The sequence below is a fragment of the Osmerus mordax genome, chromosome 24, assembly GCF_038355195.1.
Source record: "Osmerus mordax isolate fOsmMor3 chromosome 24, fOsmMor3.pri, whole genome shotgun sequence".
Lineage (NCBI taxonomy): Eukaryota > Metazoa > Chordata > Actinopteri > Osmeriformes > Osmeridae > Osmerus > Osmerus mordax.
Window position 1 is genome coordinate 3,542,396 of NC_090073.1, and position 53,141 is coordinate 3,595,536.

Here is a 53,141-nt window from a genome sequence, read left to right on the forward strand (position 1 = left end):
TAGGAAATCATTTATCGTCCTGATCGATTTAGCAGCGATAACTGAATTTGAAGTGATTTGCGGAGGAAGTTAGAATCAATATTGACATTGTCAGAGTTTCCAAATCCGTAATGCTATTTGTTTGCCTCTCTGGCGCGCGGTGAAGGTAGTGAACCTTGTAACTTCCCTTTTCCACAGCCGACAAAACATATCAATGCACTGACCATAGCCATGTTTTGTATTTCACATATATTTAAAAAACACTGACCGTGTGTGGAACATAGGAAGACTAAGGCGTACCACAGTGGGGACACGTGTCAGGGTAGGTGCTGTATACTGAGGCGTACCACAGTGGGGACACGTGTCAGGGTAGGTGCTGTATACTGAGGCGTACCACAGTGGGGACACGTGTCAGGGTAGGTGCTGTATACTGAGGCGTACCACAGTGGGGACACGTGTCAGGGTAGGTGCTGTATACTGAGGCGTACCACAGTGGGGACACGTGTCAGGGTAGGTGCTGTATACTGAGGCGTACCACAGTGGGGACACGTGTCAGGGTAGGTGCTGTATACTGAGGCGTACCACAGTGGGGACACGTGTCAGGGTAGGTGCTGTATACTTGCTTTTCAATCTTTACAAACAAGTCTCGTAGACACAGACCATTCAATCATGTAAAGAGCCATTTCTACGTCATTATACACACATCTACCGGTGTTGGAAATGCATACAAACAACTTGCTGCTGATTTTTGGAGTACATCTGTCTATTTTGGAATTGCTGGAATTCATATTTGTACTGTTGATAACTTTTAAGTGCATGAGATGGACCAGAAAGATATATTCTTGTTGTTATGAATAATGGGACCCTTCAGCGCGATATCTCTAACCCAACGTGATCACTCTGTTGTACTGTAAATAACACCAACACATGAAATGGTAACAGCTGAAGTTTTATCACGGTTCTACTGCAGGCTTTGTAAAAAAAATGTTTTAAAAAGCGATGTTTAAGAGAATTATTGCTATATTATATTTATACAGTATAATGACCCTATTGTGAAAAGAACTAGCAACATGCGCATATCGTGGAGAACAGAGTAGAACACAAATATGAGAAACATTTAGTGCCAAGTGTACATACCAGATTGTAGACCTCGTTTTATCGACATTTGCCGTAATTCAATATTCCATGTGAACTTTGACCTATTTTTTATGTACGAATTGTGTTGTGCTTTTGTCGTATTTTTTGTTGGTTTCACTTTAATTTCTTCATTTTTCCTTCTGATATTGAATAAGCATTGATACTGTGTTTCTTTTTTCTGATTAAGTCCTTGTATTGTAGAGTATAGTTCCAAACAGCTTGTATTAAATGATGCCTTATGGTTCATGGCTTAGAGACTGGTAGACTTGATCACAAGCTCTTTTTTGCACTCATGTATGACAATAAAAGATGTTTTCATTTTGGACTTTTTTCGTTTGTTTTTGGTCATCTTTTATCTTGCCCTCTCCTTTTCCATGTTTCACGTTTCTTTAAACAACAACAAAAACACAGATTCAAACCGAACTCAAAGTCACGACGCATTACCCTTGTGCCACCAAATGTGCATAAATAATGAAATCCAAATATGACAATGCAAATATGAACAGGGTCAGAGAATAATGACTTAATATTACTACATAAATATGTCTTTGAACAGAAACGATATCCTGAGAACATATGTAGACTCCCTCCCCCCCCGCCCCCAATTCCAAGATGATGGCTCATAGTGAGTGTCCTGCATTATTATCCAAACATTTACATTGTCTAGCAAGAAGTCCCCCTAGTTTATATCCTCCTAAGATGTCACTGGCAGCAATAGAGGGCTGGTTAGCTCTGTGTGTCTCCGGGCTTCTCAGGGACAGAAACAGAGGGCCGGGGGGCTTTCTTCATCCATAGATTTACTTTAATGACGACCAGTCAGACCCCCATCTCCTCTCTGACCACGCTTCCCCCTCCTCCCCTGAGACACATGCAGACTGAGAGCAGAGGAGAACAGGCCGCGGCTAAGCTGTGCCGTCGCATAAATGTTCCAATAACACATTCCCCCCGAGAGACGGCCGGCTGGCAATGCTATCCCATAGCTGGTCTGAATGGCAGCCTCTGTAGGTATATATATAATATATCAAATATATACTGTATATTATGCATTTATTTGTGTCCGTGTGTGGGGCCAGCTTGGCTTCCGGCAAGGGGACGTCAGACCTGGGACCCAGAGGCTGGAGGAAGAGAGATGAGAGATGAGGAGGAGGGGTGGAGGAGGAGGAGTGGACAAGCAGAGGGGAGGAGAGGTGGGGGGACGGAGGAGGAGGGGAGGGAGGGTGAGAACAGCAGTGTTCCACAGCTGCCATTGAGTTCATCTTTACCTGCAGCTGCAGTGCATCCCCCCCCCCCCCCAGGAGAGAATCAGGACTTCCCAGAGAGCTCCAACCCAGCTGAGACCAACACCAGAAGTAGACTCCAAAAACTCAATCTGTTACCCTTGAATCAAACACGAGACTGTCTCGTACAGGATCCATGTACACATTGGTGGCCAGGGGTGTGTTGGTGAGGAACTGCCTTCAGTGCTCCAAAGTCATGACAGAACCAGGGTCTGCTTCTCTAATGACTTCTAATCTAATTGTAGTCACATAATTAGTCCCAGTGTCTCTGTGTTTTCTAAGCATACATTACAGTAAACGGCTCACGTTTCTCCTGTACATAGAACACATGTTCATCATTCCCCTGTAAATACCCTCTAATAGTATGGCGCTCCTGAGAGGACACGGGTCCTTAGAGGGCCGTCATTGGTGACATCATATCCTGCTAACCAGCGATTCATTTGCAGGACCATCAAGGGCATAGAACCTCCAACAATCTAAAGTCTATGGAACCAAGGCAACCTTGTAGGAGAAGATACAATCGTGGTGTCCTTCTATTAAAGTACTTGGCACACTCAACATGATGTCAAAAATATAAAATAACCTAAAAGTGGATCAAACTAGAATTTCTTTCTGTTGTTTTTTCTGTACGTTTTTTCCCCTCCACATGACCTTCTGTTGAAACGTTTTGATGTTTCTGTGATATATTTTCTCTCCTCCTCCCATTTCTCTTCAGTTATATCCATCCTTACGTTGTCATACTGTGTGTGAGCTCAACGCAGACACACCAAAGGCTGCAGGTAAACACATTTCGTTTCTAAATCCTGTCCTGCTTGTTCCGGTCGAATTCGAGGTAAATGTTAGCACAGAAAAAGAGCAAGCGCTTGACACACACCATGTGTAAACCCCCAGCTTAAGTCAGTCAAATACCTTTGCTTTAAAGTGTGGAGTTAGATAAGTTATTGTACTGCTACAAGGTTTCATGCAGAGGTTTGACAATAGGAGCAGGACAATGAGTCATTTACGTTTTCTCTATAGCTTCAGAAGCGGCTAATTTAGCATAACAAATGAGCCGGAGGACTCAGAATCTCTGGAGTGTGTGGGCTTGTTCTTTCTTCACTTGAAGACACCCACATATTTGACTTATCTTGAGAAGTTCTCCCATTCAGAGGCGTGTTAAGGCAAAGTGTGGAGCAGGGAGGCCCAAAGACAGGAGAGAGGAGTCTGGAGAGATAATCGCTTGCCGAACCCACTCTGTCAGCTGAAGATTCCTGAAAATGTCTCCCTGAAGCCAGGAGCTGCTCTCATTCATGTGACGAGGTGTCTGGATGCCTCTGGGGTTCCCACACACTTCGGGAAGAACACCTGTGTGCTTTCTGGAGCATCCAGAAACGTCTGGGCACCACCCTGAGGCAGGGAAGGAAGAGAGAGACGTTCCCGTCCGGCGTGCTCTTCCATCTCGAAGCTGCGTCTCCTCCGTCGAGGTGGCCCTCCCGCCTGTCCGCCAGGGACCCGACGTCACAGCATCCTCGCGTGTTTGTTTGGGGATTGGGGCTCGCGGGGCGAATTTGAGCGGAAGGACCGGTTAGCAAGCGGAGTAGCTTCCCCTCTGAACTGTATAATCCGAAAATAAGCCTTATGTAATCCAGAGAGGATGTGACGGGGTCTTCCCCTCCAGCACGCCCTGCATTCCTCCATCTGTCAGCTGGAGGAGCACTGTTCCTGGCCAGGCGCCCACATTACCCATGTTCATGCAGATCTATCTGACACTAAGCTGCATTCTCTGAACAGACAGCAAACATCGTAACAGTAGAACTTGCACTAAGAACTCGGTGAGACGATTTAGCAGGCACTAGATGTCCCCTGATCCAAAGCGGATCATTAATTCAACATCTCTTTTTATAATTCTGTAATTATAACCCAGTCACGCTGTCCCAGAGGGAGTTTCTGTTTGTGTGTGTTTTGTTTGTTTTTTTCCCGTGCTTGTGTTTATCTGTGTGTGGGTTTGGTTTGGTTTGGTTTGGTTGTGCGTTTGCGTTGGTTAGGACTTTCCGCGGTTGGCCTCGTGGCGTGAGGCAGGGCTGTGCGCTAACACACACACACTGATCTGATGCTGTCTCTGTTCCTCCTCTCCTCTCCTGTCCCCCTCCCCCAACCCACCCTCCCCTCTCCGTCTCCAGGCTGTGAACGAGCCACCGTGGGACCTGGGTCTGTGCGTGATGCCCGTCCCCTGCTCCAGCACCAGGAGCTGCGCTGTCCCTGCCTCTTCCTCCGCCCTGCTCCCCCCCCCCCCAAACCCAAACTCACCCTCCCTCTCTCCCTCTCCGCCCTGCTCCCCACCCCCCCTCGAACCCAAACTCACCCTCCCTCCCCTCCCTCTCTCCCTCTCCCTCCCTCCCTCCCTCTCTCCCTCTCTCCCTCCCTCCCCTCCTCCCTCCCTCCCTCCCTCCCTCCCTCTCTCCTTCCTTCCCTCCCTCCCTCCCTCCCTCTCTCCCTCTCTCCCTCTCTTCCTCCCTCCCTCCCTCCCTCCCTCCCTCTCTCCCTCCCTCCCTCCCTCCCTCCCTCCCTCCCTCCCTCTCTCTCTCCCTCTCTCCCTCCCTCCCCTCCTCCCCTCCCTCTCTCCCTCCCTCCCTCCCTCTCTCTCTCTCTCTCTCTCTCTCTCTCTCTCTCTCTCTCCCTCCCTCCCTCCCTCCCTCCCTCCCTCCCTCCCTCTCCTCCCTCCCTCCCTCCCTCCCTCCCTCCCTCCCTCCCTCCCTCCCTCTCTCCCTCCCTCCCTCCCTCCCTCCCTCCCTCTCTCCCTCCCTCCCTCCCTCCCTCTCTCCCTCCCTCCCTCCCTCCCTCCCTCCCTCCCCTCCCTCTCCCTACCTCCTGCTGAAGTCCTAGCGCTGTGTCTGTCCTGGGGAGGCATCGAGGTCTCCCCAGGGTGGGGGGCGAGGCCTGAGGTCAGGACAGACTCCAGGGACGATGCCTTTTTTCTCCACTCTATGCCTGAAACGTTTCCTGCTACGACATCCCGAACCGTTCATCCAATGGCATCTTTGCTCTCGTTCACCCCTCCCGGCCCCGTTCCACCCGGCACACTTCAGAGGTCTGAAGCCGCTGACATGGGAGTCAACGTCAGTGGACCTCGGATAGGGTGGATTTACAGCCGACTGTTTGTTGATTGGATGAGCGTCTGCAGACAGTCGAAAGTGTCTCCTTCTCATCTCTCCATCTCTCCATCTCACCATCTCTTAATCTCATCTCCGCATCCCCGGGACTGTTTGTCCATTCTAAACTGTGGAAGTTAGCAGGAAATATAATCCCTGCTGCCTTTTTCCTGTCGACGCTTTTTTAAATAACTGAGGATGCGGCCGTTAAAAAGCTAAGTGTCTTCATAAAAAGTGTGTGATGAGGCGGGGGGGGGGGGGGGGACGGGGACAGAAACCCTTCGCCCCCGCAGTGAACTGTCAATCAGCTGTAGCTGACTTGAATATGCACTGTGTGTGGGCAGCGTGTGTGTGTGTGTGTGTGTGCACGCGCGAAAGAGAGAGTTTACAAATGAGGTCTCCTCTCCCCTTTATCCTGGAAGCAATTTCCCATCAACTCCCTCGGTTCGGTCAAACACACAGTGGCTAACAATCTGCTGTTGTGTGTGTGTGTGTGTGTGTGTTGGGGGGGGGGGGGGGGGGGGGTGAGGCTGAACAGAAGGTATCCTATTTCAGCAAGGACATGTGACTCACCTGTTTCAATCCCCATCTGTACAGTAACTGCATGTTGATATGAACGGATGCACATTAACGGGCGGGCCTTCGAATAAGACGGACGCAAACAGTGAAACGTTTTCACAAGGGTCCAACAATTGAGCCATCCAATCAGCCGTGGTGCAGCGATAGATCACCAAACTGCCCGAGCTGAATCCATCGAATGAAGGATTGTTCTCCGAGCACACAGGCAGCAGGTACATCTGTGCCCCTGCCTGAATGCTGGAACATCACAATTATCCTATTCCTGCAGTGACATGCAGAGTCGACAGATATAACCGAGGTTAGGGGACCTGTTTGTACAACTTCTGCGTGCAAATGAGAATACAGCTAGTGGGACACGACTAATTGGGCTCTGTGTGTGTGCATGATTCATTGAACGTGCCACCACTAAAGGAGACCCGATGACAGTTTTTCCATCGACATGAAAGTGGGTCTGGAGGTGATGAACGTGTGGAGTCTGAGCCCCCTCACTGTGTCACGTCGTCTGGAAACACACGCGACGCACACCGCCCAGGATTTGATGACATTGCCAAGCAACAGTTGGTGGGAGAGGGAGTGATTAAGGAGAACTCTTTGTGATTGGGGTTCTTCATTAGCCTCCTGATGCATTCACTGCAGCAGCACTTAAAGCAGCATTGACACACACACACACACACACAACCGACCCCCAAGGCCTCCTCCTCCCCAATCAAATACAAATCAAATGTATTTGTATAGCCCTTTTTACAAGCAATGTCAAAGAGGGCCTCACATACGCCCATAGAACTGCCCCTCATCGACCTAAACCGTCCAACCTAGAAGCGGATGATCCTCTCATCCATGAATCATTGTTTATCCCACTTTGCGCGCCTCACCTCCCTCCTCCTTTAACAACCCTCCGTCGTAACATATGATGTGAAGCACGCGGTCCGTGCCCTCTGCTGGGGAACGTGCCAACGCGGCCACGCCGGAACCAGAGCATCGCTGTGATGTGTTCGGCGGCAGTGCGCTCTCGCTCTCTCGCACGGTTTCGCCCCCGAGGAACGACGCGGCCTCGACTGTCTTCCCGTCTCTTCATCTGGAAGTCGGAAACATTCGTATTTTCTTAACCGAACGCCTGGGGAACTTTGGGGTTAGGAGGGTGGAGGGTTGGAAGAGGTTTGTGGAGGTTTGTGGTGCAGTATGATAGTATGGGGCAGTATGAAGCAGTATGAGGCAGTATGAGGCAGTATGAGGTATTATGAGGCAGTATGGCGCAGTATGAGGCAGTATGGGGCAGTATGAGGCAGTATGAGGCAGTATGAGGCAGTATGAGGAAGTATGAGGTATTATGAGGCAGTATGGCGCAGTATGAGGCAGTATGGGGCACTATGAGGCAGTATGGGGCAGTATGAGGCAGTATGGGGCAGTATGACAGTATGGGGCAGTATGAGGCAGTATGGGGCAGTATGACAGTATGAGGCAGTAAGGGGCAGTATGAGTCAGTATGAGGCAGTATGAGGCAGTATGGGGCAGTATGGTGCAGTATGACAGTATGGGGCAGTATGAGGCAGTATGAGGCAGCATGGGGCAGTATGAGGCAGTATGAGGCAGTATGAGGAAGAAGTGGGAGGATCCTGGGAGAGAGACAGGTAGCAGGCAGACCTGGAGCTCCTGAATGCAGCTCCCCCCCCACCTCCCAGAGACACAGGTCCAACTCAGGACTGGGTGCAACCTAAACCAAAACAGGAAGTCCTCATCGCAGTAGAGTGGGCAAGCAAAGGCACCAGCTCTCTATCCCATAGCACAAGCCTTCCTATAGGAAGCACAGGGCAACACGAACAAAATGCTTTGGTTTGGCTTGTCACAGATTCAAGGAGACGGGGGAAGCACAATCACCAGCACAGCAAGAGCAGCTTTGCTGGGAATGCAGATAAATCTGCTCGGATGAGATATTTTTGTTAGGATGCTAATTAGATGCTGCACCACATGCTAAAGAGAAAAAAACAACAACAATGTAAACAAGCGACCCAAAGGAAGCAACCTTATCACAACGGGACAGCTTAGGAGCTGTGTGATCTAAAGGAAGTGGTAGTTAATGCTCTTCTGTTCATTCACACCGTGCGTCTCTCTCTCTCTCTTTCGCTCTCACTCTCTCTCTCTCTCTCTCTCTCTCTCTCTCTCTCTCTCTCTCTCTCTCTGGCTGACTGTTAAATAAAGGACTGTGATCTGGTGTTACGCACAAGGGCTTCAAACAAGTGTACTGTTTTTTTTCTTCGTGAAAAGAGAGATTTGGGGTTCTACGTCTTCGGTGTTGAGGTATAGATCCAATTAGGCCAACCACCTGCTGTACTCCAGAACAATTTCTCTGGAGAATGTACTGAAGTACATAGGAGAGACCCGCCGTCTCTACTCCTGGATGAGACGTTTCAACGTTAATAAGCAGACGTGTTTACTCCTACTCCTTTGAAAATGTCACAAATGGGACGTTTCCTGCTGGAGACTCATATCCTGATTCGCGAAAAGAGTCCACCATTTTGTTGTCTGTCCCGACGTCGTCGTCGATTCGAATGTCTGCATACCTCCCTTGAAGACTATACCTCCGGCCACTTGACTGTGAGTCGCCTCAGTTGAAAAGTGTGCTCCTCTATGCTACCGCGTCGATTTCGTCATCATCATCGTCCTCCTCCGCATCATCACCCTCGCCATCTTCGTCTTCTTCCTCGTTTTCACGATATTCTGTGTCTGCTCTTTCTGGTGTTAATGTATTTGAGGGAGCACGTTTTGTTTCATCTGACAAGATTTACATTTGTATATTTGTACAGTGGAGTTTATAACGTTTTCTACCCTTCCAAGGTATTTAGTTCCTGCTGTTTAACTGAATGTCGGTGATTCCAACTTGCAGGCCTTGTTACAGAGTTTGTGTTCCTTTGTGCAACATTTTGTTTTGTTCTATGGTCCAGAGGGGAATCTCTGCCATTAAAGACTTTAAAAGATATTCTTCTACTTGTGAAGTCTATATTCTCAAATCAAATCAGTTTGTTTCTTGTGTTCTCTAAAGCACAGTCATGCAGAAACAAAGATTTTTTTTTTTCCTGTACAAGGGTATTGGCTTCATTATGTCAACTCATGCCGATTCTAACTATCATATTTTCAATCAAGGTGGTGTTGATGATTGTCTCTCAGTCTCTGTGTATCTCCCAGAGTTCTGAGTAATGCCGGTTGAAGTATATTACAAACAGGATGTGAGTCATATTTAGCCTCAAGACATCATTAATGTTGCCATTAAAGTTGCTAATTTCCAATCGTGTTGTGATTAAAAAGTAGAAAGTTAATTTATTATTCTCTTGATATTGACCAGGGTTGGATTTAAAAACGGTATTTGAAGTTCATCAAGCAGAAGCTTCCAAGCTGCTGGCAATCACTGAATGACAAGATACCTCGTGAATCCTCCCACAGCTCTGCCTCCCCCTCTTTCTCTTCCTCCACTTCTGTCTTTCTTTTCTTCCTCCCCCGCCACATTCTCCTTCTCTTCCACCTCCTCTTCCTCCATCTTTTCCTCCTCCTCTTCCTCTTCCCCCGCTTCCTCACCTCCTCTTCCACCTCCTCTTCCTCCTCCCCCACCTCCTCTTCCTCCTCCTCTCACTCCTCTTCCTCCTTCTCGTCCTCTTCCTCCTCCTCTCACCCCTCTTCTTCTTCCTTCTACCGCGCCTCTTGCTCCTCCTACTTCTCTTCCTCTTCCCGACTTCCTCCTCCTTCTCCCCTTCCTCTTCCTCTTCCTCCTCCTCTTCCACCTCCACCTCCTCCTTCTCTCCTGTCTGGAAGGGAATCCGAGCTTTCGAAGCAAAATCAGATCTAGAGGAAAAAAATGGACAAACCCCATTTCTACTATTCACTCAATCACAGTATGCAAGAAAGCATAGCTCAACTGCTTGTTCCATATCAAAGACAACATATGCACTGATGAATGAACCCCGGTAGAGCAGCGACACTCTGAGCTGCCGGGCGTGTGCGTATGAGGACTCCAGTCTTCGGGATGATCGTTCATTCTGTCCAGCGTGTGTCTATCCTTGACGGAGCGGTGTCATCACAAGACGTCTCCCCTCTCTCCTGGGTCCCCAGTCTGAAGCACAAGGAAGGACCTCAGACTTCCACGCTGTCTGCCTAATCTCTGTTCTGCCTCGTGAAGCTCGGCTGTGAGACGACGTACAGGGTACAGCAGGCACAGTGAAATAAGAAGGACAAAGTGACACGGCGACAATATGGTATAAAGGTCTTTCATGGGACACAGTGGAATCGATTCTTTGTCCCTCTAAATGTTCTCTCAGCCTTCCACTAAACGGTTGTTTAGTTCCTGTTTCACAATGACACAAAGTTCAGTTTCAGTTCAACTTGGCTTTGAGATCCAGCTGCTCCTGTGTTCACCCAGATGGCGAGGAGTAACTGCAAGTGTCGACTACAGAAGCATTTAACCTCTGCTTTAAACAGGTGAGATTGGAGGGTTTTAAACAGGTGAGATTGGAGGGTTTTAAACAGGTGAGATCGGTGGTGAAACCAGCCGAATGATAAACGGACGTGCATGGTCGCTGTTCGCGAAAGTCAGTTGTGACCAAACCTTTTCTCGGGGGGGGGGGGGGGGGGGGGGGGGGGGGGGCTCAGTGGGCTCTTAGGAGACTGGAGAGACTTGTGAACCAGGTCAATCAACCGTGAAGGACGACAAATGTACGACCAATGTATAATGTATATATATACAGTTAGGTCCATAAGTATTTGGACATTGACACAATTTTCAGCATTTTGGCTCTGTATACCATCACAATGGATTTGAAATGAAACAATCAAGATGTGCTTTAAGTGCAGACTTTCAGCTTTAATTTCAGGGTATTTACATCCAAATCAGGTGAACGGTGTAGGAATTACAACACATTTTATATGTGCCCCCCCCCTTTTTAAGGGACCAAAAATAATTGGACAAACTAACATAATCATAAATCTAATTGTCACTTTTAATACTTGGTTGCAAATCCTTTGCAGTCAATGACAGCCTGAAGTCTGGAACCCATAGACATCACCAGACGCTGGGTTTCGTCCCTGGTGATGCTCTGCCAGGCCTCTACTGCGACTGTCTTCAGTTCCTGCTTGTTCTTGGGGCATTTTCCCTTCAGTTTTGTCTTTAGCAAGTGAAATGCATGCTCAATTGGATTTAGGTCAGGTGATTGACTTGGCCATTGCAGAACATTCCACTTCTTTGCCTTAAAAAACTCTTTGGTTGCTTTCGCAGTATGCTTCGGGTCATTGTCCATCTGCACTGTGAAGCGCCGTCCTATGAGTTCTGAAGAATTTGGCTGAATCTGAGCAGATAATATTGCCCGAAACACTTCAGAATTCATCCTACTGCTTTTGTCAGCAGTCACATCATCGATAAATACAAGGGAACCAGGTCCATTGGCAGCCATACATGCCCACGCCATAACACTACCTCCACCATGCTTCACTGATGAGGTGGTATGCTTTGGATCATGAGCAGTTCCTTCCCTTCTCCATACTCTTCTCTTCCCATCATTCTGGTACAAGTTGATCTTGGTCTCATCTGTCCATAGGATGTTGCTCCAGAACTGTACAGGCTCTTTTGGATGTTTTTTGGCAAACTCTAATCTGGTCTTCCTGTTTTTGAGACTCACCAATGGTTTACATCTTGTGGTGAACCCTCTGTATTTACTCTGGTGAAGTCTTCTCTTAATTGGTTGACTTTGACACAGATACGCCTACCTCCTGGAGAGTGTTCTTGATCTGGCCAACTGTTGTCAAGGGGTTTTTCTTCACCAGGGAAAGAATTCTTCTGTCATCCACCACAGTTGTTTTCCGTGGTCTTCCGGGTCTTTTGGTGTTGCTGAGCTCACCAGTGCGTTCTTTCTTTTTAAGAATGTACCAAACAGTTGATTTGGCCACACCTAATGTTTTTGCTATCTCTCTGATAGGTTTGTTTTGATTTTACAGCCTAACGATGGCTTGCTTCACTGATTGTGACAGCTCTTTGGACTTCATATTGGGAGTTGACAGCAACAGATTCCAAACACAAATACCGTACTTGAAATGAACTCTAGACCTTTTATCTGCTCCTTGTCAATGAAATAACGAACTCCCTTTATGAGAGAATAACATACACCTGGCCATGGAACAGCTGAGCAGCCAATTGTCCAATTACTTTTGGTCCCTTAAAAAGGGGGGGGCCACATATAAAATGTGTTGTAATTTCTACACCGTTCACCTGATTTGGATGTAAATACCCTGAAATTAAAGCTGAAAGTCTGCACTTAAAGCACATCTTGATTGTTTCATTTCAAATCCATTGTGGTGGTATACAGAGCCAAAATGATGAAAATTGTGTCAATGTCCAAATACTTATGGACCTAACAGTATATATACAAAAATACATCAAATATCAAACGTGGACGCTCATAGCAATTTGTGTGACCCCCCCCTCAGAGTTTGAGCCAGGCCCAGAGTCACACTGCGCTGGGAGGACAGAGTTCCTGTCACTCCCAGATGAACGACACACTCAGACAGACGTCGACACCTGCCGAGGGAGATGAACGTCACTCTTCCTCTTCCATTTAAATGTTTCACCCTGACCAAACAGTGCTTAACAGCTACTAAATTCAAATCACTGATGTGGGGATGGCGTGGAGTAGGCTACATTAAATGGTCAGGGATACAACTGAATTAGTTACATTATTCTTATTAGAACTCCAATTAATTCATACACACTCAGGAACTCTAGTTTGGCTCGTGGTTTTATCATGAACACATCTGGATTGGGTTCACCCTGCCTTAATGGGAGTTGATGAGACTGTGGTTGTTATGTGAGTGACGTCACCATCATGGCTGAGGGTTCCAGACAGCCCACCGTGGCTCTCCGAGGTAAACCAGAGGTCTGGGTGCACCACGAAGGACCACGTCTTGGGCCCTCAGGAGGTCCCTCACAGACGTTCAGTCAACCTCAGCCGTTCCTCTGAGATTTCTGCAGCGGGCGGATGCAAAGAGCCTCACAACGAACGACAGGAGTGACCTTTCTGAGGGAGACGAGGCCCACTGAAGCTGTTTTTCTGACAGCTCGGTTCAGAGAGAGCTGTAGCAGAAGAGAAGCATAGATACAAGGATGCTGATGTGTCTCTTTGCATTCAGGAGGACATATAGGGGGGCTAAAATTAGGTCTTTATCTGTTTGGTGAGGGGAATATGTCGGTAAGTTAGTGTGATAAAGCTTTTTCGCTTTGTTGATGCATGACGCCCTGGTCATTGTTTACTGTAATGATGAAGCGGGTGAAAAATGTAAACTTTTTCACTCTGGTATCGTTTGGTTTCTGAAATAAACCTATGTCAGGACTACTGACCATGCATGGGCATCACTTTGACCTTGTTAGCTCCTTGATGTCTATGATCTTTTGCAGTGCCACACATTGCGTGGCGCCTACCTGTAAAGTAGGAGTTTTGCTCACCTAATTTAAAATTCTCAAAATCGATAGTTTGCAATGAGTTTCTCTCCCAGCATGTTTAATAGATTCCAAAAGTAAATGGTTCTCCCTCCCTTGGAACTCATTATAGGCTAAGACGTTTTAGCACCCATTAATAGTACTCATTTAACCATGAAATGGTGAAAGGACACTTTTGGGAGACATTAGGAGAACACATTTCGGTAATTTTCATCTGTATGTTTACCAACGTGTTTCACAACAATTGAGCAGATACAATTCTGCAGCAGATCCTGTGGAAGCCATTTTGAGAGCCAACCGTTCCACTTGTTCTTGGGTTGGGCTGTTAGAGTTGGTGTTGCACTTACAATGGCCGTGCCCTCCTGTTTAGTTCTTGTTTTTCCCTGCCCTAGTGTTCGGTGTCTCCCTGGGTGTGCTTTCCGGTCCTGGTCTCGTCTCTCTTTCCTGTTTCCCTGCACCTCCTGTGTCTCGTTCCAATCACCCAGCTGTTGTCAGTTGTGTATTCACCCGCCCTGTATATCTGTTTGCGCCCTGTGTCAGTCTTTGTCGTATTGGCATTAGCCGTTTGAGAACCCTACCTGTTACCAGTTGAGTCCTGCCTGTCCTGCCTGTCCTGCCTGTCCTGCCTGTCCTGTCCTGCCTGTCCTGCCTGTCCTGCCTGTCCTGCCTGTCCTGTCCTGCCTGTCCTGCCTGTCCTGCCTGTCCTGTCTGTCCTGCCTGTCCTGTCCTGCCTGTCCTGCCTGTCCTGCCTGTCCTGTCTGTCCTGCCTGTCCTGCCTGTCCTGTCTGTCCTGTCCTGCCTGTCCTGCCTGTCCTGCCTGTCCTGTCCTGCCTGTCCTGCCTGTCCTGTCTGTCCTGCCTGTCCTGTCCTGTCCTGTCTGTCCTGCCTGTCCTGTCCTGCCTGTCCTGCCTGTCCTGCCTGTCCTGCCTGTCCTGTCCTGTCTGTCCTGCCTGTCCTGTCCTGTCCTGTCCTGCCTGTCCTGTCTGTCCTGCCTGTCCTGCCTGTCCTGTCTGTCCTGTCCTGCCTGTCCTGCCTGTCCTGCCTGTCCTGTCCTGCCTGTCCTGCCTGTCCTGCCTGTCCTGTCTGTCCTGCCTGTCCTGTCTGTCCTGCCTGTCCTGCCTGTCCTGTCTGTCCTGCCTGTCCTGCCTGTCCTGTCTGTCCTGTCTGTCCTGCCTGTCCTGTCCTGCCTGTCCTGCCTGTCCTGTCTGTCCTGCCTGTCCTGCCTGTCCTGTCTGTCCTGTCTGTCCTGTCTGTCCTGCCTGTCCTGTCTGTCCTGCCTGTCCTGCCTGTCCTGTCTGTCCTGCCTGTCCTGCCTGTCCTGTGTTTGAGTCCTACCTACCCCTGCACCCACACCGTGACAGAGGGGATCACATTGTTGAGCCAAACCTTCAACTTTTGACAGGCTTGCAAATAGTTACCATGGAAATGAAGCGCAGCATCCATCTCTGTTGTGGCTTAGTTCTCCACTCGTGGTTGCATTCATTCTGCCTTCGGGGTTACTGAAGTGAATTGACTCCAATGAGGACGATCAGGTAAACAATGACGCTTCTTCCTGTACCCGATCCTGTAGATTAAACCACTCTTCCAATTTGGGACTGCTGTGAGTTGTGACTGCAGAGCTGGTTTTCAGAACCTGGCAGGGGCTGGGGAGAGGAAGAGGGGGGTGCAGAGGCTAAGCATACTTCCTGCCTGAATGAGCATGCACGATTCCCCTGCTCTGGCTCGTCCTCCCACATGCTCCCCCCGGAGGCCGACGGGAAAGGGCTCCTTCTCCTCGCCGCTGCTCCCACACCGAGCCGGCGTCCACCCGCCAAACAGCCCGCCCCGGCGCTGCCAAGCACGGAGACCCGGGAGGGGGAACGGCACATCCCCGCTCAAACGGTTGCCCCCGAGGTCCTCTTAATCTCCAGCCTTCCTCTCCATGTGGCTGACGGCTCCTCGGCGAGATCGATCCATTGGATCCGGGAGGCCGTGGGTGCCGTGGAGCCGGGACGGAGCGGTGGGTGTTTTCTCGAGGCGGTGCGATAGACCCCCTGTGTGTCTCGAGAGAGAGAGAGAAGCGTGACGGCAGACGTTTTTTCTCTGGCACAACGCTGCTTGTTTCTCTCTCTTCTTCTTCTCCTTCAGATTGCAGCGAGCCCGCTGCCGTCTCGTCCGGCTTCACCTCTCATGTTTACGAATCGCATCGGAACAAGACGCGTTCTGGGCGCCGCTGCCCCGAAGGAAAAGGAATGAATGCTGGCGCCTCTCTTGTTGATGTAGAGGCCTCCATTTCAGCTTTGCTGCGAAACGTTGTCGATACTCTTTGCATGTCAGAGACGATCACTTATCCACTTCTTTTACACCATACAAGCTAATGCAGTTGCCAAGGACTAAAGACACACAAAAACATAACGTTATACTTCGATGATGTCACTGAAACTAACACTCAGTGGTAGTTTTTCTTCAATAAATCTTTAAGTTTGGGTTTACTTCGAGCCAACAATCTCCCAATGTACAGTATATTAGTCGACCTTTAATCAGTCACAGTTGGTAGAAATGCGATCTTTCTTTATTGAGCAAAAACGCCTCACTATGCTGTACTAAAACGTACTTGCTAACCGGTTAATTTTTGGTTAACAGTAAAGATTTGTTTGTAACAGCTGTCGATACCAAACGCAGGCGGACTCAACACCTTCCCTACCTAGATGCAACACGCACAATTGAAAAGTTGCCATAGTAACCAGAGGTAGATTTGATTTAAAAGTGAAAGCATGTAAATCAAATCTACCAAATCCACCAGGGAGTCAGGTGGCTGAGCGGTGAGGGAATCGGGCTAGCAATCCGAAGGTTGCCAGCTCGATTCCCGGTCATGCCAACTGACGTTGTGTCCTTGGGCAAGGCACTTCACCCTACTTGCCTCGGGGGAATGTCCCTGTACTTACTGTAAGTCGCTCTGGATAAGAGCGTCTGCTAAATGACTAAATGTAAATTGTACGTGCCCAATTAAGTGAGATCCCTATATGTAGTCTGACATTTATAAAAAATTATAGAGAGAAGGTAAGGAAGTGGTATTTAACAAAGAAATTACAAATGTTTATTAGTCAAGGCATCCAGAGTCATGCTGATGAGGATGATGCCATACTGAATATGTAGGCACTTTACATTTGCCAGTCAAGCCTGTCACCATCCTTTTGTGCAAAGCTACAGAAATCAGCAGAACTGCTTTGTATGATTGTACAAACTCTGCCTATTGGGTTTATATTCAGGGGGTTGGAAGGGTGGAAGCTATCATGCAAGTCTTCAGATGCGCAGTGGACTCTCTCTCCTTCAGTCTTACAGACGTGACATTGTCTTTTTTTCCTCTCTGCTACCTCCAACTTTCTCCACACGCTCTCCTCTTTCTCTCTTTCTCCCTCCCTCTGCATCCCCTTGCTTTCTGTGTCTCGGTTTTCTCTCTCTCTCTCTCTCTCTCTCTCTCTCTCTCTCTCTCTCTCTCTCTCTCTCTCTCTCTCTCTCTTCGCGCTCTCAAGATTTCCAAGACATCTACTACTCGACTGCCAGAGCGAGAGAGGGAGGAGGGAGACATAAGGAGAGAGCTATAATGTGGGAGAGAGAAAAAGAGAGAGAGGCAGAGAAATTGAGGAGAGGAGAAGAGATAAAGGGAGATATGTAGATAATGAGACAGGAGAGAGAGAGAGAGAGAGAGAGAGAGAGAGAGAGAGAGAGAGAGAGAGAGAGAGAGAGAGAGAGAGAGGGACTGCAGGGTAAGGGTGTATGTATAAAAAGTAACAGATGTAATTTTAGTCTGGGAGTCTTAACGGAGGGAGCTGCTGTGAGTGGAGGGCTAAGCAGGGGCTTTGGTAGTGATGAGTGTGGTGTGTGGCTTTATTAGAGGGACAGATGGTCCCACTCTGGCAGGAAGTGATTGACATAATGACACGACCGGGCTCCGTGTGTGTGTGCGTGTGTGAGAGAAAGAGTGCGCGCGTGTGCGTTTGTATGCAACGGGTTCTGTGTGCGGGCACGAGTTGGCGCGCTTCAGTGTGTGCGTGTGTGTGTGCGTGCCACATGTGCGTATGTTTTTGTCGCCTCTCCTCCCTGCGTGTTCTTACAGTGGCTTTCTGTAGAGGGTTATTTACATCCTTGTGTGTTTTGCTCGGGTTTTGAGTTGACACACAGACACCAGAGAGAGCCAGGCCAGGGTATCAAGGTTGCTACTGTGAGGCAACCCAACTGAATATGTGTAACAGAGCATGAGCATGAGCTCATGGGTAAAGTCCTTGGAGAAACCCTTGTGGTGGATCTCCTTATCTTAATGGCCACAACTACAGGAGATAACAGCACACAGCCATGGACGAATCGCCCACGACTGCTCAGCATGATAAACATCATTTATCGAGAGCGCTATGCACTAGATTATTGAACCAATGACAGAAAACCTATTTTAGGTGGGGAGGGAAACTCATATTGGTATTGATGTGTGACGTTTACAGTGACATCACCAATTAGTGCCGGAATGGACTGAGATGAAGAGACAGCTTAGGCTATACACAGCCGGACATTTGTCAATTAATGGAGGGCGGACCGGTGGTATAACCATACTAGCTCAGAATATGTCGTAGAATGATACTGTATATCACCAGAGAAAGAGAGGATAGAAAATACGATTTAATTGTTAACACATTTCCATTGTATCAATTAATACCTACCAGATTCTTTGGTTTCGTTAATTTGGTTATTATGTCATCGGCAGTCGTTGAACTTTCTGAGGGGACCAGTCAAGAGTGGTTCAGAACCTGATTATCTTTTGACCAAAATGCAACATTTATTGTTCATTTGGGTAGAAGGTTTTCACCCAAGGTTGTGACAGAGTAGCCTACCTCTCCTCAGCCGACGTCCCTTAGCTCGCCCACAACTGGTGACGGTGACAAAGGTAAAAGCCGGTAGGCCTCTGAACTACAGACTATAAATGCCCGCGCACGAGTAGCTCTGAGCTCGTCACAGCGTCTCTCGTGCCCCATATTTATACGGCACCCTGGCGCGCGGAGACGCACAGGCATGCCGCGGCTCTAGTGTGACAGCGCGCGCAATTGGGACTCGAGGAGCTCAAGAAAACAACCTGTGCAGTTTACCGAAACGGAGAAGGGGGTTAACTTTATAGAAACACTTCTCGCGACCAGCGAGCCCGTTCTCAGAGGTAAAGTACGATTCTTCGAATCCCAAATGAGTATCCAAGCGTGCTATTTTCTGTGGGTGCTGTTTGGGGAGGGAATTCCTCATGTATTTCACGACGGTGATTACAAGTTGTTCTTTTAAGAATGCATTTACAAATACACTATCAAATAGAAAAAATGACTCAAACGAATGTTGCATACATTGATAGATGAAGCATTGAATGTTTGTGTATGTAGAAGTATCGGAATTTAGCTCATGAATAAGTCGTTTATAGTTGATAAATGTTGGTCAGCACATGTAGCCCTAAAGGCTTTTAATATAAGGTATGTATTGATTAACAGACTATTAACAGATAATTAGACATAAAACCAAATGCGTAATTAGACGCACTTGTTGCATATAAGCATGTAGCCCAATATGTAGTGGGCTGAGATGGGAAATAGACACGTGAACAGGAGAGTTTAGAATATGACGTTTTTGGTTTGTGTCAGTGGGTTAGAACTTTGATACTTCTAAGTTTACATATAGATATGTAATATACATATATATTTCTAACAAAATGCTGGTATATTTTGTAGTCATTTGACTATGTTTGCAACATGCATTTGTCTAGAGTTTACCAGATAGGCTCTAACTTATGTTCTGGTTTACATCTTCTCTAACAGTCATTGAACAGCTCTTTCGGTTGAATTCTGTTCTCTTGAGCGCGCTCTCAACACTGTATGACTGAATCTATTCTGACCCGCGCGTGGGTGAGGTAAAGGTGGAATTTTGGAGCGCGAGAGGCTAACACTGAGTAAATAAGAAATTCAACGATACCTCCAACCCTTTTCAAAATTAAGGAGTCTACAGTCCACCGTATGCAAATCCGGCATGATCTAAATATTAGAGATATTTGGCTTTGACAAAATATGCATTATTATGTCATCTATTGTGTTAAATGGCTTTTCAACAATACCATTTAAAATCTAATCGATGTTTATTTTATTGTCCAAAATATGTAGGCTATGGATTTGATGTATTAACTATGCAGCCTCTGAAACCAGACAAAGCAACATGATTGTGTGTAGGCGAAGTGAGAGCTGACCATGGTGCTGAATTGCAGGCAGGCGGGGGACGGAGAGAGCTGTTCTTGGTGCTGATGGAAACAGAAGGCGTTTTGTGAACACAATTTCAAATTAAAACACATCCGTAAAATGTCATTATTTCAAACGACAAAACGTCTGTCTATAAAATAGAGTTATTGACTTTTTATTTAAAATGATTGTCAAAGTCTTGTTTGATCTTCATAAACACAGAATTATTAATTCATTCATTTTAGTATTATTTTTTAGCAAGTCATGCAAAACATTGGATCTTTTTGACACTGTGAAATGTTGAGTTCCCAAGTTCTTCATTGAGTTTAAAGTTGCTTCAAGTTTTTAACTCAGTTTGATCATCTGTGTAACATTGTCTCGTGGCAAAAGGACCGGAGGCCTCGGTATAGCTCGCACGCGTTGCCTTCTTTCTACCCAAAGTTAAATTCATTTGGGATTACGCAAGCACTGTCTCACGCAAGCCCTCGCGACATTACTGAAAACAGACAGTTGGTGCACTGTTATGTTGGGGTCTTCTGGTTCTCTTGGATGTCGTTAGAGTCTCATCCGGTGATACTTGAATGGCCTTGGTTTGGATCGTTCGTCGACCTATTTTTAACGACATAGCAAGTACACACCATTATGTTTAAATGGAGGTGATAGATACACGCCACAAATATGACGCAAATTGTGGGTCTGAAGTAGACAAGAGTAGCTACTCGTGGTGATCGTTGCGGGTAAACATGTTTGTTTATGGATTGATTACGGTATAACGTGTGTTTATTATGTGTTTGTTATCTGTGATGTTGTCGTAAATATTCTTGTTAGGCTGTAGCAGGGGCATAGGTTTGTTTTCAAATGTGGGTGGGACAGATTTTTTTTTTTTGTGAGGACGCAACCGTTGAATATAATTGTCTTCATAAAAAGTGGAGGAGGCAGATTTGCCGTTTTCAAAAAGTATAATGAAACCAACGTCCCTGGGCTTCAGCAACATTGAGAGACAGTAGTGAATAATATTGAGTGAAACTACAACATGACTCACTCATCTAGCATGATGTTAACACAGCATGTTGTAAACAAATCACATTGTCATATCAATGTTTCCACTAATACGACATCTCTTCCTCTCGTCATTTTCCTCCTCTTCCTCCTCCTTCTTCTTCTGCTTCTGCTGGAACAGATATCTGGGGGACACACCACTCACATCAACACATTCCAACACGCACACACACACACACGCGCAAGCATGCAGGAGTCGGAGGCCAGTGTGTGCCAGCTGCAGCCCAACATCATCTCAGTGCGCCTGTTTAAGAGGAAGGTGGGCGGCCTGGGCTTCCTGGTCAAGCAGAGGGTGTGCAAGCCGCCCGTCATCGTCTCCGACCTCATCCGGGGCGGGGCCGCCGAGGAGTGCGGCCTGGTGCAGGTGGGCGACATCGTCCTGGCCGTCAACAACAAGCCCCTGGTGGAGCTGTCGTACGAGCGCGCCCTGGAGACCCTGAAGAACGTGTCGGTGGAGAGCCACGCCGTGCTCATCCTGCGGGGCCCCGAGGGCTTCACCACGCACCTGGAGACCACGCTGTCCGGCGACGGCCGCCAGCGCACCGTCCGGGTGACGCGCCCCGCCTGCCCCCCCTCCTCCAAGTCCTACGAGCACCGCTGCCCGGTGAGCCCCCCCGGGCCGCCGCCAACCAGGGACCCCCAGCTCAGAGCCATCGAGAACCTGTCGGCCCCGGGCTCCCTCCCCGCCTCCAGGCTCCAGAGGGGGGGCGTCCAGGCGCTGATCGGCGCCCAGGACCCGGCGCTGCTGCGGGGGGACGGCGGGCGCACTTCCCTGCTGCTCAACGGCGTGGAGGAGAACAACGACCTCCTGAAGGAGATCGAGCCCGTGCTGCGCCTCATCAAAACCAGCAAGAAGGAGGTGAACGGGGAGGGGCAGAGGGGCGTGGAGCGCCGGGATGCGGAGGTACAGGTGGACAGGTAGGTCCATTGGCTCAGCCTCTTACCCTGACCTGACTGGAGGACAGATACGAAACCCTCCACGTTCTACTTCCTGTTTGAAGTTGACGTCTTGAGTCCTACTTAGCTTAGTTCTTGTCCCCTAGTGCTGTCGCACTTTGATCACAGCTCTGTCTATCAGACCTGGTTGATAGTTCCAATATCTAACGAGGATCAAAGGTGTGTTTGATTTGCTTCTCGGTGCAACTTGCATGGAACAGCAAACCTGTTACTTTCGGCGCTTTCCAGACAGAGAGGAAGTCCTTGTTTTTTGTCATAGCTTGCTACCTTGTTGAACGACGTAAGCACAAGCCAGACATTCATTGTCGCTGTTATTGTCTTTTCACTTACCTCTGTTGTACGCAGAGCCAATTCAAATCAGATAGAGAGACCACAGCACATTTAAATCAATAGCTCTCGGTTTAGCCAATGTTCTGTATGTCTGCTTCTCCAGTTTGCCAAACAAAAAACATTCACACACAGAACTCTGACACACACACACCGCATCAAAGTGTGGCACAGCAGTTTAGATGTCGTCATGGTGCTAGCCGGTATGTGTTCATTCTGAATTCTGGTGACTCCTTTGCTTGTATAAGTCAGTCTGCCCTGACCCCATAGCGAACAGAGTAGCATACAGACAGAGTAACCTAATGTTCCTATCAGGGTCGAGGAAGGTTCTAGATGGACAGAACATCCAGACAGCCAGGGGAGGACGACATTAGGGAAAATGAAACGACAATATCGACTGTTATCTGTTTGGCTGCATTTGTGCTGTGTCATCTCTTTGGAATTATACGTTGATGACCACGCTCCTGAAATAGACCAGGGCATTAGGGAAAAGATTGTTTTTTACATGCCCAAGCTGTGATGATTCTACCCATCACTGAGTCATCACGGAGAGCAAGATGATATATGTGCAACTTCTCTCATTAGTTCTGCGTTTCAGAGTGCTCCCACAGAATTGCTGTGATGAACATGGTTTAGTGAGAGACATCACAAAGACGCGGCGAGAACGGGAGACGGCCGGATTCACAATAAGAACAGCCACGCGCCTGATGCACTGACAGAGAGAACATGGAGAGAGGGGGGGGGGGGTGGAGGGATGGAGATAGAAGGGAAAGGAGAGAGAGAGAGGAGAGAAAGAAGCGAGAGAGAGAGAGAGAAGGGGGGAGGAGGTTGAGAGAGGGAGAGAGAGCTGGAGAGAGGGGGGAGGAGGTGGAGAGAGGGAGAGGGAAAAGGAGAGAGGGTAGAGGAGAGAAAGAAGTGAGAGAGAAGTGGGGAGGAGGTGGAGAGAGGGAGAGAGAGAGAAGGGGGGAGGAGGTGGAGAGAGGGAGAGAGAGAGAAGGGGGGAGGAGGTGGAGAGAGGGAGAGGAGAGGGAAAGAGAGGAAGAGAAGAAACGGAGAGAAAGGGGGAGGGGATGGAGGGAGAGAGAAGACAGAGAGATGGAGTGTGAGGGAGAGGAGATGCAGAAAGGGAGAGAGAGGAGATGAGAGACGAAGGGAGAGAGGAGAGAGAGAGGAGATGGAGAGGTGTGTGTGGGTGTCGTGAGTGGAGGAACGCTGATGAGCTCGCTAGGTTTGCTTTCACATCTCGTGTGGCTTAAAGCTCTGCAGACTCCCTCTCTCATCCACACACACACACACACACAAACACACAAACACCACACACATCCTCTGCGTCGCAGTGGCCGTGCCCCAGAGCATGGTCTCATTATGAACATCTCATCTCTGGCTCAGGCGCATGTTCCTTTGCTTGTGCTTGTGTCACCACAGGTCTCAGCTGTGTGAATCACAGCCCATGCTATGTGTCCTGCCCTGTTCAGTGCCAGCCAGACACGCAGGTTTGAATGCACTGCTGGATAAGGCTAGTCCCTTGTAGTCAAGAACAGAGCCAGGTTGACGAGCAGATGCTATGTAACGCTTTGAAACACACTTAAAGGCACATGTGGACCCTCTTGCATAAACACACACACACACACACAGACACACACGCTCGGGCCGACACTCTCCTCACACACTCCACTTTAAGGGGCCTGTGTGTGACTTTCAGGGACCTTGGTGTGGGAAACGGTGTGTGTGTCCAGCTGGCGTCTGATTGGAGCAGGGATCGGGAGGGGAACAAGGACAACATGCCCACAGCGCTCAGCAACCCAAACGGCGACACGCAAACGGTAAAAAGACCTCTTAACGGCCTCTCGTGTCACTTCATGGATTCTGTGTGCGTGTGTGCGTGCGTGCCTGCGTGCTAAATGTGCATGTATGTGTGAAAGAGAGATGTACGTCCGTGTCGGTGCTTTCGTGCGTGTTTGTGCCACCGCTTCGACTCGCCTCTTATCCGTGTGTGTTTGCGTCTCCCCCCCCCACCCCCCACCCCGCATGCGTGCGCGTGTGTGTGTATGAGCCCCTCGTCCCCCTGAGAGTGTGTGGAATATATGAAGGCCCGTAGCTATCATTGCTCACGTGCCTCGCTACCCCCAGTAATCCTTACATCCTTTCCTCATGATCCCTGGATTGTAATGCCGTGTGCTCGTGTGTGAGGCCCGCGCGAGCCAGTGGGCGTGCGAATGCGTGTGTGCGCGCGCGTTCGGGCGGTCGAGGGCCGCCCTAAGTGTACGGCGAAGCTCCCTTGCTCGATGACTCCTCACCTGAGCGTCCGGCCGTCGGCAGAGCACGGCCGTCGGCGTCACAAAGGGAGACGTCTGGATGAGGCCGGGGGACGGCCGGCGTCTGGCCTCCACGGGTCGAGCGGTCTGGGGTTTGGTAAGGCGCACGCGGCCTCTGTGAGCGCCCGTCACCACCGCGCGCGCTCGCGCACGCACGCACTGGTGACGTGCCGCCGAGTGAATGAGACCGGATGGGGGTTCGAAAGGATCCAAGAGACCAAATGAATGCAGGCAGCTGCCATCCTGGGGGCAGGAGGGGTGGGTGGGTGGGGAGGGGGGGGGGGGGGGGTGGTTCAGCCTACGTGGCCCTCTTCAAATGATTTAGCCCCTTCAGGCCTGCTGTGCGTGTGTGTGAGATGGAGTGTGTGTGTGCTTGTGTGTAAGAGGGAAAGAAAGTGTGTGCGTATGTGTGTGTGTGTGCGGTGTTCTTGCATGCGTGACCTGTGCATACGTCTCCCTTCTCGAAAAATCAAACTTGTCTTTTCGAGAAAATCAAACCTCTCCTTTCAGGAAAAGAAAACTTCAGCGTCGAACTCACTAACTCAAAGGGATCTGGAGACTCATTTATATTGAATGAACTTGAGAGGGCCTTATGACATGTGGATAACTCCAGACTTCCCCATCCTGGAGCATTGGTCTCCCATGTGCCCCGAAGCTGAGCTGCTGCTGCATAATGTACTGTTTAATAAGCCTGGTTGCCTCTGTGCCTCTGATAGCCTGGCTGCTCTGTCAGCTCCGACACTCAGCTCCATGTCTCTGACAACCTGGCTGCTCTCTCAGCCTAGTCCCTCTAAGAGAGGGACTAGGCTGAGAGAGCGAGGTGCGGCGTGGGGTCAGGCGAGGCGTTCGCCCCGCGCCCGTCCGCGCAGCTGCGCCGACGGGAGAGGTAGCGAGCCGCAAGCAGTCGCACTCTGCCGACGGCCACGTTCCTTCCTCCGTCTCTGCCCAGCTCCCTCCGCTCGCCGCCTCCGAGTCGAAAGCCTTTTGAGTATTCCTTCCTCGTGTTCGCTTCCCTCGGTCTTTCCCTCCGTCGGCTCGTCACGACTCAGTTGTCGTTGGATGCTCGCTGCCCTTAGTTCATCCTCTCTACCTCCTTCCCCCGCTTGGTTTCATGTCTCCCCCGCTATCCATCTTTTCCGGCACTCTCTCTTCATGTCGCCCTCTCATTCTCCAGCTCTCTCTCTCCTTTTTTTTTTTCTCTCTCTCCTTTTCCTTTTTTTCTCTCTCTCTCCCTGCCCCCCCCCCAAAACACACACATCATCTCCCCCCCCGCTTGGCTGAAGATCAGATGATAATAAGCTGTCTTTCTGAGGACCAATCAAAGGCTTCTCCAGTGCTCCAGTGGAGCTGAGGATGGATGGCAGGCCTCCGCGGTTCCAGGCAGCGCCGGGGCCCGACGCGCCCCGTCTCCACCAGCGCCGGGGCGACGAACCCAAATCAATTCAATCTGTCGCCTCCCTCCTTTCTCCCAGAGGACAAGACACGTCAATGAGCCTCTGTCGATGGGCCCTCCTCATCCATTCATCCGACCCGGCACGGTGGCGATTACACCTTTTGTTGAGCGCCCGCCTTTCTGCTGTTGGGTGTTCGGAGACCATCGGGCCGGGGGTGTGTGATTGATCGGGTTATGATTGGGGTTTTCAGCGGGAGTGCGCTGCTGCATTGTGTCGCGCCGGGACAATGCACGAGAGAGGCTCCATTACCCCATCTTCATCAGTCAATAGGCCTGGCACTGACTTGATACTCGATGCACCCTTGGTGAATGATGATTACCACCCACTTCGGGGGTTCGTGTACGCGGGTGCGCCGATGTACTTTCATGTGAGGTACAAAGTGCGTGTTTTTCTTCTTCTTCTGTTCTTTATCGCAAACGAGGAGACAAAGCGCTCCGGGAAGCGTCGCCGAGGAACCACCATCCATCAACTCGGGGGGGGGGGGGGATCTGCAGCGTCGAACTTCGAAAAAGTCTTCTTACAGCACGCTCGTTATCAGTCGCCCACGCCAGAGTCTGGGCACGCACCATTTCTTGTAGTTGAGAGTAAACAAACCTAACCCCTCTTCCCTCTTCCCTCCCCTCAAACCACGCACCCCCCCCTCCCCCCAGCCTCCCGCCCAGGGCAGTGTCTCCCCAGACAAGAACCTCCTGAACGGCAGCCCCAACAAATGCCCCCGCTTCATGAAGGTCAAGAACTGGGAGAGTGGCGTCGTCCACACAGACACCCTGTACCACAGCGCCGGCAAGGTAATGCTGTCTGTCTGTCTGGCTGTCTGTCTTTCTGTCTTATTTGTCTGTCTGCACGTCCGTCTATCTGTCTCTCAATCATAAACCAAAATCAGTAAGCCATCAACCAACTCCAGATCATGTTGCGTTTAGTTGGAGAGTCGTTCGTTAGAACAGGATGCTGGGATGAAGTCAAGGAGCCCGACCCACCCTCAGGTCGTTGTCATGTGCGATGGTCTGCCTTCAGCTCAGCCGTAGCCCAGTCCCCAGTACGCTCTTCTCAGACAGGCAGCTTTGCATCCCAATGAATGGGCAGTAATAGTGCGTCTTTCGGTTTATTATACATCACAGACGGCTGCTCCTGTGGGACAGCTGGCTGGCGTGGACGCCAGGGCGGACGCTCCGGAGCGAGAATCATTCCTTTTGTTTTATTTTTAACACTCCCTCTCAGCTCCGCTTCACTCAATCACTCACTCTCTCACATCTCTTTCTCTCCATCACGCCCCCTCTCTCTCTCTCTCTCTCTCTCTCTCTCTCTCTCTCTCTCTCTCTCTCTCTCTCTCTCTCTCTCTCTCTCTCTCTCTCTCTCTCTCTCTGTCTCTCTCTCTCTCTCTCTCTCTCTCTCTCTCTCTCTCTCTCTCTCTGTCTCTCTGTCTCTCTCTCTGTCTCTCTGTCTCTCTCTCTGTCTCTCTCTCTTTCTCTCTCTCTCTCTCTCTCTCTCTCTCTCTCTCTGTCTCTCTCTCTCTGTCTCTCTCTCTGTCTCTCTCTCTCTCTCTCTCTCTCTATTTCTCTCTCTCGCTCTCTCTCTCTCTCTCTCTCTCTCTCTCTCTCTCTCTCTCTCTGTCTTCCTCTTTCCCTCTCTCTCTCTGTCTTCCTCTTTCCCTCTCTTCCCATCATGATGTCTTTTGATCCCTCTCTTGTTGTGCCATCACGTCTTTTTGTTGGTTTCCAGGGAACTTTGGTTTGCCGTGAGTCGAGCAGGGGTGGTGCCGGGAGTGTGTGAGGAGGGAGGAGGAGGGAGAAGGAAGGGTAGAGGGGGGGGGGGGGCGGGAGAAGGAAGGGGGGGGGGTGGTTCTAGGTCGGACTGGTTGAACAGACGGGATTGTGACTTGATTGCCCACTTAAGCGGTATCAAGTTATTGTTACATTTCCACTTTTTGATTCATGCTCGTGCAACCGTTTCCTCTCTCTCTCTCTCTTTATCTGTGTTTCCTTGTCCGTTTTCCTCCCTCGCTCTCTCTCTAATCTTTTGGATGATTTCACAGCTACCCAAAGTGACAACTCACTACAGATCTCCTCATATTACATTGACCCGAACAGCTTCCTGCTGGCAGTGACCAATTTCATTTTCCTTTACTCAGTCTCACCTCACCCTCTGATTCCCCCACCCCCCCCCTCCTGTTTTCATGTGACTCCCCCCCACCCTTGACTCACTAACACTGACTAGCTGACTTAAAGACGGATGTGTAGGTGGAGGAGGGGGGGTTGGGTACCTTAGCAACTCTGAGTTGCACAGTGATACAGAAAGCATGCTTGGACATATTGGAACAGTCTTACGAGGCTTTTTGGGGCTTTTTGACTCTTCAGTCTTTCAATTGTCAGATGTTTCAAATGAAATCAAGTTGTGGTTGTGGGACCCTTTTTACAAGCAATTTCACAGAGGGCTTCACATACGCCCATAGAACTGCACCTAAACCAACCGAAAACCCTCAAGGAAGACATAGAAAAATTGAAGAAACCTTTTGGAGGAGCAATTCAGTGAGGGCTCCCCTTCTCCAGACACGGTCGGTGACATAGAGAGGTCCAGACTAAAGGCCGAACACAGTCTTGCATCAAGAGTAGAGATCCAAAAATAAGTATGTGCAAACGGATGATGAAACAGATATCAAGAGTTCCAAATCAGTAGAGTGTCTTCAGCGCTCTGCCTTAGCATCTGGGAGGGAGGGACCGGGAGGGAACTGGAGCTGTAACTGGTTTGATTCCCCCAGGGGCTTGAAAGCCTGGAGTGACACGTGATGTCATCTCCTTTCCCAGGTGCCCATCTGCTCGGATCGCGTGTGTCTGGGCTCCCTCATGACGCCCATCCCCAGCCGCAAGCCCGACGAACCCAGGACCAAAGACGAACTTCTGCCCCTGGCAACAGACTTCATCGACCAGTACTTCACCTCCATCAAGAGGCAAGATTACGTGGCTACAGCAGCCGTGCTAGGGGAGGGGGGGGGGGGAAGGGGGGGGGGGGGGGGCTGGGATGGCAGGTGTGGTTATGTGGAGGTCTGGGGTCGGGCAGGTTTTTGACCTTTGCGATAAAAAAAACTGTGATCCCCACGACTCAACATGCTGTGTGCGTTCCTTGTGTGTGCGGTCCATGTGTCTGCTTCGTGTTTGTGTGTGTGTGTGTTCCACGTGTGTGCTATGTCTTCTGCGTGTGTATGTGCTCTGTGTGTGCGCTGCGTGGTCGGCGTGCGCAGGTGCGGCTCCAAGGCCCACGAGGACCGCCTGGAGGAGGTGACGAGAGAGATCGAGGCAGGGGGGACGTACCAGCTGAAGGACACAGAGCTGATCTACGGGGCCAAGCACGCCTGGAGGAACGCTGCCCGCTGCGTGGGCAGGATCCAGTGGTCCAAGCTACAGGTGAGACCCTGCTCTAGAGAGTCACTACTAGGTCCAGAATCCACCTTTCGATAGTCACTACTTGGCCTAGACCCCCCTTCCTTTAGAGAGTCTCGACTTGGTCCAGACCCAGTAACACGCCTGTTCTACCTCAGGTGTTTGACGCCAGGGACTGCACCACTGCCCACGGGATGTACAACAACATCTGCAACCACATCAAGTATGCCACCAACAAGGGCAACCTCAGGTGAGACCGGCGGAAGCTTCTCCGGCCCTCTCTCCGCGCTCTTCTCTTTCTTCTCCACTCTTGCTGTCCGTTCTTCTTCTCTCGTGCCTCGTCCCATCTGTCGCTCCATTCCTCCTTCCTTCTCTTGTCCCCCTTTTTCTCCTCGCATCTCCCCTTCTTCTACTAAAACCCTGCCTCCTACCCATCTGTCCCTGCCCGCTCACTCACTACCCCTCCCTCTCTCTCACGCACTATTTCTCTCTCTATCTCTCGCTCGATATCTCTCTTTCTGGCTGGCTCGCTCACTATCTCTCGCTCGCTCGCTCACTCACTCTGTCGCTCACTCTCTCTGACCCACTACCCCCCTCTCTTTCTCACTCGCTCGCTCACTATCTCTCTCTCTCTGTCTCTCTCTCAATCACTCACTACCCCCCTCTCTAGTTATTAAGATTATCACTCAGTCAGGACACATCTGATTTGGACAAATACACTCCTCCCCTACATGATCAGTGGCAACCATTACAATCACATTACAACACACCACACGTCATTATTCACATAGTCATATTCACGCAGAATTCACTTTTATCCAAAGCCACGTACAGAGGGGGTTTTGAACCTGCGACCTCCCGATTCCCAGTAAGATTCTCTACCACTGAGCGAAACCCACCCGACACTTCCACCTTCTGTGGGTTAAGGAAAGGGATAGCTCTCCTTCCATCCCTGCCAGCCTCAGTCAGAGGCCCGGGGTGGGAGGCCCACATAGAGACCAGATGCTCTGGACCCTAGACAGCGACTTACTGTCCACCCACGTTAAGCAATCCTCCCTCCCTCCTCCCGTCATGTCCATGCATTAGAAAGGTCATGGGGGTTGCTTTGAAGGGGCAAAGGTAATGAAGTCGTTGTCGTTCCTGAACCGTACAGATTAAAACGCGCGTAAACCTTCACGCGAGCAATGCCATCGCATCTGATCTACCCATCTGTAAAACCCCAGCAACATGCTAATCCATCATCAAAGTCACATTACTGTTAGCTCACTCTACTATCTGTAACTCTGATGCAAAAAAAAGAAATAAAATTGACAGGCATTGGTTAATCCTATCTGTAGGATCTTACTCCAGACTGTGTGATGTTGATAATCTTGCCCAGCCTTAAAATACACTTTAGACAGTCATTAGCAAGATGCTAATCCGTCGTCATACTACCCACCGTACTCATGCTATTTCAAATCTAGCCTTTAGCTATTTGTTTAGACACTCATTAGCAGTAGTCCCTTGCCAGAGTCATTGCCGTGCATGCTGTGTGTACCTCGGTCCAACCTTCAGCTGAGCTCATCTACAAACTCCTCAGAGAAAAAACTCTGCGTCTCTCATGTGGGGTCGTCCGCAGGTCGGCCATCACCATCTTCCCTCAACGGATGGACGGGAAGCACGACTTCCGGGTGTGGAACAGTCAGCTGATCCGCTACGCTGGCTACAAGCAGCCCGACGGCCAGATCCTGGGGGACCCGGCCAATGTGGAGTTTACCGAGGTAGGACCTGGGTCACATGGTTCTGGAGCAGGGCCTGGGTCACATGGTTCTGGAGCAGGACCTGGGTCACATGGTTTCGGAGGGGTTAACAGAGGTTGGAGGAGGTTGGAGCAGGGCCTGGGTCACATGGTTCTGGAGCAGGACCTGGGTCACATGGTTCTGGAGCAGGACCTTGGTCACATGGTTTTGCAGGGGTTAACAGAGGTTGGAGGAGGTTGGAGCAGGACCTGGGTCCCATGGTTCTGGAGCAGGACCCGGGTCACATGGTTCTGGAGCAGGACCCGGGTCACCCGGTCCTGGAGGGTTAACAGAAGTAGGAGAAGGACCTGGGTCACACGGCTCTGCTGTGTTTAATGTCCCCGCAGCATGCTGTTCTACTCCTGCATTCAACACCCAGGAATCAGGACACAGACAGACCCTTGAGAAGTTTTCCAGCAACAACACTGTTGTTTGAAAGGAGTTGTAAACCATTTCAGGGTGTATTTAGGCGTTGGTAGATGTTGGAGGGACATGAACTTTAAACATTTTAACAGTGTGTGAATGGATGTGTAAATAGACCCGTGTTGTTGTCGGGCGGTGAGGTCAATGTTGTTGCCGTGGCTCCCCAGATCTGCATGCAGCAGGGTTGGAAGGCCAGGAAGGGCCGCTTCGACGTCCTGCCTCTTCTCCTGCAGGCCAACGGTAACGACCCGGAGCTGTTCGAGCTTCCGGAAGACCTCATCCTAGAGGTGCAGATCACACACCCCAAGTGAGTGGAACACACACACACACACACAGAACACACACACACACACACAGAACACACACACAGATCACACACCCCAAGTGAGTGGAACACACACACACACACACAGAACACACACACACACACACACACAGAACACACACACAGAACACACACCCCAAGTGAGTGGAACACACACACACACAGAACACACACACACACACACACACACAGAACACACACACAGAACACACCCCCCAAGTGAGTGGAACACACACACACACACACACACACAGAACACACACACAGAACACACACCCCAAGTGAGTGGAAAACACACACGCACAGAACACACACACAGAACACACACCCCAAGTGAGTGGAACACACACACGCACAGAACACACACACAGAACACACACAACCGCGCACATAGACAGAACTCAGATATAGACCGAACACACACCCAGAACACACACACAGAACACACACACCCACACACATAGTCAGAACGCAGATATAGAGTGAACACACACACACACACAGACAGAACACACACCCACTTCCTCAGAAAACAACATCCAGGTACATGGAACTGGTTTCAGCAGCATCACAGGCGCTGGCAGGGGCTAGTCTGATGATGTTGGTCTTGGCTGTGTATCATTTGGCTGTACTGTTTGTATTTCTATGCGCACACAAGGGAACAATGTCTGTCTAGCAGCGCTCCACAGCCAGTCAGGTGCAGTTGTGCTGTTATATTTAGCCACCATTGGACCGGTTGTTTTTCGAAACAATAATTGCCATTTTCTACAGTTCTGCTACTTTAATAAAAAGTAAATGGCTTTCATTTACTGGTTTAGTATCTGTTGTTGTCTATCAAGATCCCAAAAATATGACAGCCAACATTTCAGCAACTTGTATTGTGGGTTGGTCTGACTGTAAATTGAGCTAACATAACAACATGCTAGATTTGTTTTATAACATTTACAATTTTGGGTTTACATTTACATTTAGTCATTTAGCAGACGCTCTTATCCAGAGCGACTTACAGTAAGTACAGGGACATTCCCCCGAGGCAAGTAGGGTGAAGTGCCTTGCCCAAGGACACAACATCAGTTGGCATGACCGGGAATCGAACTGGCAACCTTCGGATTACTATCCCGACTCCCTCACCGCTCAGCCACCTGACTCCCTCCTGGTTTGAGGGTTGACGCGTGCTCTCCCTGTGGCAGGTATGAGTGGTTCAAGGACCTGGATCTGAAGTGGTACGGCCTCCCCGCTGTATCCAGCATGCTGCTGGAGATCGGGGGTCTGGAGTTCACCGGCTGCCCCTTCAGTGGCTGGTACATGGGCACCGAGATCGGCGTGAGAGACTTCTGTGACACCTCCCGCTACAACATGCTGGAGGTACAGGGGGTTGTTGGGGGGAGTAGAAGGGAGCTGAGGGCTAAGCCGGCCCCAAGGAGGGCTTGGCTCTGGGGCTGCAGTGGGAGGCTAAAAGCGGGGCTTAATGACAAGGGAGAGTAGGTTATGTGGGTCTTCCTTACTGGACGCGGACGGCAGGCTCATAAAAATGCCGTCGTGCTGCATGAACAGGATGCTCAACATTCTGGACCTAGCCAGACAGCCACCGAGGTATTTTAACGATGAACACGAAGGAGGCCTGATGGTGCCCCTCAGAATGTGAGCATTGTTTCCCCACTCAGGTTGCATTCAGTGGTGGCTGATGGTGTTGATGACATGCCGTGTACTCAGTGAGCATTCAGCCCAGCTGTAGTGACGGAGCTTTGTCAGGACCTGTAGTAGCAGATAGATGATGGATGCGTATCCAGTGCTTGTGCATTAGCATAGCCATTATCATGCCAGGCAGACATTCTCCAGTTTAGACACCATTTATGTGTGTAATTTGCCCAATTATCGCACTTGGGAGCGTAGATTCCGCTTGCAACTTGTTTACACGTAAAGGAATACATGGGCACTGATTTTGCATTGAAGAACAGGAACAATAGCATGTCCTCGATAAAATGTGTCCATTTGAGAACGTTTCTCTCCGTTATGTAAATGACATACTCCGGGAGATCTTGGTAAATGGGAAGTGAAATGTCTTCACAATGCATAGCTTCTCTCTGCCACAGCCAGGTTACTAAGGAAACCATACCCGTCATTTACTGCAGTCATCCCCTCCTCCAGTTGTTGCTGCTGCTGCTGCTGTTGTTGTCGACACGGAATCATGTCTTGCCCCGCCCACACAGGAAGTAGCGAACAGAATGGCCTTGGACACCAAGAAGACGTCCTCTCTCTGGAAGGACCAGGCTCTCGTGGAGATCAACATAGCAGTTCTCTACAGCTTCCAGGTGGGCTCCACAGGTCTTCTGGGAGCTGTAGTCTTTACAGGAAACACAAACGCTTCTGTATTTCTAGATGACAGCGGAAGGTTAGAAGGTCGCCGTCTTAGAGTCGAGGAGAATCAGATTAACTGTGGACTGGCTGTGAACATGTCATTACTGCAGTTTATGTCTGATAAGAGAATATAGTATCAAGACAGCGTATATGAAACTGCTTCTCCACTGTCACTGAAAGGGTTTGGATTCAGTCTCAGACCCGTTTTTCTCTACTGGGGAATGGCATCAATTTATAGAGGGGGATTTGAACCAGCAAGATCATGATATGCGGTCAAATGCTCTAACCATTAATGATCAAAGTTTATTCAGTAGGATAAACCACTGAGCCATGCCCATCTCCTGCCATGTCTAATAGACCAGTAGAACACCATATTCTCCTGCCATGTCTAGTAGACCAGTAGAACACCATATTCTCCTGCCATGTCTAGTAGACCAGTAGAACACCATATTCTCCTGCCATATCTAGTAGACCAGTAGAACACCATATTCTCCTGCCATGTCTAGTAGACCAGTAAAACCCATAGTCTCTTGTTGACCTCCCCGTTCCTGTCCCCCCCCCCCTCCCCCGGCAGTCGTCCAAGGTGACCATCGTGGACCACCACGCTGCCACGGAGTCCTTCATCAAGCACATGGAGAACGAGGTCCGGGTGAGGGGGGGCTGCCCGGGGGACTGGGTCTGGATCGTGCCCCCCATGTCGGGCAGCATCACCCCCGTGTTCCACCAGGAGATGATCAACTACCGCCTCACCCCTTCCTTCGAGTACCAGGTGAGGTCACGCGCCAGGGCCATGTGACCAGGAAGTGAGCGGTACCAATCTGGTGATGATTCGTGGTGTCTGTTTGATGAAGTGTGCGTGTGTGTGTGTGTGTGCGGTGGGGAACACCTGATCAGGTGTCAAAGCAGGTTCCCTCGTAACAGGGATGAGAATCCATTGTGGATCGATACAGCTTAGTGATCCAGAACCCTGTCGTCCCCCGTCCCCCCCATCCCCCCCCCCCCCGGTCCCCCCCCCCCCCCCCCCCCCCCCGGCCTGTGGCCATCGAGGAAACAAACTTGTTGGCCTGTCTATTGCAGGGGTGTGATGACTGAATCTGCCCCCCCCCCCGCCCCCCCTCCCCCTCCCTCCCCAGCCGGACCCCTGGCACAACCACGTGTGGAAAGCGGTGAACGGGACCCCCACCAAGAAGAGAACCATAGGCTTCAAGAAGCTGGCCAAGTGAGTACTCCCTGAGAGGAGAGCCCGTTCTCCTTGCCTCCGAGTCAACATTATGATTAGACTGGACAAGGTCTAGTGGGGCTGTAATCGTCCCACTGGCTACAGAAGCCACATGTAGACTGAAGCACACACTTGGGTAAAGTGCGTACTTGTAGGAGGGGGGAAAGTACAGTGTGTTAATTATAGTATGAGGCCAGCAGTGTGTCTCTCGGTGCCGTAGCTGTGCTCGCAGGCATCTGGATGAATGAGATGAGACAAAGAGAAGACACAGAGATTGGAGCTGGTTTACTCAACCATGCCATTCAGACAATCAACCCCCAAGGGAGAAATCACAATTCTGGTGCGTGAGCGTGTTTGTTTGTGTGCGTGTACACGAGCAGGTGTGTGTCTTTGTGTGAGCGTGTGTGTGGCTGCGGATTTGAGGGGGTGTGGCTGGGGGGGGTGGGTGGGTGTGGGGGTGGCGTGCGGGTGTACGCGTGAGAGGGAGCGGGAGTGGATCTGTGTCTTTCTGTCGAAGGGTGTGAGTGTGTGATGTGATGTGTGTGTGTGTGTGAGTAAGGGTGGTACGTGTGCTGTGAGTGTGTGTGTGTGTGTGAGCAGGAGTCTATCTGTGACTTGAGCGTGCGGTGGGTGTGTGCGCGTGTATGTGCTGTGAGTATAAGTGTGTGTGGTCTGATCTATTATTATGTGCACCTAAGGATATGACAAGCTAGGTAATCATGATTACCATCCGTGAGCTGCTTCGACATGACGTGTGTCGTCTGTTGCCGGGGCCCACACGAGCGTTGCACAGCCTGGGAGTTTAGAAGACTCCAGACGGGGGGGGGGGGGGGGGGGGGGGGGGTGAGGAGAGAGAGAGGAGAGAGAGAGGAGAGAGAGGGGGAGGTAAGAAAGGGAGAGAGAGTAGGGGGAGAGGGGGAATAAGGTGGAGAGGGGGAAGGAGGGAGGGTAGAGGAGAGGAGGTGGAGAGGAGAGGTCTCTGCGTACCCCAAACCACTCGTCCTGCATTGACTCCATGTGATAAAACGCTTCATCCGGTTATTCTACATCGATTACTCCCATGTCCACTCACTTCATCGTTCATTCTCCCTTTCTCTCTGTCTCCTTTGAGCTCTCTCTTTCTCTCCCTCTCTCTCTGTCTCCTTTGAGCTCTCTCTTTCTCTCTCTCTGTCTCCTTTGAGCTTTCTCTTTCTCTCCCTCTATCTCTGTCTTCTTTGAGCTCTCTCTTTCTCTCCCTCTCTCTCTGTCTCCTTTGAGCTCTCTCTTTCTCTCCCTCTCTCTCTGTCTCCTTTGAGCTCTCTCTTTCTCTTTCTCTCCCTCTCTCTGTCTCCTTTGAGCGCTCTCTTTCTCTCCCTTTCTCTCTTCCCTCTCTTTTCTCTCTCCGTCACACTCATTCTCTCTCCCTCTCTTCACTTCCCCTCTCCCATTCCCTCTCTCTCTCTCTCTCTCTCTCTCTCTCTCTCTCTCTCTCTCTCTCTCTCACTCTCTCTCTCTCTCTCCCATTCTCCCTCTCTTCTTTCTCATTTTCTTTGTCCTCCCCCATCTCTGCAGGGCTGTGAAGTTCTCAGCCAAGCTGATGGGCCACGCGATGGCGAAAAGAGTCAAGGCCACCATACTGTACGCCACAGAGACGGGCAAGTCACAGGACTACGCCAAGACCCTGTGCGAGATCTTCAAGCACGCCTTCGACGCCAAGGTAACGTCGTCTCGCTCTCAACGTGCCCTCACGCCACGCGGCCGCCTCCGAACCCAAGTCGACCGGGCGTGGGTTTTTCTGGTTTTTGCGCCGGTTTCGGGGCGCGGCGCAGAGAGACGCGGCAGACGCGAGAGGCAGACGCGAGAGGCAGACAGAGAGGCAGAGAGAGAGGCAGAGAGAGAGAGGCAGAGAGAGACGCGCTTCACACCCAAGAGGGTCCGACTCTGGCACGGGAGGAGGGGAAGGAGAAAATGTGTCTTTTGTCACATCCTCCTCGGCTCCCACGGAGCGAGGACGCCGGGGGGGAGGGGGGAGAGGGGGGAGGAGGAACTCAGCCAAGCGTGGAGCTGTAGTTTAAGATGAGATCAGTAGAAAGAAAGAAAGAAAAAAAAACACACAGTCCGCGTCAAGGCGTAAGAAAAAAAGGAAAAAAGAATCAAAGAAAAAGAGAAGCGGGAACGGAGCCGAGGTAGGGCACACGCTCCGTCAATCATCCGCCGTTCCCGTCGCCGCTGCCTCTCCCGGACGCTAATGCGATCGAATCCCGGGGGCGGCGGGGTGGCCTCGTCGCTGCGTGTCGCCCGCTGATGGAGGGCCCTCGTGGGCACGCAACGCCATGTCGAGCCACCGGGACACCCTGGGTGTTAATCGCAGCTTCTCATTATCAGCTCGTTAATAACAGGACAGAGGGGACTCTTACGGTTCCGCCTGTGGCATCGGGTCCACCTGATGAATGTGTCTGCATGACTGACAAATGTCTTCAGCCATAATGTTGACTGTCATCAGACATGCTCATCAATCATACATGATGAATGAGATCAATGATTGGGATTGATGGTGATGTGGAAACGCGTGTTCTCCAGCTGTGTGTGGGTTTGTGTGTGTGTGAACATAAATGTTCTCCTGCAGTGTGTGTGTGTGTGTGTGAACGTACATGTTCTTTGAGTGTCTGTGTCTAGGAACATACATGTTCTCCTGCGGTGTGTGGGTGGGAACATACATGTTCTTTGAGTGTCTGTGTCTAGGAACATACATGTTCTCCTGCTGAGTGTGGGTGGGAACACACATGTTCTCCTGCGGCGTGTGGGTGGGAACATACATGTTCTCCAGCTGAGTGTGGGTGGGAACACACATGTTCTCCAGCTGAGTGTGTATGACCACGGTTGTTTCCCCTCCAGGTGATGTCCATGGAGGACTACGACATGGTAGACCTGGAGCATGAGACGCTGGTCCTGGTCGTGACCAGCACCTTCGGCAACGGCGACCCCCCCGAGAACGGAGAGGTGGGATTGGTTGTTCAGACGGTTGACTGTTGACTGAAAAAAAAAAAAAAAAAATGGACCACAAATGACCACAAATGCTCTGCTGGGTTTGGGGTTTTTTGCTTTTGTGTGGAAGTTCTGAGAGTTTTCAGAATGGCACGTCTCCTTCCTATGGTAGGAGCAGGTGGCCCTAGTTTATATTTCCATAAAACAGAAGTGTTTGTGAAGGAGACACCACAGTAAGTCTTTCTTTGTTGTTGGTAGAAATTTGGAGCAGCGCTGATGGAGATGCGCCACCCTACATCCAACATGGAGGACAGGAAGTAGGTGCAGCGTGCACTTCCTGCGAACGCAGAGCTGCAACACACGACCATTTCTTTAATACTAACATGAGACTTTGTACCTTACAAGATCTCCCTCGTTCTCTTCCTCTCCCCGTCCCTTCTTCAAATCCCCTTTTCTGTCTCCCTCTCCACCCCCTCACCATCCCTCTCTCCTTGTCCCTCTCTCTGCTCTCTCCTCCTCCTCCTCTCTCTCTCTCTCTCTCTCTCTCTTTCTCTCTCTCTCTCAGGAGCTACAAGGTGCGCTTCAATAGTGTGTCCTCCTACTCAGACACCAGGAAGTCCTCCAGTGACGAGCCAGACAACAAGGCCAACTTTGAGAGCACGGGCCCTCTGGCCAACGTCAGGTAACACACACTCTGGTACCACACACACACACCTCTGAGGCAGGAGGAGGGAGGGCATAGGAGCCTGCTGTAGAGGAGGGAGGGAGGGTGTCGCAGGTAACAGCCTGCTGTAGAGGAGGGAGGGAGGGTGTCGCAGGTAACAGCCTGCTGTAGAGGAGGGAGGGAGGGTGTCGCAGGTAACAGCCTGCTGTAGAGGAGGGAGGGAGGATGTCGCAGGTAACAGCCTGCTGTAGAGGAGGGAGGGAGGGTGTCGCAGGTAACAGCCTGCTGTAGAGGAGGGAGGGAGGGTGTCGCAGGTAACAGCCTGCTGTAGAGGAGGGAGGGAGGGTGTCGCAGGTAACAGCCTGCTGTAGAGGAGGGAGGGTGTACATTTACATGTCTTCATTCATCAAGACGCTTTTATCCAAAGCGACCAAGAGAGAGCTTCACAAAAGAGCACAGGTCAATGATCATAAACTACGAGCCCCAAACATTGCGGGTAGCTTGGCTATTTCGTTGTTTATGATGTTGTAATGTTTATGGTCGTTGTTTATCTCGGTGTAACAAGTAACAGCCTGCTCTAGAGGCGGTAGGGAGGGTGTCGTAGGAAACAGCCCGCTGTAGAGGAGGGAGGGAGCGTGTGGCAGTGAACAGCCTGCTATGGAGGAGGGAGGGACGGTGTAGCAGGGGAACAGCCCGATTATAGAGGAGGGAGGGAAGGTATAGCAGGTAACAGCCTGCTGTAGAGAAGTAGGGAGGGTGTCGCAGGGAACAGCCCTCCGGCAGCCTTGGCTGTTCCCTCCACTCGGCCTCCTCCCGCCTGCTGAGGCTGGGGGATCGCAGAGCTGAGGAGCTGCCGTTCGGAGAAGGGACCTGTGCTTAGTGTGTTTACTAACCCCAGGGCCATCTGGTTCAAGATATCACATCAACATCAGGGATAATGAGCTGTTTTATACTGCCTGTCAAGAGCCCTGTAGGGAGGGAGAGAGAGCGCGGTGGAGTGCTTTGCCTCATATGGTGTGTGTGTGTGTGTGTTTGTGTGTGTGCCTCTGGGTCTGTGGCTGCGTGTGCGCGCCTGTCTCCGGCTATGTGGCTGTGTGTACGTGTGTGTGTACATGCGTGCGTGTGCGTGTCTCTCTCTGTCTCTCCAGGTTCTCGGTGTTTGGCCTTGGCTCCAGGGCCTACCCACACTTCTGTGCGTTTGCCCACGCGGTGGACACGCTGTTCGAGGAGCTGGGAGGGGAGCGCATCCTGCGCATGGGGGAGGGAGACGAGCTGTGCGGCCAGGAGGAGTCCTTCCGAACCTGGGCCAAGAGGGTGTTCAAGGTGGGGCCCTGACACCACACCCAACATGATTTGGTTCACCAATGGATCTCTGTCTCTGTCGAAGCAAGGGCTGTATTAGGATCATGGCATGTAGTTATGTATGTGCCAGTTATACGGTGAACGTGCGTGTCACAGAACATGTCGGTTGTATGCTGCTTGTCTGTTTGTTTGTATGAACACCGGCTTTAAAATATACATACTATCATATATATAGATATAGTAGGTATATATTATATAGTACCAGTGTGTCTGTGGTACACTGTGTGTTTTGTAGAGTATTGCGGATTGCGTCTCTGTCTTGGGTCATGACCAAGGATGTCTCCATGGCAATAATATCTGCGGACTGAGAATCTGACTGATTGTGGCCTAGGCGAAGGCGAACAGCCCCCAGGCATACTTGTGCACTAACTTTCACCTACTACTACAGATATGCCATCACCCCCCCCACCCCCATCCAACGCCTTCGCCTGCTTGTTCCCCCAGGGTGGCTGGCGGGTCTGTGACCAGCGCCTACTATGGCTGCAGGTCCAGATGCTGCTTGTCTACCCCAACCCCCCCCCCCTCCCCGCAAGTCATGTGTTTCTGTAATGTTGTCTGTAATGTACTATGTACTATGTATGCGCTTATGTGCTGAGGTGTTTTTTGCCTGTTCCCACACTGTACTCCTCTGGGAACATAGTCTGGGGCTTGCCTTTTTTCCCCCTTCCCCTCTCCTCATGTTATGCTGAAACTTTCTAGATGGCGCCGATAATGGCTGCCTCGGTAGGCACCTTCCTGCCAAAGTAAATTCCTTGTCTGTGCAAACTTTCATGGCGAATAAAAACCCATTCTGATTCAGAGTACCTATGATTATACGTGACGCTGATAGGTACTGGCTTGATGAATAGATGGGCCGAGGTACCACACTGTCTGTGCAAGGACATGTCATGACGCACCACTTAACGAACCTCTCTCTGGCCCGCCTCGCTGTTCTCCCCAAGGCCGCCTGCGACGTGTTCTGCGTCGGCGACGACGTGAACATCGAGAAGGCCAACGACTCCCTGATCAGCAACGACCGCAGCTGGAAGCAGAGCAAGTTCCGTCTGGGATACGTGGCTGAGGCGCCCGCGCTGACGGAGGGTGAGGAACGCCGAGGTCCACGTGACCCCGGGTCTTCCACCGACTTGGGGGGAGGGGGGGGAGGGGGGGTTGGCTGTGGCTGTTTAACTGTGAGGGCGAGGGGCTGACCGTGTGAATTGTGTCTGTCTTCAGCTCTCTACCACGTCCACAAGAAGAAGGTTTACGGAGCCAAGCTGCTGGAGAGCAAAAATCTACAGAGCCCCATGTCTAAGTGAGCAGATTTTACAGTCGACCGGCGACACAAAACAAATATGACCTCACGATATGGGATGCAGTTCCGAAAGACACGACCATGACTAACGCACATGAGAAAAAAAAGGGTTTTCAGCCAAAGCTAACATCCATTCAGATTTTTTCCACACCAAACACCGTGGTCACACTGCATTCACGCTCTGCCCCCTTTTCGTTGCTAACCGCCGTATGTTTGAGGCGTCTCTGAGTCATGTTGTGATCACGACCCGCCCTCCGCTTTCCTGCGCTTCTCTGCAGTCGCTCCACCATATTCGTACGTCTCCACGCCAACGACCACGACAGCCTGAGATACCAGCCTGGCGACCATTTGGGCGTCTTCCCCGGCAACCACAAGGACCTGGTGACGGCGCTCATTGACAAACTGGAGGACGCCCCACCAGCCAATCAAATCATCAAGGTGGAGTTCCTCGAGGAGAGGAATACAGCACTGGGTGAGTAGTGTTACTGTTTGCATTTCGTATGTAGACGTTTAGATATAATAGTAATATTATATAATAATAATAATAATAAGTGAACATCGCTTTGGATAAAAGCATCTGCTAAATAACCAGAGAGGATCTTAAATCTGCAATACCTATTTCATATCCTGCTGCATGAGTGGTGATATGGTGTATGTAGGCTTTGAAATATCCTGCAGCATCTACACAATGATATATATCCTGGTCTTTACGTAGCTGCTTGTGGTTCTGATGGGACCATCGCTGCTCGTGGATCTGGTTGGTCTGTAGCTGGCTATGGTTCTGTGGTCCCGGTTCTGCAGGTGTGATCAGTAACTGGAACGAGGAGGTGAGGATCCCTCCGTGCACCCTGTTCCAGGCCTTCCAGTGCTTCCTGGACATCACCACACCGCCAAGCCCGGTGCTGCTCCAGCAGTTTGCAGCGCTGGCCACCAACGACAAACACAAGAAGAAGCTGGAGCTCCTCAGTAAGGTAAGGCACCTAGGCTAGTGTTATATTAGCATGGGGTTAGCATGGGTTAGTGTTAGATTAGCATGGTGTTAGCATGGGTTAGTGTTAGATTAGCATGGTGTTAGCATGGGTTAGTGTGATATTAGCATGGCGTTAGCATGGGCTAGTGTTAGATTAGCATGGTTTTAGCATGGGCTACTGTTAGATTAGCATGGTGTTAGCATGGGTTAGTGTTAGATTAGCATGGTGTTAGCATGGGTTAGTGTGATATTAGCATGGTGTTAGCATGAGTTAGTGTGATATTAGCATGGCGTTAGCATGAGTTAGTGTGATATTAGCATGGTGTTAGCATGAGTTAATATTATATGAGCAAGGATTTGGCATGATAATAGAGTTATATTAGCATTGTGTTAGTAGCCTATGGGTTAGTGTAACATGAACATGTGTTAAGGTTAGAGTAAGGGTTAGCATTAGCCTACATTAACATGGGATGGTTTGCCTTAGCTGCACACGTTAGCTCCAAGGTGCCATTCACAGAAGGTTTTTCTTGCATTTATTGAAACCAGGGTACTTATTGGAATGTCGAAAATAATCTTTTCACACAGCCTCCTTCAGGAGGCAGATGGACAGTTCCATTTAAACCCTTTTTCAAACGCCCATTTCAACTAAACAAACGCACAGACACACGTAGCTCCCAGTATGGGCTGCCGTTCATCCACAGGCTAAGCGTTGTTCTTCCCACAGTTCAACCTCTCGTCGTGTCACCAAGGGTCTGCGCTGACTCACCACTTATGCTTCAGCTCATTCTCTAAAAAGAAAAGGGAAAAAATCCAAACGGAAGAAGAAAATAAGGGCAAAAATAAACATCCAAACAAGCATGAAGTAAAGGCTATGCTATTTTCCCAGTGCCCAGCCACAGACCGGCATTGCCCTCGGATCTTTGTGGGTTATCTAAGGCCCTGATGTCAGGACACTAGGCTAAGATTAGGAGCGCCCTGTAATGCTATGTCAAGCTCAAACATACTGTATGAGCGTGACATTTGTAGGGCTGCTTTCCTTTTCCGGTGCCATTTCCACACAGGGAATTAGACGCTTGATTTGATCTTGTTTGAGGTGTTTAGGTGTTGGCAAGGGTGCAAAATCTGGCCTAAGGAGCAGGAAACTGGGCCGTGAGTTAGCTTAGTAAGTAGTTCCTGGGTATGGGAATGCCATTTGTTGAACGTTGAGAACAAACATCCCTCTCAGGTCTGTTATGGTTTTACTCAGAGTCTTTTTCCTGGAGGCAGCAGAAGTGTAAATGCCTCCTGTTTCAAATGTCAGAAATGACGACACAAACGGTTTCACGTTTTGTGAATCGCTCAATAAAATCAATCTTAACCGATTTGTCCTCTCTTCCTCACCCCCTCGCCTCTTTCTCTCCTCCTCCTCCTCCTTCTCTCTTTTCTCCTCCTTCTCATCCCCCTTTCCTCCTCCTTCTTGTCCCCCTCTCTTCCTCCTCCCCTCCCCTCTCCTCCTCTTCCCTTCCCCTCTCTCCTCTTCCCCTCCCTCTCTTCCTCCTCCCCTCCTCTCTCCTCCTCCCCTCCCCTCTCCTCCTCTTCCCCTCCCTCTCCTTCTCCTCCGGTTCCTCCTCCCATCCTTTCTCCTCCTCCCCTCCCCTCTCCTCCTCTTCCCCTCCCTCTCCTTCTCCTCCGGTTCCTCCTCCCCTCCTGTCCGCAGGGTCTGCAGGAGTATGAGGAGTGGAAGTGGTACAACACCCCGACCCTGGTGGAAGTCCTGGAAGAGTTCCCCTCCATCCAGATGGCCTCGACCCTGTTGCTGACCCAGCTTCCCCTTCTCCAGCCTCGCTACTACTCCATCAGCTCCTCCCCGGACGCCCACCCAGGGGAGATCCACCTGACTGTGGCCGTGGTTTCCTACAGAGCGAGAGGTGAAGTCAGGAGGGTGTGAGGGGCTGGGCCAAGTATTTGTCAGGGTGAAAGGGGATGGTAGGGGGGTCACTGCAGGTGGGTAGTGGGTTAGGGCGTGCTCAAAGGCTGTTACGTGGTGTTTGGGGGTGTTAAGGGTTCACTGATGAAGATGAAAGCCTTTATGGTCATTGCACATTGGATGTGTAATGAATTTGAGGTGTAGCTCCTAATAGAAAAGATAAATACAATGATACAGTGTATAAAAATACGGACATACAATATCAGAAGACGGGAAGGAACGGGCACATATTTAAAAAGATGTGAGATGTTAAAAAGAAATATACACACTATATGAATGTGTATATACAGTATATACACACACACACATACACACTATTGGGATTTAGGAGGTTCAGGGAGGGTTCAGGGGGGTTCATGGGCCAGTAGTTAGAAGGATCAGAGATCAATTCCACCTGATCTAAGTTGAGGACTGAGGTCGCTAGGCAGAATGTAGAGATACTGTCAACAGTCAGGACCGCTCTGGTGACCTTCCCTACTCTCTGCAGGAGTTCTCATTATTGACTTCCTTACTGTTGTTTACTTCCTGGAATTTATTACTTCTTCCTGTCGTCCACTTCCTGGTTTTATGCGGCATCAGCTGCCTGATGTGCAGACATGAGAAAGGAGTCAGGTTAGTCAGGAGCATGATGACATAGCTGCTGTTCTACTTTCTTATTACCGTCCCTGCGTGGCCTTTGCAGCTGCTTTCTGGCCTTTCCCAAGTAATGCTAAATCTAATTAGTCAACCTTTATGGGTCTGGCCGACTGCAGTTGAAAGCAGAAGGCAGTTGAAAGTTATCTCGCAAAGCCAGTTCTCAGTGCAGTGTGCCCACCTGTGGAGAAGGTATTACTGCTGTCAGGTGAAGTGGTTCAACCGTCAAACTGTGGTCTTACACTAACGACAAATCATGTTATCGATGCTGGATGAACTGGGACTGTACCTTGCATCAGCGTGCGCTTCTTTGTTCTGCGAATCGATTTGCTGTACTGCTTCCTGTTTGTGTGTCGGTTATGGTGACGAATGGCGGGAACGGTGCTTCCATTTCCAGCACTTAGTTTCAGCAGACCCTTGGCATCCAGGAAATGACGTATGACGGCCACCCCACAGTGTTGGTTCACATAGCGAAAGAGAGAGGGGGAGAGAGAAAGAGAGAGAGGGAGTGGAGGAGAGGGAGGGAAGGAAGGAAGGAGAGAGAGAGCGGGAGGGAGGGGAGGAGAGGGAGGGAAGGAGAGAGAGAGAGGAAGGGAGGGGAGGAGAGGGAGGGGAGGGGAGGGGAGAGGAGAGGAGAGGAGAGGAGAGGAGAGGAGAGGAGAGGAGAGGAGAGGAGAGGAGAGGAGAGGAGGGAGGGAGGGAGGGAAGGATGAGACAGGGACAGTGGATGAGTTGTGTATTGATCTGTTTCAGATGGATCAGGACCAGTTCACCATGGTGTGTGCTCTTCGTGGCTCAGCCGGATACAGAAAGAGGAGGTGGTCCCCTGTTTCGTCCGAGGGTACAATCTTTACTTTTTCTTTAACACCATAATTGTTTCCGTATCATCGATACCTGTCAAATTCATGAGGTGGTAGTCTCGTGCGCGGCCGTTTTCTGCGCGGCCAAGACGAAAAACACGGCTCCTGTTTCACAGTGAGCGAAGCCCTTCTCAAGTTTCTTTCCAGACGACAACAATAATAACCGCGGCGTTTCCATGGTTACAGAGCGCCAACTTTCCGTCTGCCAAAGGACCACAGAGCTCCGTGTATTCTGGTGGGGCCAGGCACCGGCATCGCTCCCTTCAGAAGCTTCTGGCAGCAGAGACTGTTCGACTACGAACACAAAGGTGGGTTGGCATTTGTGTTTCCAAGAGCTCGGCATCTCAGCTGGAGGACTGTCACCCCCGGGAAATCGCTCCGAATCAGAACAGCCTTCAGAAGCTCAGAGCAGTTCAGAGCAGTTACATTAGAAAGTGGAAGAGGCTGTTTAGAGCAGTGATTTGATTCCGTGATACTGAATCCGATTCTGTGATTTTGAGAGCCTCGGTGAGTGTCTCTCAGAGAGCTGTGGACAGTCCTCTCCCTGGGAAAGGGTAACAGCTATATCGGTGAGGGGTAGGTTTTTGCGCAAGGGGGAGATATTTGTGATGGTTTTCGGTTCCAGTGGAGGGTGCAGGATTTGAAATCCCCCCCCCTGTGACCCCATCCTCCCCATCCCCCCCCCTCCTCCCCCCTCCCTCCCCCAGGAGTGCAGTCCTGTCCCATGACACTGGTGTTTGGCTGCCGGGAGTCCCAGATCGACCACATCTACAAGGAGGAAACCATCCTAGCCAAGAACCAGGGGGCCTTCCAGGAGCTGTACACAGCCTACTCCAGGGAGCCAGGCAGACCAAAGGTAGCTGCAGCCGTGGGACCGGCCACCTGGGGTCTCCACATCATCCCCCCCCCGAGATAGATACTAGCCACCGCAGACAGACTGTAGGAAGATACACTGAACCCTGCGGCTTGGTTCTGAAAGCACGACGACTTCCCTTACGTAAACATGAAGGTCCTCTCTCTCTCTCTCTCTCTCTCTCTCTCTCTCTCTCTCTCTCTCTCTCTCTCTCTGCCTCCCCTTCCCCCTCCCCCCTCCGTAGAAGTATGTGCAGGATGTGCTCCGTGAGCAGCTCCCGGAGACGGTGTACCGCTCCCTCAGGGAGCAGGGGGGCCACATCTACGTGTGCGGCGACGTGACGATGGCCGGGGACGTCTTGAAGACGGTGCAGCAAATCATCAAGCTGCAGGGGAACATGACCCAGGAAGACGCTGGCTTCTACCTCAGCAAGCTCCGGGTGGGGAACATACGCACGCACATACAGACGCTCAGTCACACACACACACACCTCCACTCAGACATCACACACACATGCTCGCAGACACACAGTCACACACACACACCTCCACTCAGACATCACACACACTTACGATCAGACACTCAGTCACACACACACACACCTCCACTCAGACATCACACACACTTACGATCAGACACTCAGTCACACACACACAGACACACACACGTACATACATACTGACACACAGACAGAGGCCTTGACCTTACCGGCCTGTGTCTCTTGGCCCCCCATAGACAGCTATTTTCCTCCAGGAATTCATACACAAACATTAAGCTACCGCTCTCCGCACCCTGTCCTAATCTCCCTCTGGTGTCTGGTCTCCAACCAGGACGAGAACCGCTATCACGAGGACATCTTCGGCGTCACGCTGCGGACCTATGAGGTCACCAACCGTCTCCGCTCCGAGTCCATCGCCTACATCGAGGAGAGCAAAAAAGACTCTGACGAGTGAGTGATGGGATCAAACACACTCTCTCCACACACACACACACACACACACACTCCACACACACACACACACACTCTCTCCACACACACACTCTCTCCACAGACACACTCTCTCCACATACACACATGCACACACACTCCACACACACTCTCCACACACACACACACACTCTCTCCACACACACACTCCACACACACACTCTCCACACACACATACTCTCTCCACACAGGCCCAGACACTACATAAACACGCACACTCTCTCCACTCGCACTCTCAGACTCCCCCCACACACACACTGTTGTGGTGGGAGTAGGGGGGGGGGGGGTCATAGTGCGAATGGGGGGGCGCACAGATGCAGAGGCAGCACAGCCGCTGGTGTGTACCAGGACAAAAATGCAGAATGGTAACCATAGAAACCAGTTGAAAAGGGCTTCTGACTAACAGGATTAGAGGAGCGAGCGTCCATGTTCTTAACACACACTCTCTCCCAGCTTTTGTTTGTTCTCGAGGAGATAAGAGCGTTTTTCATGCTCACTTGTCATGAGAGCGCAGTGACGGCCATGAGGCCTCGTTAAAGTGTCCCTAATGTATGGAGCCCCGCCCACATACTTCCTGTGGAGAGTGTCACTTGAATTTGTCACTTCGGTGGTCACAGGCCTCAAATGGGCCCTCACATTTATCTCTCTCATTCTCTCTTTCAATGTCACTGTCTGTTTCCGAACTCACTCTCCATCCCTTTAATCCCCCCCCCCTCTCTCTCTCTCTCTCTCTCTCTCTGTCTCTCAGAGTGTTCTGTTCATAGGGCTGTGTGTGGGGCTTCCGGATCGTTCCGCTGTGCATCACTGGGGAGGACGCTGGAGGGAAACACAGCTGCTCCACAATACTGTGCCAATTTTTCTACTGTACTTCCTTCTTTTCCTTCTGCTTTCCTTTTTTTTCGTCTACCCGTTCGCTCATTCGGCGTCTTTGTTTTGACTTTTTGATCGCGGTTTCCGGTGGGACGTCGCCCGTAGCGACTGTCAGACCGTTTCTTTCAGCGGTTTATTTCAGAGATGATTTGCTTTCGTTCTGTCGAGAAAACGGAGAAAAAAAAAGTATTTTGTTCTGTTTTTTTTCTTTTTCGGTTACGTCTTCATAATGATTCCCGATGTGGGTGCCTGCTCAGTGACCTTCCTTCCTGTTAATGCATGAGCAAGACAAGAATCTAGTAGAGCCGTATTTACTCTGTGTTGTTTAATGTAAAGAGCCATCACCTTCTGCTGAGGTTGTACATTTACAACCCCCCCCCCCCTCGTCGCTAAGCGGCGAACTAGCTAATGACTCGCCGTAGAATACACGTCCTGGCAGCTTGCTGTTGTATTCTCACTTCATCGTGCCAGGGGGAGAGACACAACAAGAGAGAGACACGAGGGGAGGAGAGACAGAGCTACGACGGGAGGATTAAAGGGGGACGGGGAGAAAGGGAGAGAGACGCGGTAGGAGAGAGAGAGAAAGCGAGAGCGATGGGGCGAGCAAGAGAGGGTGAGAGGGCGAGAGACACGTACACAAACACCAGCCCACACACCCACACAGGCACGCACCTACTCACAAACACACACACACACACACTCCGGTACCCAGTGAGCCAGAGAGTTAGAGTGACAGACAGCGTGACAGAGACAGAGAGGAGTGGGCCTTGTGACAATGACAGGAGGGAAGTTGGGACTCTTACGGAATAATGAGGAGGCACACTCTGTCACAACCTCAGCCTCTTGGCCATGTTCTGTCATCCACGACCTGCACCACCCTAAGATCCGACAGCCAGTCAGAATACATCTGCTGCTCTGTGGTTCCTCTCAGAGTTGTGCTATTATCCGAACCCCAAATCTGGTGTATTAAGACATCGTCCATTACTCTGGTCTGTAAGGTGGGTGTGAAGGCACGAATACATAATTCACACTATGGTCTTTGATATGGGGATTATCCATTACTCTGGTCTGTAATACGGGTGTGAATGTCTTATCCATTACTCTGGTGTGTGACGTGGGTGTGTGTGTTATACATTACTCTGGTCTGTAATGTGGGTATGTGTTATCCATTACTCTGGTCTGTAATGTGGGTGTGAGTGTGTCGGGTGAGACAGGGTAGCTGTCTCATCATGGCATAGCAACGGTGAGACAGGGTAGCTGTCTCACTGTTGCTATGCCATGAGTCATCCTCAGACAGGTGTGTTCAGTCAGCCCTGCTCTGAGCTCTCCTCGCCTGGACAGATAACAAACGCTTAATGTTGTAAAGAGAGAGCCGAGAGGGAGAGAAGGATGGAGGGATGGATGGATGGAGCAGAGAGCGAGAGAAGGATGGAAAGATGGAGGGACAGAGGGATGTAAAATGAGAGGTTGGTGTTTGTTCTTGACAAACTCACCCATGCTTCTTAAGTGCCAACATAACTCCCAGTCCTGCCTGTGTTCCACTACATCTCCCATCCTGCCTGTGTTCTCCTACATCTCCCATCCTGCCTGTGTTCTCCTACATCTCCCATCCTGCCTGTGTTCTCCTACATCTCCCATCCTGCCTGTGTTCTCCTACATCTCCAGTCCTGCCTGTGTTCTCCTACATCTCCCATCCTGCCTGTGTTCTCCTACATCTCCCATCCTGCCTGTGTTCTCCTACATCTCCCAGTCCTGCCTGTGTTCTCCTACATCTCCCATCCTGCCTGTGTTCTCCTACATCTCCAGTCCTGCCTGTGTTCTCCTACATCTCCAGTCCTGCCTGTGTTCTCCTACATCTCCCATCCTGCCTGTGTTCTCCTACATCTCCCAGTCCTGCCTGTGTTCTCCTACATCTCCAGTCCTGCCTGTGTTCTCCTACATCTCCCATCCTGCCTGTGTTCTCCTACATCTCCCATCCTGCCTGTGTTCTCCTACATCTCCCATCCTGCCTGTGTTCTCCTACATCTCCCATCCTGCCTGTGTACTCCTACATCTCCCATCCTGCCTGTGTTCTCCTACATCTCCCATCCAGCCTGTGTTCTCCTACATCTCCCATCCTGCCTGTGTTCTCCTACATCTCCCATCCTGCCTGTGTTCTCCTACATCTCCCATCCTGCCTGTGTTCTCCTACATCTCCCAGTCCTGCCTGTTTGCTGTGTCCTCCTACTCTGTGTCCACACGGTCAGACTGTGCTGAAGACTGCAGCATGCTGTCATGTTGTTGCTGTCACTGCTCAGCGGGGCTGTCCTCGGACGAGGCTGCTACACTCCCCCTTGTCACCCTTCTCATTATCTACCTCCCTCTTCTCTCTTTCTCACTCTCTCCCTCTATCCCCCTTCTTTTCTCCTTTCATTTTGCTCATTATCTTCCGCTGTCTCTCTCCCTCTCCCTCTCTCCCCAACACCTTTTTGTACCTACCCACTATAAGTGGTGATGCTAACCCTCTCATCCCTTCTCTCACTGTGACCTGACACCTGTTTGGAGGGCCTTGTGTGTGCACGTGGACGTGCGTGCGCACGGACATGTGCGTGCTCAAGTGTGTGTGTCGTGATGCAGCCGTGATTGTCCGCCGGCACCGTCCTCCATTTTTACCTCAGAATTCAGAGTGTGTTTATCGTTCCAGTACACCCTGACCAAGCACCCGCCTTGAGCCTGTCCAGTGACAAAGCAGCTGTTACGATGTGTTTGCTGAGGAAACGGTCGGTACTTCCTCAACGGCTTAGGTTGTTGACACAGTGTGTTTCTCATTTCCTGTTCAAAGGCAACACTGCCATGTTCTCCGTGTGGGTCGCGAGGCCATTGTTTTGTGAGGCTGAGGAGGGTCAAAGGTCAATGGACAAACGCACCATTTCACGTTCACCCAACCTGCAGTGACTTGTGGTGGTTTTCCTCCATGCTCTTGCTTGCTCAAGCTCGCTGTGTTTTTTTAAATGGCCGCCAGCATGATAAAACACAAAACACAATTGGATTTCAGTGTTGTCTTCTAATGCATATAAATGACTTTTTTTGTGGCAAATTTTGTTTTCTTTTAATTGCCGGGAGAGTAGACAACTCGTAACTCTGATTGAATGTTTTCTCCACCGTACTTGTTTATGCTGATTAATCTGAATTGGAATGAGAGAAACCAAATCTCTGTGATGCAAAATGTGAAAGAACAACCACAAAAAAGAATCTCTATAAATATAACCTATATATATTCACAGACAGAGGACACTATTAAAAAGGAACTATTTCAACTTTTTCTAAGAATGTATTTTGATTATATAAATGGATGTCGTTTGTCTTTCTCTGCTTGCTGTATACAAAAGATATATTCTCGGAATGGGAGATCCAGCAGTCTTCTGAATGCATGATATTCCATGTCTCCTCTTGATTAAAAACATAACGTTATCAGGGCCAACCTACAGACCATTTATATATATATATATATATATATATATATGTATACCAGCTGGCCCAATCTATAGTCTGTATCTAGATATCAGTACCATATCAATGCTCAGCTAACATTTAACAAGTCTCCACCTCCAAACTGGGAGCAGCTGTTGCTCACCAACAGAGACAGGTGGAGATGATGCCGTGCAGAGCTTTGTGTGAAGACCTGTGTTGCTGTCCAGCTCTCTGTCAGCCAGCTCTGTCAGGCCACAGGGACATCCTGTCCTCGGGGAGCGGGCAGCTATATGCTCTGGAGGGGGGGGGGGTCACTGGATGGAGGGGGTGGGTGCTGTGCTCTGGGCACCCGGGGTGGTGGTTGGAGGCTAGCCCGGGTGCGGGGGGGTAATTCTCTGGAGGGGGAGGGGGGGAGGGTTCTGCGGTATCTCTTCGGGGGGGGGGGGGGGGGATCTGAGTGTGTCTCTCTTCTTGTTTGTATCGCTGCTGCTGCTGCTTGGTCCAAACTCCAGCCCAAACAGCCTCCGCTCTGAAGACGACCCTTCTTCTTCTTCTTGTGAAATTGAACCTTGACGATTTCCATTTTAATGCATATACTTGGCAAGGACTTTACATCAACTTACTAATAAAAGAAAACATTTACATTATACGTCACAAACGTTGTGTGTGTCTTTTCTACTTCGAGCTAGTTAGGAAGGTCCGGTCCTGACTGTGTAGAATGGGATTCTGCGTGTAAAGACGGCTGATTGAGAAGGTCTAGAAAGTTCTCAGCGTGTCTTTCCTGTGCTCGTTGATTGTCTCCGAGAGCAAGACTGCCTGCCCTACCTCGAACAGCCTTCCACAACACACTCAGCACACCACTCAGCTCCATGGCAACACA

General features: G+C 50.4%; 2 protein-coding genes across 2 annotated transcripts in view; both read left to right on the top strand.

The window, feature by feature from the left end:
- ksr2 (kinase suppressor of ras 2) overlaps positions 1-1,446 on the top strand; it is a 44,789-nt gene extending 43,343 nt beyond the window's left edge. The window contains 1 exon segment of the mRNA XM_067228450.1: positions 1-1,446. This exon segment is cut by the window's left edge and continues 1,159 nt beyond it. The gene's annotated coding sequence lies outside the window, so the exon portion shown is untranslated.
- Positions 1,447-18,635: 17,189 nt separating this feature from the next.
- On the top strand, positions 18,636-48,828 carry nos1 (nitric oxide synthase 1 (neuronal)). Its single transcript, XM_067228292.1, has 29 exons — positions 18,636-18,747; positions 20,982-21,778; positions 23,847-23,967; positions 26,564-26,701; positions 28,715-28,857; positions 29,149-29,311; positions 29,446-29,537; positions 30,906-31,047; positions 31,656-31,795; positions 33,004-33,178; positions 34,024-34,125; positions 34,746-34,940; positions 35,305-35,390; positions 36,942-37,086; positions 38,265-38,369; positions 38,613-38,671; positions 38,920-39,036; positions 40,167-40,341; positions 41,322-41,460; positions 41,593-41,671; positions 41,950-42,143; positions 42,473-42,642; positions 44,338-44,548; positions 45,994-46,081; positions 46,287-46,408; positions 46,808-46,956; positions 47,198-47,392; positions 47,784-47,902; positions 48,690-48,828. The coding sequence occupies exons 2-29, from the start codon at positions 21,048-21,050 to the stop codon at positions 48,703-48,705; spliced, it is 4,311 nt and encodes a 1,436-aa protein (XP_067084393.1). The 5' UTR covers positions 18,636-18,747; positions 20,982-21,047; the 3' UTR covers positions 48,706-48,828.
- The last annotated feature ends 4,313 nt before the right edge of the window (positions 48,829-53,141 follow it).

Coding starts and splice junctions, on each gene's coding strand:
- nos1 (XM_067228292.1), top strand. CDS start 21,048: ATGCAGGAGTCGGAGGCCAGTGTGTGCCAGCTGCAGCCCAACATCATC. Junction 38,370..38,612: donor ACCCCCCCGAGAACGGAGAG/GTGGGATTGGTT, acceptor TGTTGTTGGTAG/AAATTTGGAGCAGCGCTGAT. Junction 46,409..46,807: donor GTTCGACTACGAACACAAAG/GTGGGTTGGCAT, acceptor TCCCTCCCCCAG/GAGTGCAGTCCTGTCCCATG.